Below are 72,089 nucleotides of genomic sequence, written 5' to 3'. Positions count from 1 at the left end.
GACTAGAGCTGCCTCTCACCCTGGCCGAGTTCTCGGAAGCCCTCCGTCGCATGCCCACCAATAAATCTCCGGGCATGGACGGGCTGACCGTGGAGTTTTACCGCGCATTCTGGGACATTCTCGGCCCAGACCTAGTCACCGTCTGGGCTCAGTCCTTGCAGAGCGGGGTCCTCCCTCTGTCATGCAGGCGAGCGGTGCTCGCTTTGCTGCCGAAGAAGGGGGACCTCCGCGATTTACGAAACTGGCGTCCCGTCTCACTCCTTAGCACGGATTACAAAATCGTAGCGAAAGCAATCTCGCTGCGGCTAGGGTCCGTGATGGCGGACGTGGTCCACCCAGACCAGACCTATACTGTCCCGGGTCGCAGCATTTTTGACAACCTCTTTCTCGTCCGAGACCTTTTGGAACTCGGGCGGAGAGATGGTCTATCGTTCGCCCTCCTGTCTCTTGATCAGGAGAAGGCGTTTGATAGAGTAGACCATGGGTACCTCCTGAGCACTCTGCAGGCGTTTGGATTTGGACCTCAGTTTGTGAGTTTTCTCCGGGTGCTGTATGCCTCCGCGGAGTGTTTGGTTAGGCTCAACTGGACCCTGACTGAACCGGTCAGCTTCGGGCGAGGAGTGCGGCAAGGGTGCCCCCTCTCGGGCCAGTTGTACGCTCTGGCGATCGAGCCTTTCCTCTGTCTCCTCCGCAGGAGGATGACAGGGTTGGTGCTGCGGGAGCCGGAGCTGCGGCTGGTCCTGTTGGCGTACGCCGATGACGTACTCCTCGTGGTCCAGGACCCGGGTGACTTGGCGCGAGTGGCGGCATGCCAAGCCATTTATTTGGCAGCCTCCTCCGCCCAAGTCAACTGGGTCAAGAGCTCTGGCTTGGCGGTGGGGGACTGGCGGCAGGTGAGCTCCCTCCCACCCGCACTTCAGACCATCCGGTGGAGTGCGGGTCCACTGCTCTATCTCGGCGTTTACCTTTCCGCCACACATCCTTCCCCGCCGGAGAATTGGCAAAATTTAGAGGGCGGGGTGATAGAGCGGATCCGGAGATGGACGAGGCTTCTTCGATGTCTCTCCCTCCGAGGGAGAGCACTGGTGCTTAACCAACTAGTCCTGTCCACGCTCTGGTACCGGCTCAACACCCTGGCCCCGGCCCCGGGTTTCCTGACCCATCTCCGGAGATTGATTCTAGAGTTCTTTTGGTCAGGAATGCACTGGGCCCCTGTTGGAGTTCTTCATCTACCCCTGAAGGAAGGAGGGCAGGGCCTGAAGTGTCTGTACACTCAGGTCCGCGTCTTCCGCCTCCAGGCCCTGCAGAGGCTCTTTTATAGTGCAAGTAGTTCGGCGTGGAGCATACTGGCGCACGCCTTCCTGCGCCGTTTCCAAGGGTTTCGATATGACCGGCAGCTCTTTTATCTTTCTCCGAGGGGTTTTCCGCGAGACCTCTCCGGGCTGCCGGTCTTCTACCAGGACCTCCTCTGGACCTGGAAATTGTTTCTAACAACCAGGTCCGTGGCGGCCACCGTGGGGGCAGATCTCCTCACGGAGCCCCTGCTACACAACCCCCAGCTCCGTGTGCAGGTGGCGGAGTCCCGCTCGGTGCGCCAGAGGTTGGTCCTGGCGGAAGTCACGAGGGTCGGAGACCTCCTGGACTACGACCGGAGAGACTGGCTGGATCCCCTGATGCTCGCTCGGCGCATGGGGCTCTCCAGCCTTCGTACCCCCCGGCGCGTACTTCAGGAGGTGAAGGCCGCCTTGACCCCCGCTGCTCGGGCTTATGTTAGCCGAGCCTTGTGCGAGGGCGCACCCCGCCCATCCCTTACCCCGGGCCCGCCGGACCTTTCCATCGGGCCCCCACCCCGTAGATCCCAACAAACCCCTCACCCTTTCACTGCAAGCCGGCTGCACGAACTGCAGCTGGTTAGCTTTCAAATTGCTCCACGGAAATACTTATATACACTTATGCTTCACACCCTTCACGCCCACACCCTGGTGTCCCGCCCCGATACAAAGTGGCGGGATCTCCTGCCACCTTTGGAGGGTGAGCAACCTCGGTGGGCCAGCCTGTATTCCACCCTGGTCCCAAGGCCCGTCGGGGACATCAGTTGGCGGCTCCTTCACGGAGCTGTGAGCACGGGCGTGTTTTTGACACGGTTTACCCCCATTCCGGACACTTGTCCTTTTTGTAATGTGAGGGAAACCCTGGCGCACGTGTATTTAGAGTGTGCCAGATTGCAGCCCCTTTTCCGGCTCCTCACAAATATTTTATTACGCTTCTGGCTTCATTTTTCCCCCCACCTTTTTATCTATACACTTCCCATTCGTGGCCCCACAAAGTCGCGGGATCTTCTGGTCAACCTCCTCCTAGCTTTGGCTAAAACAGCCATTTATAAAACCAGAGAGAGGAGGTTGGCCCATGAAGCGTCCTGCGATTGTGGGGCCGTTTTTCGATCCTCAGTACACTCACGTATCCGGGCGGAGTTCCTCTGGGCGGCGTCCACCGACTCCCTTGAAGCCTTCGAGGAGCGGTGGGCGCTGTCTGGGGTTCTCTGCTCGGTGACCCCGTCTGGTTCCCTCCGCCTGACTCTTTGATTGAGGGGAAGAGCGAGAGACGCCAGCCCCAGCCGTTGCCGCTGTGGATACCATCATTCCTGTCATCTAGGAGGGATCCTATAATACATGGGTGTCTACCCCCCCCGAACCTGCCCACCCCGCAGCCGTGCCCATCTTACCGGGCACTCTCAGGAGGGGGAGGATCGGTGACACTGGGCGCGGCACTGGGTAACTCGAGGGGGTGGAAGACCACGAGTGTCGAGGAAGCCCCCCCACTCTAGGCCACCAGGTAACTCAGGGGGGTGGAAGACCACGAGTGTCGAGGAAGCCCCCCCGCTCTGGGCCCAGGCTAGCCTGAACACTTCTCCCTCCTGAAAGCTGCTGTGTTATACCTTCTGATTGCGTTGTTTTGTTGCATAGTTGTTTTGTTTCCTTTGGTAATTCTGTAAGCGTCACCAATAAATTTTCTTTCTGTTTCAAAAAAAAAAAAGCCTTCCCTGTTAGGAAACGGAACGTCTTTTGCTTGCTCCTCAGCTATCTGCTTTCTGTTCTTTCCTAAAGCCCCCTGGCCCGGATTTTTCTTACTTTTTGCACCTGCCTTAGTCCCCCCCCGACCGGGCCAGACGCTTTTTTGTTTTCTTTTGATTCTTTGTTTTTTTTTTTTCTGTTTACGTGCGGTCGGGCCTCAGCTTGCCGCCAGCACCCGCCCCCCCCCACGCCTGCTTTTGGGCGCAGCTATTTGCCTCAGCTGAGCCCCCAGAGGAGGGGGGGGGGAAGATTGCTGATTTTGCTGTCCGGAGGGGGGAGTGGAAACCCCCAGACCCAGCCGTTTTGCTAGCAACTCGGACTTTACAACATTCTCAGCATGCCGGAAGCCTTGGAACACAGCCAACACAGCTGGAGAAGAAGATTTCAGAAGACAGGAGAAATAATTCAGGAGAGCTATAAATCATCACAAAGGGGGCCGTAAGACTGAGCAACTTTCTGAATTATACTCTCGTGGGGAGGAGTTTGACTGTGGTTTCCTTGCGTTTGTGGTGGTACACGGGGTGTGGCGTGGAGACCCCCCCACCCCCGATCCATTGGTGCCCCTACCCCACCATTGTTACTACAACTGTCACGGCCCCTCCACCGCCTGCCCCTGCTGGCAACCTGCCATCTACCTTCGGATCCAGCTGTTTGCTTTGAACTTTGCCTTTCGGACCAGGCATAACAGCCGACCAACCGAGACTCTTTGGACAAACGTGTGTGGGTCTGCAACCCCCCCCCCCCCGGATTGCTTATCCCACAGCTTGCCCCCATTACTGGACCCCGATTTTGTTTACCCCCCCCAGTCCAACCCCCTCGGCATTCCCCCCCCGCCTGCAGCCCAGCGGGGAGGAGCGGTTACTCCGCTTCCCCCTCCCTCCTCCTTCTTCCGGTGTCTCCCTGTCTCTCCCTGCTCACAACGGCGGGGAATGAGAGGGGCAAGGCCCCTCCAATAAAATCAGTTGTTCCTCTCCCACCTCCCCCCCTGCCCGACCCCCAAGTCCCCCCCCCGACCACTATTGTTAAGATACTTGCCACCCCCCCCCCCGCTGGGGCACCCGCGGCAGGAGGCACCGGGGTGATTACTGCTGCTGCTGCGCCCACCACCCCCCCAGATTCTAGGAAACCCCCCCCAGCTGGCTGGAAGGGCCAGGGCAGGAAGAAAGGAAAGGGCCCCGCTAAAACCACTAAGCCCTCCATGGCAGGGGCTGCCCCCACTGCTGTGGCCTCGTCATCAACCATGGCGCCCCTCCCTGCGTTTCCCTCCACCAGCTCTGCGATTGTCCCTCCCCCAGGACGTATGCCTGGGCGGTGACGGGCTCCCCGCTGCCTGCCGCCTCGTCATCTTGCCCTACCCGCCTCCGCTACCATCACCAGCGGCCGGGGCCCTGTCCCCGCCTTGACCAGGAGGCACGGTGTCCGTTGCCTCCTGGTGCCTGCCTCGCCCCACGTGGAGACATATGTGCAGGCGTTGACGAAGGTGGTGGGACCCACGGCTATTGTGGCGGCCTCCAAGATGTATGGGAAGGTCGTTTTAGGGGTGTTTGTCCCCCTAGAGCCGCTAGAAGACCTGGGCGTTCGCCTCGTCCTCACCTCCGTTCCTCCCTTCTTACCCAATGTTGCCCTGTTACCCGCTCTCTCCACTCTGGCGAAACTTGTCTCTGTCATCAGCCCTCTCCCGTTGGGCTGCAAGGGCCCCACCCTCCGTCACGTCCTTTTGCTCCGGCGGCAAGTGCAGCTTCTACCGCCGGCAGGGGCGCGTGACGGAGAGACGCTCGAGCGGTCTTTCCTAGTCCCCTACCAGGGAGCCCGCTATCAGGTCTTTTACTCCACCGGAGAGGCCCGGTGCTACCTCTGCCGCTCAGCGGGGCATGTCCGCAGAGACTGCCCTTTGGCCCGGGGGGGGGGGGGGGAGGGGCACCCGAAACCCCCGAGACCCGGCAGGACATCGGCCCCATCGCTGCTGACGGCCCTGGCTGCCCGGCACCTGAAACCAACCCTCCTCCTACTCGATCCATCGCTGCTCCCGTCCGGGCCCAAGAGATACCTTCCCTATAACGCCCGGGCGAGCAAGGGAGTTCCACCCTTGCTATTACCAATCCAGAAGCACCTATGGAGGAGGGTGTGGCAAGGATATTACAGGGTACAGGAGGAGAGGGCCCGCCCCAAGGAGAACCCCCCGCCCCCCATGCTGCCTCACCGCTACCCCCCCGAACCATCGCCTCCGCCCCCCGACACGACCCCTGCTAACCAACCTCCAGACGACGCTATGGAGGGCTGGACCCTAGTCCAGGGGAAGCGAGGCAAGCGGAAGGCTTGAGCTCCGCTGCATCCATCCGACGCAGAAGCCCCCCGGAAGACCAGGAAAGGAGGCACTGCTATTGAGCCTCCCACCATGGCCATGAGTGAGATCCATCCGCTGGTGTCGGGAGGGGAAGACGGAGACCCTCCCCTCTGAGACTTCTGAGGACACCCCTTCTGCCTGGATACCACCTGAACCCCCCGCGGACCCAGAGGCGACCATTGAGGCGGGCCCTAGAGGAGAGGCCCCCGGGGTGGCAGGAGCTGGCCTCTCCCCCGTGTACGCGGAGATTGAGGCCCTAGATTTGAGCCCGGTCACCCAGGGAGGGGATGATCTGCTGCTGGCTGGCCTCGAGCTGGGTAACCTTACCCCAGCCTCCCTTTCCCCATGCTCCCTCCCCCTAATTGCCTTCCCAGGTGAGCACCCTGCAGAAGGTGGTCCACCACCTGATGCCATGGCCGCTAAGACCACCATGGAGCCAGCGCCTAGCATTATTGGGAGCCCCCTCCCTTACCCCTTAACTCTGCTCAGGAGGCACTTTCCTTTAGCTGCTTGCCTCCTGAACCCCAGAGCCTTACCCCTGCCCCCACCCCAGTCCCTGCCCAAGTCCCCTCCTCCTGCAATGTTAATGCCGCCCCTGGGGTTATTTCCTTTCCGCCTTTCACAGATTCCCCCCAGGGAGCAGTCTTTGCACTTTCTAGCCGCGACCCATTAGGAGTGGCAATTTTTCCCCTGCCATCCCCCTCCACCCCAAGGCGTGAAATGAATTTAATAACCCCAGCCTGTCAGATGCCCCGTCGGTGGTCCACACCCTGTCTACCTGCCTTAGCGGACCACGAGGCTGTATTAAGAGGCCCATCAGGGAATACCTCGGGAATTGTAACCCCACCCCCACATGAGCTGCGACATGCTCTACGGAAGTTCCTAGAGCACACCCGTGGTGCCCGCGATAGGGCACAGCTGGCTCTTCGGCTATGGGGGGACTTTGATCAAATCCTCCAGGCCACAAGGGCCCTTATAAAGGAGGGCAGGGGGCAAGGAAGGTGCGGTGCTGCGGCCTACGAGCGAGCCCGCAGCTTCTGACGCGATCTACTCACCCACGGGATGGGTCACAGGTTGCTGCGCAACCCGCCAGGGGCCCTGAACACCCCCGCCAACACGAAACCCCCACCCCCCAGCCCTCCGCATGACGCCTCTTATTATTTCCACCCTGAATACCAGGGGCTGTAGGGTGGCTTTCTGCAGGTCCCAGGTGCTCTCTTACCTTCGGGAAGGGGAGTACTCTGTAGTTTTCCTGCAGGATACCCATACGGACCCGGCCGCCGAGGACAGGTGGCGGCTGGAGTGGGGGGACGGGGTATACTTTAGCCACTTCGCGACCTGGCAAGCTGGAGTGGCAACCCTGTTCTCCCCCAACCTACGGCCTGAGGTGCTAGGGGTCAATGAGGCCGTGCCAGGCCACCTGCTGCACCTTCGAGTCCGTATGGAGGGGCTCGTGGTCAATCTTGTTAACATCTATGCCCCGCAAATGAGCTCCAGGCGGCCACAATTTTATCAGCGGGTGTCCGACTTTCTCGGCACCCTGGATTCACACGAGTGCCTGGTCCTGGGAGGGGATTTTAACACCACCCTCGACGAACGGGACCGCTCAGGGGCCGAACCGAGTCCGGCCGCTGCGAATATTCTCCAAGGGATAGTTGAACATCACTCCCTAGTGGACGTCTGGTGTGACCATCACCCAGATGACACCTCCACGTTCACCTTTGTCCGGGTGGAGGCCCATCGGTCACACCACTCTCGGTTGGACCGTATTTACTTATCCCGTTTTCATCTTTCACAGGCCCACTCCTCTACCATTCGGCCGGCCCCATTCTCCGATCATCATTTAGTCACTGTAATGGTCTCCCTCCATGCAGAGAGACCGGGGCCGGCCTATTGGCACTTTAATAACAGCCTGTTGGAGGACGAGAGCTTTGTGATGTCCTTCCGGGAGTTTTGTCTGGCCTGGCGAGAGCAGTGGCGTGCCTTTCCCTCGGTGCGGCGATGGTGGGATCTCGGGAAGGTGCGCGCCAAGCTCTTCTGCAGTGACTACACTCGGGGCACCAGCCGACGGCGAAATGCGGCGATAGAGCAGTTGGAACGGGAGGTCTTAGAGATGGAGAGGCGCCTGGCCGCCGATCCCGAGGACCTGTCCCTCTGCGGAGCGTGCCGGGAGAAGCGGGAGGAGCTCCGGGCCCTCGAGGACCACCGGGCCCAAGGTGCCTTCGTTAGGTCCCGCATCCGCCTCCTTCGGGAGATGGATCGCAGCTCCCACTTCTTCTATGCCCTGGAGAAAACGAGGGGGGCCAAGAAACACGTCACCTGCCTTCTTGCGGAAGACGGCACCCCCCTCACGGATCCGGAGGAGATGTGTGGGAGGGCCCGTGACTTCTACACAAGCCTTTTCTCCCCGGACCCGACCGATCCTGACGCTTGCGAGGTGCTCTGGGAGGAACTCCCCACGGTCAGCGTGGGCGACCGAGACCGACTAGAGCTGCCTCTCACCCTGGCCGAGTTCTCGGAAGCCCTCTGTCGCATGCCCACCAATAAATCTCCAGGCATGGACGGGCTGACCGTGGAGTTTTACCGCGCATTCTGGGACATTCTCGGCCCAGACCTAGTCACCGTCTGGGCTCAGTCCTTGCAGAGCAGGGTCCTCCCTCTGTCATGCAGGCGAGCGGTGCTCGCTTTGCTGCCGAAGAAGGGGGACCTCCGCGATCTACGAAACTGGCGTCCCGTCTCACTCCTTAGCACGGATTACAAAATCGTAGCGAAAGCAATCTCGCTGCGGCTAGGGTCCGTGATGGCGGACGTGGTCCACCCAGACCAGACCTATACTGTCCCGGGTCGCAGCATTTTCGACAACCTCTTTCTAGTCCGAGACCTTTTGGAACTTGGGCGGAGAGATGGTCTATCGTTCACCCTCCTGTCTCTTGATCAGGAGAAGGCGTTCGATAGAGTAGACCATGGGTACCTCCTGAGCACTCTGCAGGCGTTTGGATTTGGACCTCAGTTTGTGAGTTTTCTCCGGGTGCTGTATGCCTCCGCGGAGTGTTTGGTTAGGCTCAACTGGACCCTGACTGAACCGGTCAGCTTCGGGCGAGGAGTGCGGCAAGGGTGCCCCCTCTCGGGCCAGTTGTACGCTCTGGCGATCGAGCCTTTCCTCTGTCTCCTCCGCAGGAGGATGACAGGGTTGGTGCTGCGGGAGCCGGAGCTGTGGCTGGTCCTGTCGGCGTACGCCGATGACGTACTCCTCGTGGTCCAGGACCCGGGCAACTTGGCTTGGCATGCCTCCACACGCGCCATCTATTAGGCAGCCTCCTCCGCCCGAGTCAACTGGGTCAAGAGCTCTGGCTTGGCGGTGGGGGACTGGCAGCAGGTAAGCTCCCTCCCACCCGAGCTTCAGACCATCCGGTGGAGTGAGGGTCCACTGCTCTATATCGGCATTTACCTTTCCGCCACGCACCCTTCCCCACCGGAGAACTGGCAAAATTTAGAGGGCGGGGTGATAGAGCGGATCCGGAAATGGACGAGGCTACTCCGATGTCTCTCCCTCCGAGGGACAGCACTGGTGCTTAACCAACTAGTCCTGTCCATGCTCTGGTACCAGCTCAACACCCTGGCCCCGGCCCTGGGTTTCCTGACCCACCTCCGGAGATTGATTCTAGAGTTCTTCTGGTCAGGAATGCACTGGGCTCCTGTTGGAGTTCTTCATCTATCCCTGAAGGAAGGAGGGCAGGGCCTGAAGTGTCTGTACACTTAGGTCCACGTTTTCCGCCTGCAGAGGCTCTTTTATAGTGCAAGTAGTTCGGCATGGAGCATACTGGTGCATGCCTTCCTGCGCCGCTTCCAAGGGCTTCGATACGACCGGCAGCTCTTTTATCTTTCTCCGAGGGGTTTTCCGCGAGACCTCTCCGGGCTGCCGGCCTTCTACTAGGACCTCCTCCGGACCTGGAAACTGTTTCTAACAACCAGGTCCGTGGCGGCCACTGTGGGAGCAGATCTCCTCACGGAGCCCCTGCTACACAACCCCCAGCTCCGTGTGCAGGTGGCGGAGTCCCGCTCGGTGCTCCAGAGTTTGGTCCTGGCGGAAGTCACGAGGGTCGGAGACCTCCTGGACTACGACCGGAGAGACTGGCTGGATCCCCTTAAGCTCGCTCGGCACATGGGGCTCTCCAGTCCCCGTACCCTCCGGCGCGTACTTCAGGAGGTGAAAGCCACCTTGACCCCCACTGCTCGGGCTTAAGTCAACCGAGCCTTGCGCGAGGGCGCACCCTGCACATCCTCTACCCCAGGCCCGCCGGACCTTTCCATTGGGCCCCTACCCTGTAGATCCCAACAAACCCCTCACCCTTTCACTGCAAGCCGGATGCATGAACTGCAGCCGGTCAGTTTTCAAATTGCACCATGGAAATATTTATACACACTTACGCTTCACACCCTTCACGCCCATACCCTGGTGTCCCGCCCCGATACCAAGTGGTGGGACCTCCTGCCACCTTTGGAGGGTGAGCAACCTCGATGGGCCAGCCTGTATTCCACCTTGGTCCCAAGGCCCGTCGGGGACATCAGTTGGCGGCTCCTTCACGGAGCTGTGAGCACGGGCGTGTTTCTGACACAGAGTACCCCCATCCCTGATACTTGCCCTTTTTGTAATGTGAGGGAAACCCTGGCGCACGTATATTTAGAGTGTGCCAGATTGCAGCCCCTTTTCCGGCTCCTCACAAATATTTTATTGCGCTTTTGGCTTCATTTCTCCCCTCACCTTTTTATCTATACACTTCCCACCCGTGGCCCCACAAAGTCATGGGATCTCCTAGTCAACCTCCTCCTAGCCTTGGCTAAAACAGCCATTTATAAAACCAGAGAGAGGAGGTTGGCCCATGAAGCATCCTGCGATTGTAGGGCCTTTTCCGATCCTCAGTACATTCACGTATCCGGGCAGATTTCCTCTGGGCGGCATCCACCGACTCGCTTGATGCCTTTGAGGAGCGGTGGACGCTGTCCGGGGTTCTCTGCTCGGTGACCCCATCCGGTTCCCTCCATCTGACCCTTTGATTGAGGGGAAGAGAGAGAGACGCCAGCCCCAGCCGTTGCCATTGTGTATACCATCATTACTGTCATCTAGGAGGGGTCCTATAATACATGGGTGTCTACCCCCCAACCCCTAAACCGTCCACCCCGCAGCCGTGCCCATCTTGCCGGGCACTCTCAGGAGAGGTATAATCGGTGACACTGGGCACGGCACTCGATAACTCGAGGGGGTGGAAAACCACGAATGTCGAGGAAGCCCCCCCACTCTAGGCAACCAGGTAACTCAGGAGGGTGGAAGACTACGAGTGTCGAGGAAGCCCCCCCGCTCTGGGCCCAGGCTAACCTGAACACTTCTCCCTCCTGAAAGCTGCTGTGTTATACCTTCTGTTTACGTTGTTTTGTTGCATAGTTTGTTTTGTTTTCTTTGGTAACTCTTTGCAAGTGTTACGCAATAAAATTCTTTTCTGTTTCAAAAAAAAAAAACAAATAAAAAAACCTTCCCTGTTACCTTACCTAGGGGAAAGGGACCTACTTAATCTGGGGTTAATATATCTGCCTTCTATTAGTCTCCTATAGCTATCTGGCCCAACCCTGTCACAATAGGTAAAGTCTAGTTTTGGTTTTACAACATTTATCTTCTAAACATTTACTCTATTTCTCATTCATATTGGCTGTAGCACGGCTGCTGTCCAATTTACACCTTTGCATGATTCTGTGGAGCTATTCAGCACAGATCAGTGACTAAGTGCAGGAAGAAAAGGAGAAAAGCATATGACAATTATAATGTAATTAATGCCATAAGACACTTGTCAAGGTTCCTTCCCCACTCTGAACTCCAGGGTACAGATGTGGGGACCTGCATGAAAGACCCCCTAAGCTTATTCTTACCAGCATAGGTTAAAAATTTCCTCAAGGTACAAACTTTGCCTTGTCCTTGAACCCTATGCTGCCACCACCAAGCATGTTAAACAAAGAACAGGGAAAGAGCCCACTTGAAGACGTCTTCCCTCCAAAATATCCCCCCAAGCTCTACACCCCCTTTCCTGGGGAAGGCTTAAAAAAATCCTCACCAATTTGCATAGGTGAGCACAGACCCAAACCCTTGGATCTTAAGAACAATGAAAAAGTAATCAGGATCTTAAAAGAAGAATTTTAATTAAAGAAAAGGTAAAAGAATCACCTCTGTAAAATCAGGATGGTAAATACCTTACAGGGTAATCAGATTCAAAACATAGAGAATCCCTCTAGGCAAAACCTTAAGTTACAAAAAGACACAAAAACAGGAATCTACATTCCATTCAGCACAACCTATTTTACCAGCCATTTAACAAAAGGAAATCTAACGCATTTCTAGCTAGATTACTTACTAACTTAACAGAAGTTCTGAAGAGCATTCCTGACCTGGTCCTGGCAAAAGCATCACACAGACAGACAGACCCTTTGTTCCCACCACCCCCAGCTTTGAAAGTAACTTGTCTTACCATCGGTCATTTTGGTCAGGTGCCAGTGAGGTTCTCTTAGCTTCTTAACCCTTTACAGGTGAAAGGGTTTTGCCTCTGGCCAGGAGGGATTTTATAGTTCTGTATACAGAAAGGTGGTTACCCTTCCCTTTATATTTATGGCAAAACTAATCTCTTGCTATTTTACCTAGATCTGTTTTTAAAAAGGATTTGACGTAGTTACCAAGATTGACATATTTTTCAAAGTTTAACAGTGGTATGTAGCATGGATGACAGCTTTTTAAAGAACACAACAATGGAACAAGACAATACATTTTATGGTGGCTAATAAACAACTTAGAAAGATGGAGTGTGCTCATAACTTTTATACTCTTAACTATTAGTTAGTTGTTAATTTTTCAGCATACCTAGAAAACCCAGGGACCCTATGTCCAAAAACTTGCATAAAATGGAAACAGTAAGCTGGAAATGATTTAAAGGTGTTAGCTGGGACAACAGTATTTACCCAGGGTAAAGTTACATGCAGGGAGTCTCCTTTTTCAATTAAGGTTGATTTTGGCATAAAAATGATACTAGAAATTTTGAAGATAAGATTTCTCACAGCATTGTAATCAGGGTGTCTCTATGCAATGAAAATTATGTTAAAGTCATTCTTTAATAATTGCATGAATGAAATTAAATCAAATGAAAAACTGTTACATTATAATGCTAATCAATTTTTACAGAATAAGTAGCTGGAAATTCTAGACTAAATTGCATCTTTTAATTGCTTTGTATTGTTTTATATTCAAAATTATAAATTAAATATGAAAGTAAGGAATGTGATATGTATTTTAAACATGCACATTTATGGAGAAAATGGCTAAGGAGGAAAAAAATCTATGGCTAAGGAGAAAAAAAAAATCCAGAAAAGTTTTTCCTGCAGCCATGGTTGAAATCTTCATACCAATCTGTGTAATGACCTACATTTTGAGTCCTCTTTTGCTCCAAGAAAGGTTAATGCCAGCTAATGCTCTCATTCAGGGCTAACTGCCTCTTTTCTCCCTGGCACTGATTTGGCGCAACATAGATAGCAACGTGGGGATGGGAAGCAGCCTCTGTAGAACCACTCCTCCTCCTCTAATATGGATAGATGGCAAGTGGGGAGGCAGGAAGTGGGCAGAGAATTGGCTCTATGCCAACAACATGGAGGGGCTAGGCATAGTTGCATCAGCATGCCAAAAGAAATAATTTAAGTCAATTATCCCAGGGAGGGAACTGGGAAGCAGATAGGGACTCTTTGGGCAGTGTGAAAGTGAGGTTCTGTTCCTGACTCTGCCAATGAGTTTCTGTGAAACTGGGCATGTCACTTAAAATCTTTGTACTTCAATCTCCCTGTCTGTAAAATGGGGCTAATGCTTACCCATCTTTGTGAAGCATTTTAAGATCTCTGGATGAAAAGTGGCATATAAAAATGTATTATTACAGGTTAATAACATCAAGAAAGTTGATTGATCTAGCTATATTCTCCATGCAGTCCACTCTGAAGCATTATCAGTTGACTATCTTTGGCAGCCTGTTTTTCTGATCCTTTCTTTATCATACTCCAAAAGGCAAGAATTATATTAGGAGCCCTTTTAGATGCAGAAGAGAAATTAGAGTTAGAGTTATTGTTGCTAGAATTGATTCTGGAGAAGAAATCAAATACTACCTGGATTTTATTTGTAATGTTTGTAAGAGAAAAAAGTTAACTAATTATTTTTTCCTATTACAGTACAGTAAGTGAACAGACTAGGGAAGTATTATGCTCCCCTGACATTAAGGCAGAGTTCAATACCTAAGGAATGTTCCTTGTGAGAATCGCAGCTAAAAGGCCATGCCAGATTTTACCTTCACACTGGGAAAGTGGATATAAAAGTTGTGAGGTAAAAATGATGTGTTATTGTGCAGTTAATGGAAATGAGAACTTTTAAAGTGATTCAAGTAAAGATTTTCATGTTCCTTCTGTAAATAAAACAAAATTCCTGTTTCTACCACTAGTGATTTTATATGTCTATAGCTATATGGAAAAAACAAGGTTTGGAAATGCAGAAAAAGCATACAATTAGAAATTAGGGTGGTCAATTAATTGCAGTTAACACATGCAATTAATTAAAAAAATTAATTGTGATTAATCACAGTTTTAGTTGCACTGTTAAATAGAACACTAATTTAAATGTATTAAATATTTTGGATGTTTTTTTACATTTTCAAATATATTGATTTCAATTCCAATACAGAATACAAAGTGTACAGTGCTCACTTTATACTATTTTTATTACAAATATTTGCACTGTGAAAACAACAAAAGAAACTGTATTTTTCAATTCACCTCATACATCCCTTTATGGAGGAAGTGCAACTTACAAATGTAGATTTTTTTGTTACATAACTGCACTCAAAAACATGTAAAACTTTAGCACCTACAAGGCCTCTCAGTCCTACTTCTTATTCAGCCAATCACTAAAACAAACAAGTTTGTTTACATTTGTAGAAGATAATGCTGCCTGCTTATTTATAATGTCAACTGAAAATGAGACCAGGCATTTGCATGGCACTTTTGTAGCTGGCATTGCAAGGTATTTATGTCTGAGATATGCTAAACTTTCATATACCCCTTCACACTTTGGCCAGCATTGCAGAGGACATGCTTCCATGCTGATGATACTTGTTAAAAATAAATAAATGTGTTAATTAAATTTATGACTCAACTTATTACTGTAACATGTAATATTCCATGTTACAGCAGTCTTGGATGATGACCTAGCAGGTTGTTCATTTTAAGAACACTTTCACTGCAGATTTGTCAAAACACAAAGAAGGTACCAATGTGAGATTTCTAAGGATAGATACAGCACTCGATCCAAGGATTAAGAATCTGAAGTGCCATCCAAAATCTGAGAGGGACGAGGTATGGAACATGCTTTCAGAAGTCTTAAAAGAGCAACACTCTGATGTGGAAACTACAGAACCCAAACCACCAAAAAAGAAAATCAACCTTCTGCTGGTGGCATCTGACTCAGATAATGAAAAGGAACATATGTTGGTCCACACTGCTTTCGATCGTTATCGAGCAGAACCTGTCATTAACATGGACACGTCCTCTGGAATGGTGATTAAAGCATGAAGGGACATCTGAAGCTTTAGTACATCTGGCATGTAAATATCTTGTGATGCTGGCTACTACAGTGCCATGCGAACATCTGTTCTCACTTTCAGGTGATGTAAACGAGAAAGCAGCAGCATTATCTACTGCAAATGTAAACAGACTTGTTTGTCTGAGCAATTGGCTGAACAAGAAGTAGGACTGATTTGACTTGTAGGCTCTAAAATTTTACATTGTTTTGTTTTTAAATGCAGGGTTTTTTGTACATAATTCTACATTTGTAAGTTCAACTTTCATGATAAAGAGACTGCACTACAGTTCTTGTATGAGGTCAATTGAAAATACTATTTCTTTTGTTTTTTAGTGTAAATATAAAGTGAGCACTGTACACTTTATATTCTGTTGTAATTAAAAATCAATATATTTGAAAGTGTAGAAAACCTCCAAAATATTTAAATAAATGGTATTTTATTAATGTTTAACATAGCAATTAATCACATGATTAATCATGATTCATTATTTAATTGCGCAATTAATCGTGATTAATATTTTTAATCACTGGACAACCCTATTAGAAATAAATAATCTATATCTATACATCATATGTTACTTTTTTGTGCCTTTGGCAACTATACCAGTGTATTTTGTTTGAGGAAACAATCTTCTTTCCAGAGAAATAATCCGGCTAGCTTCAGAACATGTGATGAAATATTTTGCCATAGAAAACAGTTCAGAAGGTTAGGACTCAAACAGTTAGGTGTGTTAGGGTGCTTATTCCTTCACCCACTTACTTCCCTGGTCCTTCTCGCATGAACAGAGAGCAACAATACCCGAAGTCCAAAGGTGCAAACAATTCAATGTTTATTGGGTGAACTTCCAGCAAGCATGATTCCAGTTTCCTTCCTTAGTATCCTCCTTCCCAGCTCTGACACCACAGAGCCTTACACCTGTATCCCTGTTCCCATTCCTACCCTTAGCCAAACATGATTCCAACTTTCTTACTCCCATTCCCTGTTCCCATTTCCCTTACCCACATGCCCATGCCCACCCCCACCCACACCCACTCACTTCCTCATTGACTACAGATTATGTAGTCAAACTTGAGTTCTGCTTAGCTATACCTTAACCAATCATTTTCCTGAAATTTAACTAACCAATCCTAACATATTGTCCAATTATATCCCACCACCTTAATTAGTTTACACCCAGCAAAATTAATTATACAGCAGACAGGAACAATCACAGAACCAGACAGAGATTATACAGACAAACAATAGCAAAGTGGGAACTACAATGACAAGACAACACAGAAGTGAGGATTTCACATCCCAGCTATTGATAAGTGAGTTCTTGCCAGACAGGATGCTATCAAACTAAGTTTCCTTTTACATTTTCTAGGCACTTCCCTTTCTCTGGAGGTGATAGGAATCCTGTCCTGATAGTGCCTAACAGCCCAATAGCACCTTATTTCAATGTGACTAGTTTGGAATGTGAGGATGTGACTGTTCGCTTCCCAGCTTATGGCTGCCTCTGCTGCTTAGCCAAAGGCCTTAGCCTAAGAACAGGGCCTCAGACTGTGACAGTAAGAGAAGGCCCTTACACCAGCAGACAGTGATTTTGATTCTCTCTTTTATACCTCTATAATTAGCCAAGTGATAAGAATACACCTAAATTCTTAAGAGTATAGGCCTTTACAGACAGGCCTGAATATCTATATCCTAACAAGGTGCTTATCCAAACGAAATTTCAAAAACTTTTCAAGTTCATCCATTTTTTAACCCAGTAATGTTATAATAATCATTAGAGATTATTAGCAGTTTGTTAAAGTCTAAATAATGGAACAGACATTGAGATGGAAAGAGAGAAAGAATTACCTGTAAGCATAAAGCACAAAATCTTCATACAACATTGCTGGACATAAATAATATCTTATCATTTCAGTCATATTCTGTTTTCATAATACAGGTTTGATATATCCAGAATTTCAGAATTGTCCAGCAATTAAACATGTTTTAACATGCAAAGTAAAGAATGCTGTATATTTTCTGTATATTTCAAGCAGGTCATTTCCCTGGTGTGTGAAACTAATCAATCCCAATTGAAATATAAATGTCAAATATCATACATGAAGGTGACTGTTTTCCTTATTAAAAGTGGAGGACAATTTGTGGGGGAGAGCTGCAGAAAAGCCATTATATACCACTGAAATATTCTCTGTGGTTAAACAGGAAAAAGCTGTCAACAACAGTAAGACTAATAGTCATTTAAACTGTAAAAAACTGATCAGCAATGGCACAGCTGTGACATGTGTATGTGATTAAAAGTTAATGTCATTCTACATTATCCTCCACACACTTATGCATAAGTAACTTTATGTATGGGAATAGCAAAATTACTCAGATGCATAAGTGTTTGCATCATTGGGGACCTATTTACTAAGATTTTTTAATCAATCTAATAACATTCTTTACTATGTACATAAAGTTCTGGAATGCCACCAGTCACTTTCTAGTTAATGTGGCTTTAACAATAATTAGTTAGCAGAGATGGCATATTGAATAAACTGAAATTACTACCACTGAGCCTCTATTTAATTTTAAAAATATTTGTTATTAGCCCACCTGTTTTGAATATTTGCAAGATATCCATTTACTTTTTTAAAATTTTGTAATATAATTTTTAGATATTAGAGAACACAGAGTTTACTGCATTTTCTGGTATAAGGCAGAAAAAATTAAGTTATGATCTATTTACAAAGTGTCAAAAAATTCCAAAATATGCTTACTTTTTATTTTTAAGCGCATCATAAATATCAGTTAAGCAAACTATTTCAAACCACATCCTCTCTCTTAACTCTTTTCTTTCCTCTTCTTTTAGATTTTAATTTTTAATATCTTATTTTAGTTTCCAAAGACATTTCAAATTCCAGTATTTTTGCAAGATTTGCATTAAGCAACAATGAAAAAAGACATAGGTGTGATGGAATTCTCCACAGTGCAGTAGGAAACACAGAGCTACTCCTGATGGCTGTCATCAGCGGTCAGGGTTCTGGAGTAGAGCTATAACTCCATGTCAACAGGTTTCAAGCAATTACTAAGGAAGCTGCAAGGCTCAGGACTGTGAAAACAGACATGCTATTTTTTTTCTGATTGACTTATTTTCTTACTGTATACTTTCACAAATCCAGAGTGGCCTCCGCTGACCCTTCTGAACACATGGGTAGGGTCACCCAATCTAGTTACCAGAATACCATATCAGATTCCATTGTGATGAGTATCTGTCATTTGGCCGCCACCATGTGACTAAGCACAATTTTAAAACATCTGAAATGTACTGCAAAAAGCTGCTTTAGAATCAGTGCCCCAACTTTGACTACATTTTTGCGGACAAATTTTTGCACTAAAATTCTTTATTTTCATGGAACCTTCACAAACTTGGAAATAGTCAAATTTTGAGCGTGTAAACTTTTGCACAGCTCTAGGTATGACACACTCACTGATGTAACTCTGTATAATATATTTGATAAGACATTTGTTATTCTTATGTCAAATTTTAAAAAGGTTGGAAATGTAATTCACATGTTATAAAGGAATTTCAGTAAAACCAGCAGTGTTCTAATACAGTTATATTATCTGTGTCTCATAGGGACTACACACATTGATGTAAATCTCAAAAGGCACACACTATACTGTGAATTACAGCTTTGGAACCAAGTCGTACGGGGGCTGGGGAATAGTCATAAAACTGTGACAATAGGAAAAGTAATTTTCCTTAAAGATTCACAGGGGCAGGGCCCAAGACACTAGAGCTGATCCTAAGAGGTGCTGAGCATTGATTACAATAGTGACTTGGTAAATTGGCACAGAGCCACTGATGTAAATGCTGCTATAGACCTGCTCAGAATCTGGCTGTAGGAGCTGCAGGTGTTCAGCATGTAGTTTACAGGAACTGATCACCACCCTTTTGGATAACTTGTGAGTTAGCCTGACCTGGGTGGTGGCATTGGAGCTCAGTGCAAAGGGCTTGCATCCCTTATTAGGAAGCCAACAGCTCTTCCTTTTGACGGGAGTAAGTCCCTAATGGCCACAAGCACTGGCTCTCTCCTGGCGCAGGGGAGGCCTACCTGGCTCTGTGGACAGTCAGACATCTCTGATCAAGAGAATCAATAGGGAAAGTGTATCCATGATTACCTGAAAATTTCTGTTCTTTGGCTAATAAGGTCCACAGATCTATTACAACAAATATTTTGGCCTGCTTGTGTAACCCACACACCTCTTGGGTGTGGTGTTCTGTCCCATCTAGTAGCACTGAGGCCACTTTGAGAGAGAGAGAGAGAGAGAGAGAGAGAGAGAAAATGAGTCTGCTCTACAGCCTTAGCTAACAGCCAGTTGTCTTTTAGCTCATGCGGTAGCAGCTTATGCACTAAACTCCAGTTCAGTCCTGCCGTCCAGCGACTGGGGTCTATCAGTGTTACACTTGCAGCTTGTGGGGAGAACCAGACCTGTCACTCACTGGAAGCAAGGAAATGCCTCACCTCCTGAATTTCCCTCCAGTTGAGATAACTTTCATATCCAGGATTATTCAAATCTATTTGCTTAAATTACAGACTTGTATATCAATTTCCATCTCCATTCTGTATTATCTGCTTCTCTCCAGGGTAGGCAGCATCTGTGGAACTTATTACTTGAAGAAGAGAAATGTTCAGGTAAGCACAGTTAAATTTTCTTATTCTTCTTTGTGCTAAGATCTGCAGACTTGTTACAATGGGATTTCCATAGCAGCATGCCTCCAGGATGGAAAGCAGAATCATCCTTAAAAGTAGACATCCTAAATAAAGTAGATTATATATAAATATCACCTCCATCTCCCTCTGGACACTAACAGATACAAAACTTCCACCCTCTCTGGAGCTCTTCTTCAGCCAGTTTCTTACCTGGTTATTCAGGGTCTCTCCCAGGCTCCCTTCCCAGAGCGCTTTCCTGCCTGATCACTCAGGGCTTGGCACAAGACTTCTTTCTCCCTGCAGTCTCCTCCCTCCTATCTTTCTCCAAGTTAGCCCCCTTAGCACTTAACACTGGCTCCTCTTGTATAGGAATCAGGTGATTCCTGTCTCAGGTGGGGTCCATTCTGTAATCAGGGCTGATGTAGTCCCAGGCTCTCCAGCCCATGGGGCAAGCCTGTTACAATCCTCCTCCCTAGGATTCCTATTTATATCCCAGGCTGAAATCTATCTGGCCCATGTGGATTCTATACAACAGAAAGGGATGGAGCATCTTGAGAATCCATCCTATTCCCCCCACCCGTACTTTTCTTGAAAGAATGAGAAGGAAGGAGGGAAATCATAGTCTACTTGAAATATTTGCAGAGTAATCTCTGAGCTCAATTTTGAAGCAGGATTATGGGGACAAACTTCCAAGGGGGAATAAATTAATAATAAATCAGAGTGGGTTTCCCCTGTTCACCTTCACAAAGTGCAGCAGGGCAGATAATCCTAACTGCCAGGTTGTCTTACTCATGTTCACAGAGTCCTGCAGGGCAGATCAGTGCCAAAAAGCTCAGGCCATAGACATGGGATGATTCCTGTACATCTGCATACACATACCCGCACAAAGGGAATTCTTCCTCCTTAGGGAGGAAGATCAACATTGCAAATCAGAGTTAAAGAATCAAATAGCAAAACATATTACAAACCCACCAGAGGGTACTCTTTCAGGCAAGAGTGTGCTGAGTATTATGAAACTGCACTTAGGCAGTCTACAGTTGCCCTAGGCAGCCTATAGCTAAATATCCTCCTCATAGACCCTGGGAAGGTGCACAAGAGGGATGGGGTTTTCCTACCAGACCTAAAAATTTGGGAAAGTATCAGACTGTCATCCCCAACTGCCACTGGAGGCTACCATTATGACAGTCCTTAGGGGTGCCCACTGTTGTGAGGCATCTCTCCACTACTCACCCTTCCTGTGAAGTCGAGTCTGTGCCTGTTGTGGAGCAGCTCCCTGAACCACCAGTTTTTGACAGCACAAGCACTGTCTTCCAGGCCCCCCACAGGCCTCATTCTCTCAGTGCAGGTAGCGATAGGCAAACCCACCCCACAAGTCTTCGGAGCATGCCCCGCAGTGTCCAACCTCTTCTCTACTGAGCAGTCACAGAATTACCACACCTTCTGTTCCCAAAGGAATGGTATGCATCAGCTTCTAAGATTCAATTCAGGACCATCACTTTGCTTAATATTGCAACACTTACATTAATTTATAGTGAAAACAAAACTAAGTTTATTATCAAAAGAGCAGAGATTCAGGTAATAGTGAGTAAAAATATTGGAAACAAATGGCTGCAGATAAAACGAAAGTATAACACACTTTCTGGAGACCAAACTTTAACAAACAAACTTTATCTCAAAGTTTTCTCCAGCGTTTTCAACCAAGCCTGGCTAAGACCTTGTTAACATACAGCAGAATCACTGTCCTTTTATGTCCTTAGTGAAGGGTACCTGGGTGTCTTCTCTGCCCCTGAAACATAGTGGAACAAACCTTTGAAGTACACCTTAAAATAAGGCACTCTCCCTCACTATTTTTCTCCTCCTTTTGATTTCTTTCTGAAGTCCTCACAATCCTTCATTTGCATTCAGTTCAGACTGTGAGTGAGACAATACTCAATTTACATGTAAACAGATGGATAAACATCTCTTGTCCAACAGAAAACCAATTTTTTGCCTTAGACTTTAAGAACATATTTTCAATATATATACATAACTCCTTACACAGTATCTGTACATACATTTTACAATGATATTGGCAACCAGTGTGACACTGGTGTTTATTTGAGTCTTCACATGACACTCTTTGGTGACCTAGAATGTTCATGTCAGACCCAAGAGATCCCTTGTAAAGCCTCTGCACCCATTGCCAACTGGCATTAAGAGGTTCTTGGGTCACAATCACACTCTAATATCCAGGTTGTAGTTCCCAGCTTCTATTGCAGGTTGCCATGCCTCACTGCCACCTCCTCTTCCTCTGCTCAGCAGTTGTCTCAGGACCGATGAGAGGGACAAGTGTCCCAGACATGGAAGAATTGGCAGGCAGTAAGGAGTCACTTAGGGTATGTCTACACTACGAAATTAGGTCGAATTTATAGAAGTCGGTTTTTTAGAAATCGGTTTTATATATTCGAGTGTGTGTGTCCCCACAGAAAATGCTCTAAGTGCAGTAAGTGCATTAACTTGGCGGAGCGCTTCCACAGTACCGAGGCAAGCATCGACTTCCGGAGCGTTGCACTGTGGGTAGCTATCCCACAGTTCCCGCAGTCTCCGCTGCCCATTGGAATTCTGGGTTGAGATCCCAATGCCTGATGGGGCTAAAACATTGTTGCGGGTGGTTCTGGGTACATATCGTCAGGCCCCCGTTCCCTCCCTCCCCCCGTGAAAGCAAGGGCAGACAATCATTTCGCGCCTTTTTTCCTGAGTTACCTGTGCAGACGCCATACCACAGCAAGCATGGAGCCCGCTCAGGTAACCGTCACCCTATGTCTCCTGGGTGCTGGCAGACGCGGTACGGCATTGCTACACAGTAGCAGCAACCCCTTGCCTTGTGGCAGCAGACGGTACAGTACGACTGGTAGCCGTCATCGTCATGTCTGAGGTGCTCCTGGTCGCCTCTGTGAGGTCGATCAGGAGCGCCTGGGCAGACATGGGCGCAGGGACTAAATTTGGAGTGACTTGAGCAGGTCATTCTCTTTAGTCCTGCAGTCAGTCCTGTTGAACCGTCTTATGGTGAGCGGGCAGGCGATACGGACTGCTAGCAGTCGTACTGTACCATCTTCTGCCGAGCAGCCATGAGGTGTGGATGGCATGCAGTCCTTCTGCACCGTCTGCTGCCAGCCAAAGATGTAAAAGATAGATGGAGTGGATCAAAACAAGAAATAGACCAGATTTGTTTTGTACTCATTTGCTTCCCCACCTCCCCTGTCTAGGGGACTCATTCTTCTAGATCACACTGCAGTCACTTACAGAGAAGGTGCAGCGAGGTAAATCTAGCCATGTATCAATCAGAGGCCAGGCTAACCTTCTTGTTCCAATAAGGACAATAACTTAGGTGCACCATTTCTCATTGGAACCCTCCGTGAAGTCCTGCCTGAAATACTCCTTGATGTAAAGCCACCCCCTTTGTTGATTTTAGGTCCCTGAAGCCAACCCTGTAAGCGCCCCTCCCAGCGTCAGAGCAATGGCAAACAATCGGGCATCTGAGAGTGCTGTCCAGAGCAGTCACAATGGAGCACTCTGATGGGGCTAAAACATTGTCGCGGGTGGTTCTGGGTACGTGTTGTCAGGCCCCCGTTCCCTCCCTCCCTCCGTGAAAGCAAGGGCAGACAATCATTTCGCGCCTTTTTTCCTGAGTTACCTGTGCAGACGCCATACCACGGCAAGCATGGAGCCAGCTCAGGTAACCATCACCCTATGTCTCCTGGGTGCTGGCAGACGCGGTACGGCTTTGCTGCACAGTAGCAGCAACCCATTGCCTTCTGGCAGCAGACGGTGCAATACGATTGGTAGTCGTCCTCGTCGTGTCCGAGGTGCTCCTGGCCACGTCGGCTGGGAGCGCCTGGGCAGACATGGGCGCAGGGACTAAATTTGGAGTGACTTGACGAGGTCATTCTCTTTAGTCCTGCAGTCCTATTGAACCGTCTTATGGTGAGCGGGCAGGCGATACGGACTGCTAGCAGTCGTACTGTACCATCTTCTGCCAGGCAGGCAAGAGATGAAGATGGCTAGCAGTCGTACTGTACCATCTTCTGCCGAGCAGCCATGAGATGTGGATGGCATGCAGTCCTTCTGCACCGTCTGCTGCCAGCCAAAGATGTAAAAGATAGATGGAGTGGGTCAGAACAAGAAATAGACCAGATTTGTTTTGTACTCATTTGCCTCCTCCCCTGTCTAGATCACACTGCAGTCACTCACAGAGAAGGTGCAGCGAGGTAAATCTAGCCATGTATCAATCAGAGGCCAGGCTAACCTCCTTGTTCCAATAACAACGATAACTTAGGTGCACCATTTCTTATTGGAACCCTCCGTGCAGTCCTGCCTGAAATACTCCTTGATGTACAGGCACACCCTTTGTTGATTTTAGCTCCCTGAAGCCAACCTTGTAAGCCGTGTCATCAGTTGCCCCTCCCTCCGTCAGAGCAAGGGCAGACAATCGTTCCGCGCCTTTTTTCTGTGCGGACGCCATACCAAGGCAAGCATGGAGGCCGCTCAGCTCACTTTGGCAATTAGGAGCACATTAACCACCACACGCATTATCCAGCAGTATATGCAGCACCAGAACATGGCAACGCGATACCGGGCGAGGAGGCGACGTCAGCGCGGTCCCGTGAGTGATCAGGACATGGACACAGATTTCTCTGAAAGCATGGGCCCTGACAATGCATGCATCATGGTGCTAATGGGGCAGGTTCATACTGTGGAATGCCGATTCTGGGCTCGGGAAACAAGCACAGACTGGTGGGACCGCATAGTGTTGCAGGTCTGGTATGATTCCCAGTGGCTGCGAAACTTTCGCATGCGTAGGGGCACTTTCATGGAACTTTGTGACTTGCTTTCCCCTGCCCTGAAGCGCATGAATACCAAGATGAGAGCAGCCCTCACAGTTGAGAAGCGAGTGGCGATAGCCCTGTGGAAGCTTGCAACGCCAGACAGCTACCGGTCAGTTGGGAATCAATTTGGAGTGGGCAAATCTACTGTGGGGGCTGCTGTGATGCAAGTAGCCCACTCAATCAAAGATCTGCTGATATCAAGGGTAGTGACCCTGGGAAATGTGCAGGTCATAGTGGATGGCTTTGCTGCAATGGGATTCCCTAACTGTGGTGGGGCTATAGACGGAACCCATATCCCTATCTTGGCACCGGAGCACCAAGCCGCCGAGTACATAAACCGCAAGGGGTACTTTTCGATAGTGCTGCAAGCTCTGGTGGATCACAAGGGACGTTTCACCAACATCAACGTGGGATGGCCGGGAAAGGTGCATGATGCTCGCATCTTCAGGAACTCTGGTCTGTTTCAAAAGCTGCAGGAAGGGACTTTATTCCCAGACCAGAAAATAACTGTTGGGGATGTTGAAATGCCTATATGTATCCTTGGGGACCCAGCCTACCCCTTAATGCCATGGCTCATGAAGCCGTACACAGGCAGCCTGGACAGTAGTCAGGAGCTGTTCAACTACAGGCTGAGCAAGTGCAGAATGGTGGTAGAATGTGCATTTGGACGTTTAAAGGCGCGCTGGCGCAGTTTACTGACTCGCTTAGACCTCAGCGAAACCAATATTCCTACTGCTTGCTGTGTGCTCCACAATATCTGTGAGAGTAAGGGGGAGACGTTTATGGTGGGGTGGGAGGTTGAGGCAAATCGCCTAGCTGCTGGTTACACGCAACCAGACACCAGGGCGGTTAGAAGAGCACAGGAGGGCGCGGTACGCATCAGAGAAGCTTTGAAAACCAGTTTCATGACTGGCCAGGCTACGGTGTGAAAGTTCTGTTTGTTTCTCCTTGATGAAACCCCCCGCCCCTTGGTTCACTCTACTTCCCTGTAAGCTAACCACCCTCCCCTCCTCCCTTTAATCATTGCTTGCAGAGGCAATAAAGTCATTGCTGCTTCACAGTCATGCATTCGTTATTCATTCATCACACAAATAGGGGGATGACTACCAAGGTATCCCAGGAGGGGTGGTGGAGGAGGGAAGGAAAATGCCACACAGCACTTTAAGCACAGCACTTTAAAAGTTTACAACTTTAAAATTTATTGAATGACAGCCTTCTTTTTTTTGGGCAATCCTCTGTGGTGGAGTGGCTGGTTGGCCGAAGGCCCCGCCACCGCGTTCTTGGGCGTCTGGGTGTGGAGGCTATGGAACTTGGGGAGGAGGGCGGTAGGTTACAGAGGGGCAGCAGTGGCAGTCTGTGCTCCAGCTGCCTTTGCTGCAGCTCAACCATACACTGGAGCATACTGGTTTGGTCCTGCAGCAGCCTCAGCATTGAATCCTGCCTCCTCTCATCATGCTGCCGCCACATTTGAGCTTCAGCCCTGTCTTCAGCCCGCCACTTACTCTCTTCAGCCCTCCACCTCTCCTCCCGGTCATTTTGTGCTTTCCTGCACTCTGACATTATTTGCCTCCACGCATTCGTCTGTGCTCTGTCAGTGTGGGAGGACAGCATGAGCTCGGAGAACATTTCATCGCGAGTGCGTTTTTTTTTCTTTCTAAGCTTCACTAGCCTCTGGGAAGGAGAAGATCCTGTGATCATTGAAACACATGCAGCTGGTGGAGAAAAAAAAAGGGACAGCGGTATTTAAAAAGACACATTTTATAAAACAGTCGCTACACTCTTTCAGGGTAAACCTTGCTGTTAACATTACATACATAGCACATGTGCTTTCGTTACAAGGTCGCATTTTGCCTCCTCCCACGGCGTGACTACCCCCTCAACCTTCCCCCTTCCCTGTGGCTAACAGCGGGGAACATTTCTGTTTAGCCACAGGCAAACAGCCCAGCAGGAATGGGCTCCTCTGAGTGTCCCCTGAAGAAAAGCACTCTATTTCAACCAGGTGACCATGAATTATATCTCACTCTCCTGAGGATAACACAGAGAGATAAAGAACGGATTTTGGTTGAATGCCAGCAAACATACACTGCAATGCTTTGTTCTACAGTGATTCCCGAGTACGTGTTACTGGCCTGGAGTGGTAAAGTGTCCTACCATGAAGGACGAAATAAGGCTGCCCTCCCCAGAAACCTTTTGCAAAGGCTTTAGGACTACATCTAGGAGAACCGCAAATGCCAGGGCAAAGTAATCCTTTCACATGCTTGCTTTTAAACCATGTATAGCATTTTAAGAGGTACACTCACCAGAGGTCCCTTCTCCACCTGCTGGGTCCAGGAGGCAGCCTTGGGTGGGTTCGGGGGGTACTGGCTCCAGGTCTAGGGTGAGAAACAGTTCCTGGCTGTCGGGAAAACCGGTTTCTCCGCTTGCTTGCTGTGAGCTATCTACAACCTCCTCCTCCTCCTCATCTTCTTCATCCCCAAAACCTACTTCCGTATTGCCTCCATCTCCATTGAAGGAGTCAAACAACACGGCTGGGGTAGTGGTGGCTGAACCCCCTAAAATGGCATGCAGCTCATCATAGAAGCGGCATGTTTGGGGCTCTGACCCAGAGCGGCTGTTCGCCTCTCTGGTTTTCTGGTAGGCTTGCCTCAGCTCCTTCAGTTTCACGTGGCACTGCTTCGGGTCCCTGTAATGGCCTCTGTCCTTCATGCCCTGGGAGATTTTCACAAAGGTTTTGGCATTTCGAAAACTGGAACGGAGTTCTGATAGCACGGATTCCTCTCCCCATACAGCGATCAGATCCCGTACCTCCCGTTCGGTCCATGCTGGAGCTCTTTTGAGATTCTGGGACTCCATCATGGTCACCTGTGCTGATGAGCTCTGCATGGTCACCTGCAGCTTGCCACGCTGGCCAAACAGGAAATGAGATTCAAAAGTTCACGGTTCTTTTCCTGTCTACCTGGCCAGTGCATCTGAGTTGAGAGTGCTGTCCAGAGCGGTCAGAATGGAGCACTCTGGGATAGCTCCCGGAGGCCAATACCATCGAATTGTGTGCACAGTACCCCAAATTCGAGCCGGCAACGTCGATTTAAGCGCTAATCCACTTGTCAGGGGTGGAGTAAGGAAATCGATTTTAAGAGCCCTTTAAGTCGAAATAAAGGGCTTCATTGTGTGGACGGGTGCAGGTTTAAATCGATTTAACGCTGCTAAATTCGACCTAAAGTCCTAGTGTAGACCAGGGCTTAGCTCACCATTTATTTCTACCCTGGCCTCAATTTTATAAAGCCAAATGGTTCCTTAGTGTGCACCAGTGAAAATTCAACCTGCTCTCCCTACTAAATATGTGTGTGGCTATTTTACACAATACGGTAGGGGGCCAAGCTGTAGACAGGCTGAAGTACCATTGTATCTGATTCGTTGACCTTGGCATGAAGAAGCAAGTGGAGTCTCCAGTCCTCTTTGGCAGACAACAAGATAGGGGTTGTGTCTTCTCTGGCTGCTCCAATCTCCACAATGGCAGCCAGCCAACCTTCTGTTCATGGCATCTTTCTCACACTCAGCTCACATATTCCAGCCATGTGCAGGCTCTCCAGTTATTTGCCCTGCTTGTCAGTTTGGGCTCTTGGTCTAGTCCCCACAGTCTCTGTATTTCCCTCCAGCTCTGGTAGGCAGGCAGACTCACTTTTGGGTCCAGTCTCTGTGCTGCTCTTTGTGGGAGCTGCTGTGTGAGGGGGATCATGGGTCTCAAAACCGGATCTGCAGGCCCCAGACTGCAGCCACCACCCAGTAGCTCTCCGGTACCAGCAGGGAGTATGGACTGGTAGACCCTAGCTCACCAGATGCACCACCCACTAAAGCTCCTGATGGGAGGGGATGTCTGGCCTCTGATTGGCTCAGGCTCACTTTTTAAACCAAAAGGAGGCACAGGAATTGTCTGAGCAACTAGGTGGGTCACTGGCTGGCTGCTAGATTGTACCCTGCCTTGTTCCAGATCCCTACTTCTACACCCCACCCTGGCTACTGACTCTGGCTCCAACCTTTGACTTGACTCCTGACTTTGACTCTGACCCTGACCCTTGGCTTGACTCCTGACTCTATCTCCAGCTTTGATCCCTGGCTCTGGTTCTTGGCTCCTGACTCCTGTTCTGACCCCCACTGTTCTGATCACTAGGTCTCACTGCCTATGTCCTAGTTCCAAGACACTGAGCTGCTCCCTGAAGCCCCCAACCTGACATGGGGACTACAATGGAAATTCTACACAGTCACCTATCCCCAAAGCCACTGGAGATTACAGAGCATTTTGTTTTTATAAACAATACCAAAAGACAATGAAACAATTTCTGAACATGTGGCTGAATTAAGGAAATTAACAGAGCATTGCCAGTTGGAAGAGAGTTTAAATGATGCATTAAGGGACCAGTTAGTGTATAGCATGCAAAATGAAGTAATGCAAAAATGGTTATTGACTGAAGCTGATTTGACTCTCAAATGTGCTCTAGAAATTGCTGTATCAATGGAGAAAGCTAATTAAAGATGCCAGGGAGCTGCAACAAGTAAACACGGGGTCAAGCATAAAGCATGATGTGGACTACACTCAAAGACTATTTGTGGGGAAACAGTCTCACAATGCACATGACTGTTGGATCAAGGATAAGCTCTATAGAACCTGCAACAAATTGGGGCACAATGTGCAGACCAGTGCAAAAAGCACAACTGCTACCTCGCAACAGCAATATGAGAGGATTACAGAGTCATCCACCTACAAGTGGCAACAGGGATGCCGCAGAGAATGTTGTAGGATCTCTACAACTGTAGAATGTCAGAACAATAGGCGAAGTGTTAAAGATTTAAGATGGAGGTTGATACAGGATTTTCTGTTTCTGTAATTTCACAAGGATTATGAGAACCTTTCCCAATTCCTGCTTTCTTTTACACAGTGGAGCAACCCTATTTCCAAAGCAGATGCTGTCCTCCACACCATGGATGGAGGGGCAGAATTTCCCTTTTGATATTTGCTTCTTGGCCCTCAAATTTGGGTTAGAAATTTACATGAATAAATGTATGCCAATAGATTGCTTGGCCTCATTTTTCTACTTTGCTACAATAAAAGGTTTTGTAGCAAATATCAGTAAAGGTAAATTAAATTTGGATATTTCACAATATATATATATATATATATATAAAATATCTGTGGGTAAAGGAGATTCAGTTGAGACAGGAGTTTCATTAAATCGAATAAGAATACCATGCTGGTTTTAGTAAGATATTGAGGTAGATTCTGTTTAATAGTTACAACCTCAGAGATGATCTTAGACTTCATTATATGATGTAACAGGTACAAAGTATTTAGACAGTAAAATAGTCACTAATTTGTCATTTATATTATGTACATACATTCATCCTTCAGATGAAAGATGCTAGATCAATGTAATGTATCATTCCAGTGGCAAGATATTTTTGAGCTGCAAACAATGGCAGGATTAGAGATGTAGACTGCACTGGGATCTTGTTCTAGTGCAGTGCTTCTCAATATTTTCAAGTTGGTGACCCCTTATTCAGAGGCAAGAATTTTCATGACCTTCTTACATTTATTGTAAAACTAAGAGTAAAAATATATATCAACAACAACAATGCCCATGCCCTTCACTTCCCCTTGCATGTCCTCAGGGTCTTCCTCTGATTCCTCATGTCCCCCTGCACCCAAATTTTGGCCACCCCAGTATTATTTTGGAATTTTTATATTCTTTGTTTTAGAATTGTAATAATTTTCAATGACTTGTGACCCCACGTGCCTTATGTGACACTTCCCCCTCCTTCCTCAGGGGTTGCAGCCCACCAGTTGGGAAACACTCTTCTAGTGCTATGTATTACTGTGAAGTAGATCCAAGTTCAAATTTCATTCTTGGCCCTTCACTTTCTGAATGGCAGAGCATTGCTTTGCAGGGGTTCTTCAATGTTCTCCATAGTTCAAGTTCAATCTTACTTCTGTACCTCCCTGTTTACTTCTGGAGTTCTTTCTCTTTCTCAGTCACAAGGCCATTGAAAGACCTCTTCTGTTCCAATCTCATTTTAAAAATCTTCCTTTTCACTTTATTATACAGATTCTCACTAAATCCCACCCTGCTTCCATCCTATACTAGCATGGGGGACAATGATATTTATGTACAATAGCACCTCTTATAAGTTACAGCTTTTCTTTTCCTTTGGTCTATCTCTCCACAGTTTTGCAAAGCTGTTTGTATAAAATTTGCCATACCTGATTTAATAAAGCCTTATTACATATTATTTCATCTTATACTGTAAAGTGTTGTAAGATATTTTGCATAAAAGACAATACATACAAATAAATATAATTGAATGGAAGCAGTAATGGCGTTGTCAGTCTTGCTTATGAAATTCCCACGGCTAAAATAGCAGTGATAATGCAGCTCAGGACTGAGGTACATCATCAAAGCTGTGAGGCAAGGCTTACACAGAACCTGTGCATAACTGAGATGGGTCATCAGTCTCTTACTTGTATGATCAGTTAAATGTATTTGATAAATTAAGCGTTTTGAGTCAGGTCCTTGTGATAGATAGAACAATATATTTAAGTGAAGAAAATAATCACAGAAAAATTGCCCTGCCAGAAAAGTTATTATATTGCTGAGTAATGTCATAGCAAACAAGAAACCGGTGATTTGTCTTGCTCCTCCATTTTACAACAGTAAGTAGTGTGCTGAAAGTCATGTTGTAGGACAGTGGTCCTTAACATTTCTGAGTAATTTACCAATCAGAATAAAACCTTAGCTGTACCAGCCCCCAACTGAGTTGTGCATATTCTAGAAATAGAAGCAGCAGGGCCCAGCACATAGGCTTGTCATAGCAATCTGATCCTGGAACTAGTCACATTGTGTAAGTGACTGTGATGAGGTGTATCAACCCCATACTGGTGAGGGTTAAGGAGCTACTCTGGACACAGGAAGCCAGGCCCCCTCACCTCTGGTAGGCATGCTCCTAGAGATGGGAAGATTAAAAAGGAAGCAGCTCAGCTCAGTCTGGGCTGACCAAGAAGGAGAGCAATTGGGTGCAGCAGTCTCCTGCCAGGAAACTGCCAGGGCTCCATGTGGCCAGGACCAAGCCTGGTAGCCGAGACACAGGAGGCTCTTTTACCACAGGAGTTGTGGGTGATAACTTGCTGTTGTCAGCAGAAGAGACTCCAGAGATGACCAGAGAGGAATACAGGAAAGACCCCCAGTAGAACCCATGGCAACACTGGAAGGAGCAGAACAAGGGTAGGAAGGAACCAAGAGAATGTGCTTCAGGTACCAGACAGTAGGCCCCACACATGGGGCTACTGTTTTGAAGGGCCCTGAGTTGGAACCTGGTGGTAGGGTGGGCCTGGGTTCCCCGACCTCCTCTCTGCCATGGACACATCCTGAAATGTAACTACTAGGTGAAGTGGCCTTGGGACTTTCACCATCAGGTGGTTCTGCTGACCAAGAGCACACAGCCAACCCCTGAAGTCACTACTTACAAAATCATGAACGTTATGGAGAAAGTGACTAGGGAAGTGTTAATTACCCCTTCATATAACACAAGAACTAGAGGTCACCTGATGAAATTAATAGGCAGCAGGTTTAAAACAAGCAAAAGGAAGTATTTTGTCACACAATGCACAATCAACCTGTGGAACTCGTTGCCATGGGATGTCATGAAGGCCAAAAGTATAACTGCATTCAAAAAAGTAGATAAGTTCATGGAGGATAGTCCATTAATAGCTATTAGCAAAGTCTCTAAACCTCCAACTGCCAGAAGCTGGGACTGGATGACAGGGGATGGATCACTCAATAATCACCCTGTTCTGTTCATTCCCGCTGAAGCACCTGGCATTGGCCACTGTTGGAAGACAGGATATTAGGCTAAGTGGACCATTGGTCTGACTGAGCCATTCTTATGCAGTTGCAAGAGTAAGTGTTCTTCAAGATAAAGTTTAAAGAACTGGGCCCTAAGGTTTGAAGAGGGACCCTTGAGTACCAAACCCAAAATAATAAGGGCCAGATTCTGCTACCTTTTCTCACACTGAGTAGCACCTTACTCCTCAAACAGTCCCACTGAAATCAATAGGACTGTTCCCTGATGAAAGTGCTACTTAGCAAAAGGGGTATCATAATTTGGCCCATATAACTGTGCTTAGTTTAGCTCTCGTATAGTACTTTTCATTCATAGATTTCAAAACGTTAGGAAAGAAGGGTCAGTACTGTTATCCCAGTTTAAAAGATGGTGAAACTGAGAGTTGGACTGACTTGCCCACGTGTACACAGAATGAGTGGCACAACTGGCACTCGGTCCCAGGACTCTTGCTTCCCAGTCCAGTAACCTTTCCACGGACTCATGAAAGCAATCTCCTCAACCTTGAATTGCAACACGAGTAAAACTATTTGTGTTTGGGGGCCACTAGTCTAGTGTACCACCTGCTTTATTTCATTGCAACTCTCAGCTTTCAGGAGGATGTTAATGATTACCTCATGTCTTTATCCATTAAAAAATAATCTGAGCTCTTTGCTAGTTTTATGTTCAGAAATCAAAGTTCTCATCAGTTACTCATCAATTTGCTCATCTGTTTGTCCTATGCAACACAGTTTCTTTGAAGAATGAGGGATGATTCCAAGTCTGCTGACACTGTCACTCTGGGGAGTATGAGTCATGCAATAATCTCCCTTCCCTTTCTTTTCTTTTCTTTTTTTTTTTTTTTTATTTGCTGGAACAGTGAAATATCCTTTACATATTTTTCACCTTAAAACATTTTTCCTACCACACTGCAGTAATTCATTACACTCCTAAATCCTTCCTTTCTTACCTTTAGAAAACACATTTACCAATGAAAAAAATCCTCTAAGTGAAGATATCCCAAAGGAAAGAAGCAGGGGAATGAGCTGCTACTGATGGTGGTTATACCTCAGAGCAATTCCTCAAATCGTGAAAGATTGTTTCTCTTTACTCTCAAAGTTGTGGAGCTGGAGTAGCAACCTGTATCCTTTCAGAGACCCTTCTGTGTACTTGCCTCACTTGCTGCACCTTTTACTGCATATAATTAATAAAAATAAAAATATAATATTGTACTGAACCTACTGGCTCATTACTAGCCAGGTTCCCCTCCACCCAGGCTGGGCTGAGCTGGAGGGAAACAATCTAGCCAGTGCAGGACACAGTGTTAACCAATTCAATGTCTATCCAATAAAGTGCTCCATAATCCCTAGGGTACAGGAAAAGGAAGTAACATCCTAAGGTCAGAGGGGACCAGGCTCAGGAGAGATCCAGAGGTGTGTGTGTGAGGCTGAATGGACTTTGATACTTTGACTTGACACATTTAGTAAATTTTTTTCTTGAAGAAAAAATTAATTCACAACATATTTTGGTGTGCTTTGCAGTGTTGCCAACTCACATGGTTTTGGCTTCTACTGTAGGAGCTCTTGTGAAAACTTGATAAATTCCTGCCTTAGTGTGATTTTTTTGGGGGGAGGCAGAGAAAGGGGGGGACTCCCTCCTTCACATAATGTCCAGTGGTCTAGGTGAAAATTCACCAAGTTGTAATTTAGGAGACTGAATTCTCATCCCAGCTCTTCCAATGATCGTTGTTCATAATTGTGTGTCCTTTATAACCTCATGCGTCTACTGTAGGGGAGGTAATGATCATTCTCCCATTCTACAGATAAGACAACTGAAAGTGTGTTTAAGGTTACTTCCAGTGGAGCTGGGAATAGAAGCCAAGTCTATAAAATAGCAGACCCAAGTCGGTTATGTCTGCACTTCAAGGTGGGGTGTGTGTGTACAGTTTACCTGTTCTAGCTGTGATTGAGCTGGTATACTAAAAAAAGAGAGTATAGACACAGCAACAGACAAAAGGCATGTATTTGGAGTCACTAGCCCTTTCTGGCTAGGGTTGTCAACCCTCCAGGATTGTCCTGGAGTCTCCAGAAATTAAGCATTAACCTTTAATTAAAGATTATGTCCTGTGATGAAGACTCCAGGAATACATCCAACCAAAACTGGCAACCCTTCTTCTTCCCCTCATGCTGCTGCAACTAAACTCTATTTTTAGCATGCTTGCTCCAACAGAGTGAGTACAGGTATGTCTCCTTCAACTGGAATTTACACCACCAACTCAAAGTGTACACGTTGTGATGGGTTGGGTCACAGAGACCCCCTTAGGATGGGGGTGGGGGGATGTGAGAACCTGGATTTATGCAGGAAATAGCCCAGCTTGATTGTCATGCACATTGTGTAAAGAGTTGTCACTTTGGATGGGCTATCACCAGCAGGAGAGTGAATTTGTGTGGGGGGGTGGAGGGTGAGAAAACCTGGATTTGTGCTGGAAATCACTTTAGATAAGCTATTACCAGCAGGACAGTGGGGTGGGAATAGGTATTGTTTCATATTCTCTGTGTATATATAAAGCCTGCTGCAGTCTCCACGATATGCATCTGAGGAAGTGAGCTGTAGCTCACGAAAGCTTATGCTCTAATAAATTGGTTAGTCTCTAAGGTGCCACAAGTCCTCCTTTTCTTTTTGCGAATACAGACTAACACGGCTGCTACTCTGAAACCCCTTAGGACTGTCACCTGATGTGCTGAGACTACCTCTGAGCCCATTTTCTCTATCAGTTTGGGCCTCCAGAACCCTGCCTTGTTGAGCCAGACACGCCAGTCTACTCCAACACAGACCTAGGATCTGAACCACGTGCCCCAAAGCTGCAGACTTAACTGAAAACAGCTTAAGAAGTGCTCCTGTCTCCAGCACCCAGGCACCCAACGGGATACAAACCCCAAATAAACCCATTTTACTCTGTATAAAGCTTATACAGGGTAAACTCATAAATTGTCCACCCTCTATAACACTGATAGAGAGATATGTACAGCTGTTTTCTCCCCCAGGTATTAGTCACTAACTCTGGGTTCAATAATAAGCAAAAATGATTTTATCAAGTATAAATAGTAGGATTAAGTGGTTCCAAGTAATAACAGACAGAACAAAGTAAGTTACCAAGGAAAATAAAGTGAAATGTGCAAGTCTAAGCCTAAAACATTAAGAAACTGATTTCAGATAAAATCTCACACACCCCCGCCCCCCCCCCCCCAGAGATGTTTCAATAAGCTTCTTTCACAGACTGGACTTCTTCCTAGTCTGGGTCCAGCAATCGTGCACACCCCCATAGTTACTGTCCTTTGTTTCAGTTTCTTTCAGGCATCTCTTGTGGGTGGAGAGGCCATCTCAAACTAGCTGAAGACAAAATGGAGGGGTTTCCAGGGCCATTTATATTCATTTTATTGTGGGCAGAAACTCCTTTGTTCTCCTGTGCAAAATCACAGCAACAAGATGGAGTTTGTAGCCACCTGGGCAAGTCACATGTCCATGAATGATTCAGCTTTTTGCAGGCCAGTGCTATTGTTTACAGGTTAGTTTGAACATTCCCAGGAAAGTTCAGATGTGGATTGGTGTCTCCCAAAGTCCATTGTCAGTTAAGTGTTTCTCGACTGGGCACTTACTGAGAATAGTCCTTTCTCAAGAAGCTGACCAAATGCTTCACTGAGGCTACTTAGAATCAAACAAGTACATAGCCAATATTCATAACTTCAAATACAAAAATGATACACATATATAGATAGCATAATCATAACCAGCAAACTACAACCTTTTCATAGACACCCCACTTGACCTCCTCTGTACAAGACCTGGTGTAACCATAGGATCCTGGTTGCAACAATGATCTATACGGTCACTGTTCGTGTCAATAACGTCACAACCTCCTCCTGAACTTACTGCCAGAGTCTTGGGGACTGTCCATGGTGGAGGCAGTACATGTAAAATCCCTGTTTTCCTCTGGTCACACACCCACCCAGTACCTTTAAACCCTTTGATGTCATTAACAGGTGTTCTAGCAAGGTTTGGGGTTTCTGGTCCCCGGGTGCCTGAAAACATGTGGTGTAGTATTGCCAACAGAATGCAGACAGCAATGTCTGTTAAAGTATAGGTGTCTTGGCATTTAGCCATCAATGCCATGTGGTGGTGTGCCTCAGTTTCCCGTTCCACACAGCAGTGTAGGCCTGTTATGCTTTTATTGCTGTGCCAAGCTTCCAGCCTCTTTACAAGTATAAGCTGAAAAGCAACATGCTTGTGGGACTGTCTTGTCACCATCCCTAGCATGTACAAAAGTTTTTTTTCTACAAATCAGGTATGTCACACATCTTTAAAGGATTTACCATTAGTATTAACTCCTTTGTCTTGACCCCTAGATGAAGTAGCAAAAGACACAAAATTAACAGCAAATTTACGGTGAACAGGCTCTGCTCACACAATTTAGCTTGTTTAGTGTCTATTGCATTTCCCAATTCCTTTGTGTACCATGGTAGATGCTACGATACAGATTCTTCTGCCTCTTTGGAGAAGGGTCTCAATTCAGGCATGTGTTTGAGGCTTTGGCAAGGAAAGGGTGCACTGTAACCATGCCTGCCCTCGGCCCCTCCCTCTGGAATTTCTTTGGGTTGGACCCCACCCCCTTGTGAAGCTTCCCAAATGCAAAGTTTTTCTTTCCCTAGCCTTGAAGAGATCTTGTTATCTCTCACAAGGGTAGCAGGAACAACATTCTTTAATGGAGTGCTTTGGATTGGTATGATCCCCTCAGTCACCCAACTCTTTATTCTCCACAGGTGAGCTGGGTGGATTCGCCCCTCCAGGAGATCCGACCCCTATCTTCCCTCAAAACCTGATTCATGGGTGAGGGGTCTGGAACTTTAGATGCAGATTCTTCACCCTCTTCCTGGGGAAAAGCCTCCCTGCAAAAGGTGGGCAGACCCTCCTGTCCCCCTCACCTTCCGTCTGGACTTCCCTCTCTGGGCTCCTGTCAAGGTTCCTTCCCCACTCTGAACTCTAGGGTACAGATGTGGGAACCTGCATGAAAACCCCTAAGCTTATTTTTACCAGCTTAGGTTAAAATTTCCCCAAGGTACAAACTATTTTACCTTTTGCCCTTGGACTTTATTGCGGCCACCACCAAGCGTCTAACAGATATATAACCGGGAAAGAGCCCGCTTGGAAACGCCTTTCCCCCCCAGATCCTCCCCAAACCCTACACCCCCTTTCCTGGGGAAGGCTTGATAAAAATTCTCACCAATTTGCATAGGTGAACACAGACTCAAACCCTTGGATCTTAAGAACAATGAAAAAGCATTCAGGTTCTTAAAAGAATAATTTTAATTGAAGAAAAAGTAAAAGAATCACCTCTGTAAAATCAGGATGGTAAATACCTTACAGGGTAATCAGATTCAAAACATAGAGAATCCCTCTAGGCAAAACCTTAAGTTACAAAAAGACACAAAAACAGGAATATACATTCCATTCAGCACAGCTTTATTTTATCAGCCATTTAAACAAAACAGAATCTAATGCATATCTAGCTAGATTACTTACTAAGTTCTAAGACTCCATTCCTTTCTGTTCCCGGCAAAAGCATCACACAGACAGAGAGAACCTTTGTTTCTCCCTCGCCTCCAGCTTTGAAAGTATCTTGTCTCCTCATTGGTCATTTTGGTCAGGTGCCAGCGAGGTTATCCTAGCTTCTTAACGCTTTACTGGTGAAAGGGTTTTTCCTCTGGCCAGGAGGTATTTTAAAGGTGTTTACCCTTTCCTTTATATTTATGACGTCCCCTCTGAGGCAGACACTTCTGTGTCCCCGAAAAAGAAAGGTGACCCTAGTCCAGCTGTGGGCTCACAGCTACCAGCTATGACAGACCCTTCACTGGCCAGCAAAATCCCCCCCAACTTCACTCATGTTGGGCTTGCTTCCAGCTACACACGTGTCTTAGCTCATTTCCCATACTGCTTCTCAAAAAGCACATCCAAAATTACTTATCTAACACACACTGCAGCTACATGTTACTATCTAGTGACTAAACCACATATAGGAGTTTATGACTCTGCTGTTGTCTCCATACTAGCAGACCTGGTTCTTTAGCACAGGTGACATAGATTCATGCTGTTGCATCTAGAGAGCCTGGATTCAGTCCCCATAGACAACTCCCAAAAAGGTGTCTGTGGGTGCTCACTGTAGCCATTAGAACACACTCTCCCTCAGAAACAGAAACCCTGATACCAATTGTCCCACCACTGTTTCACCAATAGTTGTATAACCCATTGGCAAGTGCATTTTGAGTTTCCCCCTGGAGGTTGAAGATATCGGTATGTTTTTACCCTACCACTTACTGCTGAAGCAGAGGAGGTTTGTACTGTGGATCTGAAGATAGTGAGTCCAAAATCTGCTGTCAACTCTAAGTAAAGGAAATAATTTCAAACAATTACTCCACAATCCTTACACTTTTAATATGTGATTTGTTTTTTTGTATTACCTAGAAGCCCCAATTAGGGACCAGGACCATCGTGCTAGGTGCTGTATCAACACAGAACACAAAGATAGTCCCTGCTCCAAGGAGTTTAGAGTGTAAGTATATGACAAGAAATGACAGGTGGATACAGACAGGTGGGGAGTAGAAAACAATGAGACAATACTGGTCAGCATGATAGACAGTGGTCTCAGCACACCAGCAGTCTAACCATCATCAAGTTTTTCATAGACATCACAGCAAAGGAGAGTTTTGAAAGTTTGGAATTACTTTATATTGGAAATCTTTGTATTTAGAAGCAAATTTAGATCTTGTATAAATATTTGTTTTATTGTTGCATTTTAGTGTTTGTAATTGGGCTAATAGGAGCTGGCCCTTTAAGAACAGGATGTGGCACTTTATTGTAGTGAGAAATGTGTTTGAGACTGGGAGCAACATGTAGGAGATTTTGCCTCTGAGTTCAGAGGATGGAAGACCCTTTCTATGAACATTCCAGAAGGGTAAGAACTTGATTTAATAAACTTATCTTTCCAGAAACCAAGCCCCATTCCAATATGTGTAAAATTAGCACTTATTGAGGACTACATGCTTCAGGGTAAAAAGAACAGGAGTACTTGTGGCACCTTAGATACTAACAAATTTATTAGAGCATAAGCTTTCGTGAGCTACAGTTCACTTCATCGGATGCTTAAGGGTGTTACTAGTGCCTGATGGGTCTTGCCCACATGCTCATGGTCTAACTGATCACTATATTTGGGGTTGGGAAGGAATTTCCCCCCAAGGGGTCAGCTTGGTAGAGAACCTGGGGTTTTTTCGTTTTCATCTGCAGCATGGGGCATATATCACTTGCAGGTTTAAACTAGTGTAAATAGTGAATTCTCTGTAATTTGAAGTCTTTAAACCAGGATTTGAGGACTTCAGTAACTCAGACAGAAGCCAGGGGTCTATTACAGGAGAGGGTGGGTGAGGTTCTGTGGCCTGCAATGTTCAGGAGGTCAGACTAGATGCATGATCACAATGGTCCCTTCTGACCTTAAAGTCTATGAGGGTATGTCTACACTACGAAATTAGGTTGTTCTTATAGAAGTCGATTTTTAGAAATCGACTTTATACAGTCGATTGCATATGTCCACACTAAGCGCATTAAGTCGGCAGAGTGCGTCCTCACTACCGTGGCTAGCATCGACTTACGGAGCGGTGCACTGTGGGTAGCTATCCCACAGTTCCCGCTGGCTCCGCCGCCCATTGGAATTCTGGGTTAAGCTCCCAAAGCCTGATGGGGCAAAAACATTGTTGCGGGTGGTTTTGGGTACATGTCGTTAGTCACCCCTCCCTCCGTGAAAACATCAGACAATCGTTTCGTGCCTGTTTTCTGTGCAGACGCCATACCATGGCAAGCATGGAGCCCACTCAGCTCAGCTCACCATCACCACTGCTATTGAGTCCTGGGTGCTGCTGTCAGCAGACGGTGCAGTAGGACTGCTAACCGTCTTCATACACTGCTTCCACTGCAACTCTGCTCTCCTGCTCCCTAGCGACGAGCTTGGGGGATCAGTTCTGGTCCTCCTGGGTGCTGTACGACTGCTAACTGTTGTCACTGCTTCCACTGCAACTCTGCTCTCTTGCAGACGCCATACCACAGCAAGCATGGAACCTGCTCAGCTCACCGTCACCGCTGCTGTTGTGAGCATTGTAAACACCTCGTGCATTATCCTGGAGTATATTCAGAACCGGGCTATGAGACGCCAGCACGAGGAGGATTTTGATGAGGACATGGACACAGACATTCCTGAAAGCACGGGCTGTGGCAATTGGAATATCATGGAGGCAGTGGGGCTGGTTGATACAGTGGAATGCTGGTTCTGGTCCCAGCAAACAAGCACAGACTGGTGGGACCGCATAGTGTTGCAGGTATGGGATGATTCCCAGTGGCTGTGAAACTTTTGCATGCGTAAGGCCACTTTCCTGGAACTCTGTGACTTGCTTTCCCCCACCCTGAAGCACAGGAATACCAAGATGAGAACTGCCCTGACAGTTGAGAAGAGAGTGGAGATAGCCCTGTGGAAGCTTGCAATGCCTGACTGCTACCAGTCAGTCGGGAATCAATTTGGAGTGGGCAAGTCTACTGTGGGGGCTGCTGTGATCCAAGTAGCCAATGCAATCATTGACGTTCTGTTATCAAGGGTAGTGACTCTGGGAAATGTGCAGCTCATACTGGATGGCTTTGCTGCAATGGGGTTCCCTAACTGTGGTGGATCATAACCAGTGCATAAACCGCAAGAGGTACTTCTCAATGGTGCTGCAAGCACTGGTGGATCACAAGGGATGTTTCACCGACATCAGTGTGGGACGGCCAGGAAAGGTGCATGACGCTTGCATATTTAGGAACTCCAGGCTGTTCGAGCAGCTGCAAGAAGGGACTTACTTCCCAGACCAGAAAATTACCATTGGGGATGTTGAAATGCCAATAGTTATCCTTGGGGACCCAGTCTGCCCCTTGCTCCCATGGCTCATGAAGCCTTACACAGGCAACCTGGACAGTAGTAAGGAACAGTTCAACTATAGGCTGAGCAAGTGTAGAAGGTGGTAGAATGTGCCTTTAGATGTTTAAAAGCTCACTGGCACTGTTTGCTAACTAGATCAGACAGACCTCAGCGCAACCAACATTCCCATTGTTATTGTTGCTTGCTGTGTGCTCCATAATATCTGTCAGAATAAGGAGGAGACGTTTATGGTGGGGTGGGAGGTTGAGGCAAATCGCCTGGCGTCCGATTTTGAGCCAGACACCAGGGCGATTAGAAGGGCACAGCAAGGCATGCTGCGCATCAGAGAGGCTTTGAAAACCAGTTTCATGACTGGCCAGGCTTCGGTGTGACAGTTGTGTGTGTTTCTCCTTGATGCAAACCCACCCCCTTTGTTGATTTCAATTCCCTGTAAGCCAACCATCCTCCTCCCTTCGAAATAAAAGTAACTATTGTTTTGAAACTATGCATTCTTTCTTTATTAATTAAAAAAAAATGAGATAGCAACAAGGTAGCCCGGGTGGGGTGGGGGAGGAGGGAAGGACAAGGCCACATTGTTTATTGTAGCCACACTAAAAATCAAACTGTTCGAATGACAGCCTTCTGTTGTTTGGGCCATCCTCTGGAGTGGAGTGGCTGGATGCCTGGAGCCTTCCCCCCAACCCTCCCCCGGTGTTCTTGGGCGTCTGGGTGAGGAGGCTATGGAACATGGGGAGGAGGGTAAGCGGTTATGCAGTGGATGCAGCGGAGATCTGTGCTCTTGTTGGCTTTCCTGCAGCTCCAGAAGATGCTTCATCATGTCCGTTTGCTCCCCCATTAGCCCCAACATCGCATCCTACCTCCGCTCTTCACACTCACTTCTTTCCTGGGCTCTGCCACTGAATGCCTCCATGCATGAAGCTGTGCCCTATCAGTGCAGGAGGACTGCATGAGCTTGGAAAACATGTCATCGCGAGTATGTTTTTTTCGCCTTCTAATCTGCGATAACCTCAGGGATGGAAATGATAGGAGGAGCGTAGAAACATTTGCACCTGGGGGGAGATAAAAAGGAAGAGGGCTTCTTATGCCTTCATAACATGTGGGAATGTTTTCAAACTGCAGCACCTCCCTTTCCCAGAGCAAGCAGTGGGTCGGGTTTCACATTTAAAAGGAGGGGCTGCAGTATTCGGGTAGATGTGCAGCACACACCTACCTCTACCTCATCGTGTGGCTATTCTCCGAGATGATCCCTTCACCCCTTCCCCACTGCGTGGCTATTCTCTGGGATGATCCTTTTTAGCCAAACGCAGACAGCCCAGCATGAATGGCGTCCTTTTACTGTTCCCTTACAAAAATTCCCCTATTTCAACTAGGTGACCATGAACACTATTGCTTTTAAACCCTGTACTGTAGTTACAAATGTGCACTCACCAGAGGCGACTTCTCCGGTTTCAGGGTCGGGGATCCCGCCTTGGGAGGGTATTGGCTCCAGGGTGATGAAAAGGTCCGGGCTGCTGGGGAGAACGAATTCACCGCTTGCCTGCTGCGCATTCTTCTCCTCTTCATCATCCTCCTCTTCCTCATCCACAAAATCCTCCTCTGTGTGACGTGAGACTCCCCCCTTGCAGGTGTCCACGGACAATGGTGGGATAGTGGTAGGGTCCCCCCCCTAGAATGGCATGCAGCTGTTCATAGAAGCAGAATATATGGGGATCTGACCCAGAGAGACCGTTTGCCTCCTTTGTCTTCTGGTAGGTTTGCCTGAGCTCCTTAACTTTCACATAGCACTGCTGTGTGTGTGTCCCTGGTGTAGCCCTGTCCAACATGCCTTGTGAGATTTTGACAAATATATTTGCATTTCTTCTTTTGGATTGGAGTTCAGCCTGCACAGATTCTTCTCCCCTAACAGCAATCAGATCCAGTGTCTCCCTTTTGGGCCAGGCTGGAGCTCGTTTGCAATTCTGGGACTGCACGGTCACCTGTGTTGCTGCAAACTGCTGAGCTCACCGCGCTGACCAAACAGGAAATGAAATTCAAAAGTTCCTGGGGCTTTTCCTGTGTACCTGGCTAGTGTATCAGAGTTGAAAGTGCTGTCCAGAGCGGTCATAATGGAGCACTCTGGAGGCCAATACCGTCGATTTGCGTCTGCACTACCCCAAATTCTACCCAGCAAGGTCAATTTTAGTGCTGCTCCCCTTATCGGGGAAGAGTACAGAAGTTGATTTTAAGAGCCCTTTAGGTCAACAGAATGGGGTTGGTCGTGTAGACGCAGTCATTTTTAAATCAACCTAACGCGGCTAAATTCGACCTAACCCCATAGTGTAGACCAGGCCTGAGTCTAATGAGTTCCACCGTTTTTCACCAGTTTGAATTCAGCTCAGCTCAGTAGATTAAAAGTTGTTCCCATCACATGGATGTTTAGTGGCCCTACATGAGAGAAGTTTGGTGGGATGCAATTGCAGCTCCCGTGTTAGCAACTCTATGCTTTGCATAAGATTGTAAACTTTTCAGAGCACACAATTACCATATGCTTTTACAGGGCTTAGCACAAGGAGGCTGCACCAATCTCAGTTGAGTACCCTAGGGAGAGGTACAGCTGGAAGGGTCAAAACTATATTATTTGTGATACATTTGAAACACTGTAATTCTCCCACATAAATTAGGGGTGGGGAAATTTAAAATTCTGAAGATGGACAAAAAACATGTCACCCTTTTGTAAATGTTATGACTCATGATTTTTGAACTTTTGCGTTAGCAATACTGTCCTAGTTCTATTAATGCATCCAAACTATAAGTGCAGATAGTTTTTGTGGGTATTGTACTTTATTCAACTACCTTAAATCTGTCTTTTCAACACTTTTTTCCCCATTTCAGTACGTTTTCAATGTTCTGCACTTTGCTAAAACCATGTAAAATGAGTTAATATCAAATCTAGATTAAATTACAGTAGATGCCAAAATATATTAAGTAGTTCCAATACAACATACCAATGGAGCCCTCTACAGGTTATTAGTTCAAACTGATTGTTTCATAGCAAGATATAATATTGCCAATTACATATTTAATTGTCACAATCATGCATGTCTCCTAGTTTATCTTACTTTTAATGGGTTAACACAGATCCAGAGTACATTTAATTGGTTAAACTTAAATGAGATGGCCACTCTATAACGACATCTCTCAAGAGACCAGTTTAGCCTAATCATAGTGTATGGTAATGACTGTTGCTTAATTGGGATATAATTAACATAAATCTGCTTAAAAGGGATACATTCAGCGAGCATTAAGGGGTTCAGTGTTGCTTACTTCAGTGTAAAACTCTGATAGCTAGTTTTTTAACCCAGAAGTTGACAAATGAAGATTAAAAGATGAAAAAATAAGGATCGAATATAAAAGAAATGCAACTAATATAATGTTTGTTCTGGTATTTTCATTCAGCACAGTATTTTATTTTAAGACCTTATTGGAATATTTTAAATGGTGATGTCTTTTAATTGGGATGACAAGCTATCTTTCAGGGTTCCAATTTAAAAGATCCATCCAGCTAAAATATTTTAAACACATTTTTATAATCTAGAGAGAAGCAGATGATTCTGCCAATCCTGCTGTGTACTAATCAATGAACTAGGAGACGTGTATTATACAGTCAAGAATTGAGTAGAGGCATTGGCATTTCTCAGAGGAAGATTAAATTGTAAAAATTCAATAAAAACATTTCTGATGTTTTGCAATTTTAATTTTTCACACATTTTTCTTATTGGTCAGTCACCATTAGTCAAATTAAAATGTCTTTGTAACGACACTAAATTATCTTTCAATTAATTAATTATACTATTCATTTTTTAAAGATATTTTAATTTCATTTAAGCAGTTAAGATCCAGTCCAACATTCAGCTGAAAGTCTCCTATTTCAGTGGGATTTGGCTTGAACTCTTTATTTTCTGTTTTTTTCTATAGGCTCAAATGCATAGATCACAACCTTAGCCTCTTCTCTGACGTGATTTCTCTGCAGATAAATCTGTTCATGGCTATTTTGCAAATAGTGAACGCCATGGCTTTTTGGTGAGTCTGGGGCAGAATGCAATACTTGTGTCCTGACACCTATGTCCTCTTTTCTGACATACACACATGTAGACAAGATAGCCTGAATGTCACAATTGTCTGTGTCACATTATAAGCTACTTCAGAATTATGCATAAAGTTGTGGTGGTTCTTAATGCCTTTTTCTAGTAGATTGCATCCTTTCCTTTGAAATGCATTTCACTGCATTTATTTATGTCACTGTTACCTGTGGGCCGATTAATGCATTCTATTAGAGCAGCTCTTGATATGTCTCTTCACTGCAATGTGGGGTGAGTAGCTTTGAGTGCATGACACTCTGTGTAATTCACCTATCTATAAGAATTTTTAAAACACCCATTATGTTAGTGGTGGGCAGTTAAGATAATCTTCTTCCCTATGACAGGTTTCAGAGTAACAGCCGTGTTAGTCTGTATTCACAAAAAGAAAAGGAGTACTTGTGGCACCTTAGAGACTAACCAATTTATTTGAGCATAAGCTTTCGTGAGCTACAGCTCACTTCATCGGATGCATACTGTGGAAAGCGTAGAAGATCTTTTATACACATAAAGCATGAAAAAATACCTCCCCCCACCCCACTCTCCTGCTGGTAATAGCTTATCTAAAATGATCACTCTCCTTACAATGTGTATGATAATCAAGTTGGGCCATTTCCAGCACAAATCCAGGTCTGCTGAGCCTTTGGCTGTTAGTTCCCAGGTCAGCAGTAGGGCATTCTCAGTTACAGGACCCCACTTTTGGAATATGTTCTCTGTGACTGAATTTGTTTTGTTTAGTCATGCTTTGGATTGAGCATTCTTTGTTTTAGGTGGCTGGATGTTTTAGCTCAGATGAGCTTTTATGAATAGTGGGAGCTTTGAGATGTTTTCAGTACTGAATTTCTGTAGTAATTATTGTACAGTAATTAGATTATTTTCTTTTTTGATGCCAAGCAAGAGAGTAAACAAAATAAGAAAAAGAATCTTTCATTTTAAACGAGAAAATGAAGAACTGCAAGATTATTTACTAATGGCCTTACTAACGACTAACCTTCAGCACCTTCCAACCAACAGAGCCATTAAATCTTTCACTGATCCTATTTTACAACATAGAAATGGGTAGAATGTGTTTAAGAAATCAAAAGGGTTATGATCCCCAGTATTTTATAGCAAAATATTTGCTGTACAGGACTGAAAGTTTTGGCATTAGTTTTATTATTTACTTACTTGGTTGTTCAGCTGCCTGTTTTTTATTGTCTTTTTCTCAGGTACAAATCTCACAAATCACCTTCTCTCAGAGCCAGCTGCAGTGTTAGGAACCTGACTACTCTCAGTAATCCCCAAAGCACAGTTTAGAACAAGATTTCAGATATATGACCCTATAACAAAGGTTCTAAAATGGATCATTCTGGGGTGTGAAGTTCCTACCACACACAGGTTTAGGGAAAACTCTTGACTGGTGACAAATAATTATTGAAGATTGAAAGTAGAGAGAAACAAATAATGTAAAGACAAGTTTCATGTCTTGTTCAAAAATATATATATATATATATTATTTGCATTATTAGTGTCTAAAAACCCCAGTCATGGACCAAGGCCTTTTGCGCTAAATGCTATACAAATACAGAACCAAAAGATAGTCCCTGCCCCAAAGAGCTTACAATCTAAGTACAAGACAAGAGACAACAGATGGATAAACAGATCAATGGGGGAGTACAAGGAAACAATGAGATATCATTGATCAGCATGATAGGCAGCCTAGCTTTTGTCAAGTTCTTTGAAGGTATCATGGCAAAGGAAATGTTTGAGGGAGGCAGGTTTGAAGCAGGAGAATGAGTTAGTTTAGTGGATGTTTATGGGGAGCTCCTCCCAAGTGTGAGGGGCAGGGTAGAAAAAAGCAGAAAGGAACTTTTTTGGAAATGTAACAAGTAGGTGATGGAGTTTGACATCATGGGCTGATTGGAGGAGGGAGTCAAAATTGTGATGCTGAATGAGAGATGAAAGATAGGGTGGGGCTAGAGCGTGAAGGGCCTTGAAAGTGAAGACAAGCAGTTTATGTTTGGTACAATAGTGAAAGGGAAGCCAGTGGATGGAAAGAAAGGGTAACAAGTTTAAAGCAACACCTCAGAAAAATTATCTTTACAGCAGCATTATGAATGGATACGAGTGGCAAAAGATTACATTTGTTAAGGCCAGAGAGAAGGATGTTGTAGTAATCGAGACACAAGATGATGACAGCCTTGATGAAAGTTTTAGCTGTGTGGATGGACAGGAAAGGACATATATTAGGGCTTGTCTACACTTAAAAGGCTGCAGCTGTGCTGCTCTAGCACTTCAGCAAAGACTGTTCCTATGCCAACAGGAGGACTTCTCCTGTCGTCTTATGTACTCCACCTCCCTGAGAGGCACTAGCTATGCTGATGAGAAGCCCTCCCATCAACATAGCACTGTCTACACTGGGAGTTGGTATAACTGCATCACTCAGGGGTGTGGATTTTCTACATTTCTGAGTATTGTAGTTATACCGACATAAGTTGCTGGGTCAGACCAAGCCTTGGAGATGATATTGAAAAAGAATGAGTAAGGCTTAAGTTTTGTCTATGCTGTGCCGCAGTGGGGACTATGAGAGCATGAACTACAAAGAGCACCAAAGCATTGCACTCTAACTGCCCCATGTGGACACTGCTGGAGAGAATTTAAAGGTAGCTAGTTTGCATTAAAGTAGTTCTCTTTCAAACAGCACACTTTGATGCACTCTGCAATTTATACCCCTGTAGTATGCACCACCATACAGTATAGACAGTCTTAGACATAGCTTGGGTGTGAGTGTGATGTTGTATGGAATCTGGGGAACACTTTAGGATATTATGACTACCAATACTGTAAAATGGCAAAGAGTTGTGTCAGATATGCCATGTGAGGTATCTGAGAAAATGTTATAAATTTGTAATCTTGTTTATGTTATAGATATGTAGGGTATATCTGTATTTCAAACATGTGCTGTGCATCTGGGTGACATTCCCAGACAGATTGGCATAAGAATTGCCTAGCCTGCTTGATGGCCCATCAAGGGACATAAATTGTACAATGAACCCATTGAAAGGGTCAGGGATGCACCTTATGACTCAGAAAGGCATGTAGGGGCATGCCTATGGACAGAACTTTAAGGCTTCCAGATCACGTGCTGGGCAGCTTGTGTTTGGAACAAAGGACATTCAAGCTGCATTGCAAAAGACTATAAAAGGCAGTTGCATCTTCTCCATTTTCTTTTCATTTCTGATTCTTACCTCTGGAGTAACCTTTCTACAATAGAAGCTCTGAACAAAGGACTGAATGACCCATCCAAGCTGTGGTTGTGTTCCACAGGGACTTTCAAGCCAGCAAATTCATCAATACCACTAGGAACCTGATATATGGACTTTGAAGTCTTTGTATGTATGTGACTGCTCTAATATTTAACCATTTCTTGGTCTTTTTTCTTTATAATAAATCTTTAGTTTTAGACACTAAAGGATTGGCTAGCAGCATGGTATTTTGGGTAATCTTTGGGTATTTTGTAATCTTGTTTATGTTATAGATATGTAGGGTATATCTGTATTTCAAACATATGCTGTGCATCTGGGTGACACTCCCAGACAGATTGGCATAAGAACTGCCTAGCCTGCTTATCCAAGCTTACACTGACCTGGTAACGTGGCTGACCCTTTGGGGTCAGAAGAACATTTTGTATATGTGAGCAGAGTTTTTTAAATAACTTCTCATGGCACTGAACCTCTGGGCTGACTAGGAGCCAGAGAGCCAGAAAACAATAAAGGGGCTGTGTGATTTTGCTTCTTGCTCACCAGTGGGGGGGATCAGAAGCAGAGTTTGTGACTGATTGAGGAGTTTAAAGTCAGTGTTACCCACCAGCCTTGGGCGTTTCTGCTCTCCCTTTTGTAGCCTGCCCTGACCGTGGAATTTCCAGGGAGGGCTGCCCTAGGCACCATAGGTCACAGAGAGGACTTAGAGATAAGTCTGAGTCAAGGATGGCACCCAGCGTACAGGCTTGAGTGACAGGAAGGATGTTATCAACAGTGATTGAGATCACTGTTGATAACAACGTTATCAATGATCAATGTTATCAATATCAGTGCTGTTATCAACAGTGATTGAGAAAGAGAGGTAGTGGGAATGAAGCATGGGGGGGGAAATTAGTTGTTTTATCCACATCGAGCTTGTGCTGATGGCTGGACATCCACAAATATATTCAGATACCACTATATGGATTCTTAGACCAGTTGAGGTGCTACTAAAACATCATTATTTCTATTGTATGATCAAAGATCCGTATCCGTGTCCCAGAATGGTATGCTGTTCTTATTCACATTCCCTTCTAAGGCTGCACCTTGATTCAGAAAGCCCTAGGTCCTAATTTATGAAAGACTGCCTTTCTGCACATTTCCTTCTACGACAACTGAGGTCTCTGAGGTGCTTACAGTCCTAAGATCTGAACAACTAGTTTGGTATGATGCGTCCCATGAAGGGCCCTCGACTTTGGAATCTGTCTCTTATTCATCTAACCCAGAGTTTCTCAAACTGGGGTCTGCAGACCCTTGGGAGTCCATGAGGGTACTCCCCAGGGGGTCCATGGGCCCAGGTGATCAACTCTTCCCCCTCCCTCCCTCCCTCCCTCGGCCTCCTATGCAGTGGGGAACAGCTGTTCAGCAGTGTGCAGGAGGAGGAGCAGGGATGGGGGCACAAAGAAGCAGGGAAAAGGAGGGGCAGGGGCGGAAAGAGGTGGGGCAGGGCCTGAGGAGGGAGCTTGGGGATCTGCAAAAAAATAAAAATCAAAATGGGGGCCCATACGTTGCTAAAGTTTGAGAAGCCCTGCTCTAACTAGGTTATGCTGTTCATTTGATTCTGGGCTAAGTTTGTGTGTATGTCGTAACTGGCACTTGGAGTTTGTCCATTTTAAGAAATTTGCTTTGTTTTAACCAATTCCACTACTATTTAATTAAAATCTATTTACAGTAATAGGCCTTTATCCTGCAAGCCCTTACCAACATGCTTAACTTTACTACATTAAGTATATACCTGTCTGCTGGATTTGAACCTTACAGTGCACTGTGATGCATAAATTATCCTTTTAAAGTGATTTTCCTGTAGAGGGTTTTATTTAAATCATGAGTGCATGGGACACGTTACAGTAGTAAAAATATATATAACACAAAGTATCTGCTCTCAAGTGTTTACAGTCTAAACATTCTTGCTCATTCCTATATGTTGTAATTAGTTGCTTAGCTACTATGGTGATGGGTAGTATGGAAAATACTGCAAGAGAAATAAATCAGTTTTTGAGTATGAACCATTGCCATTCACTGGTTAGTTTAATTAACTGTAGTAGTCCCTACTCATATTACACCTGTATTGGATGCAAACCAATATTACCATACTCAAAACTGACCCATATTTCTTGAACATATACAAGATTTAAGGGGTGTTTTGCATTTAAAAATATTTACATTGGATACAAATATGAACAGACATAGTATTTGAGTTTTCTGTGCTGAGATAACTAAAGTCTAACAACTTGCACAAACTGGTTTTATTCACGCTGTAAAGTTACAGTGTATGCAAGTATTTTTCCCCAGTCATGTTAAAAAGCATAAGACTAATATATGTGTATGTAAGAAACTGTTCAAAACAATGACGACGGAGGAATAAAATATTCACTAATTAGAAATTTGGTTCTTTATCATCTGAACCCCTAACACATAACCTCTTTCTTGCTTTTTTTTTTTTTTCTTTTTTTTTTTAAAAACCCAGTTGTTTGACCTTTTCTTGATCTATAACTAGTCTTGAGCCCAAAACTTCAGTGTAATTTTGATCACCAAAATTCAAGTTATTTCTTACTTCAAACTTTTTCCCAACATTTTTATACTAAAACCTACGTAAAAAAAGCAAACCAAACCCTTCCTCCGATATATGACAATCCTTTACAAAAAGAAAAAAAAAAAGCTTAGTTTTAAAGTTAATATAGTACTCTGACAGAAGCTATGTTGAACATTTTCTGAAATGCATACATGATAAATTTATCAAAGTGAGTATGCTACTTGAGGCCCTGATCCACCAAAGCACTTAAGTCTATGCATAACTTTATGCATGTGAGTAGTCCCATCAACAATTCATGTTTTAGAGTTAATGGTCAATACCATTGAAATCAATGGGAGTTAGGTGCCTAACTTGCTTAAAAACTTTTGAAAATCCCATTAGGCACCAATCTGTGTCTTCAGGCATCTGAATACCTTTCAAAAATCTAGCCCTAAGTGTTTTGCTGTATTGGTGTCTATGCCAGTACTAGTAGGTGTCCTCATTCCTAATGGATTTAGTTTAGCTTTAAAATAAAAAGGGGGCAAAATAATCTGACTTTGTCTTATTGAACTTGAAGAAACACATTACTTTCAGTAAACATGTTCCAAGCCAGAGAGTGTGCCCTCTTATATAGAATGAAAATTGTTAAAAACCGACTCCTACTTCTTTTTGGAGGCTTGTGTTTTCTTCTCCTCCTCCTCTTGTCAAGTTCCCAGACAGAGCCGAATCAAGTGTCTGTGGGCAAATTCACCTCAAGCTCAGTTCATTAACCAGTTTTGCATTTGGAATGATAACTTCAAATTCTATTGCATTTAGGGTTCTTTAGGATATTTAGGGCACAGTCCTAGCTGCCCCCCTTTGAAAAGGCACATAATGCCCCAGAATTGCCATGATTCAAATACAGCGAAAGCTGGGCTACAGGAAGGATGGCAGGTGGACGTCATACTCCTCATGCACCTTTTAGCATTATTCCACAGTGACTCTCCCTGTAGCACTGAGAAGAGATCAGGGCACGCTGGAGGTGAAGCTTGTCCCTGCAAGCTACATGAATCCAATGACCAAATTCCCCTTTTTAGCCCAAAGTCTGCAGTAGTTAGTAGAGCAGCTATCCCTTGGCTGTATCTTAGACTCCTTGTCATTGAACCTGGAGCATTCTCACAAAACCTCCTTTGAAATCTTCCAGGCAAAGCATGTTGATTCAGGCTTTCCACCACAAATAAAAATTTAGTCCCAAGTTACTTACACATATAGAAAGCTGAAACCAGCAAAAACTGTCTGAATTAACGATGTAATTATTTTAGGTTTGTCAGCAAGTAGGCTTTTAGGTTACATTTATTGTTCCATCACTTCATAAATCTATTCCTATTATAACCAACACAATCACCACTTTCCGTTTAATTCTCTGGGGGATGCCCTTATGGTTAAAAAACACTTTTTAAAAAAAATAATTTGAAAACCATTTTTTATTATTCTTTTATGTATTTCCCTCACTCTAAAACTTAAAATTTCCTTCATAACGTTACATGAAAAGGTTATCTAAAGGAAAAGTAATCAACGTAGGTAAGGCTTGATAATCCCATGGGGGGGAAAATGCTGGAATATTTTTGTTATTTACATTTTATAACATTTGGAAAAAAAATCACATTTGTCTCAGTTTGTAGTCATTAATTTATAAGACTAAATTATTTTTCTTAAACATATTGCTATTTACCTTTAAGAGACCTTTTAATAGAGAAGACTTAAAACCATGTGCTGCTTCAATTATACTTAGAATTCTAAAGTGTATTTTGAGAGTTTCCTGGAACTGAAAAAAAGCTATTCCAATTTTTAAAAATACCTACTTTATTGATTTGGCACCTATTCTCTTCCAATGTGCACATATCCACACTTTAGAAAAAAAAGCCACTGTGCTTTCATATTAATTGATTTTTAACAAAGAAAATATCCAGCTTCTATCCACTTAAAAGTATGCAAACTATTGTATCATTATGGTGATATTCAACTTCCTCAATGCTAAAACTGTCATTTTTACTTATCAAAGTTTTTATATTGGCATGTGTGTTACTCTGTTCAGGATTGTAGTATGCTATTTATTATGCTCCAACACTGTTGTCTTGCTGTACAAGACAAAGTGAGACATGTCCCTGATGCTGAAGGGCCCAGCCCTTATAAGGAAATCTGTGTGGGTGGACTCTTGGGCCTGCACAAGCTTCCCTGATTTTGGTTCGGCTCCACAAAGGTGCAGAGAACTGTCCCCACTGATCAGCTTGCAAGATCAGCGCCTAAAAAGACAAAGAGAGTACGGGATGCTTGGAAACAGAAAGGGATCCTTATTTTTTCCCTGTTATATTTATTTATAAAACTTAAGAGAACTGCTCTATGAATTCTCTTCTATGTCTAAGTTCAGAAATAGCAGTTTTGTTTGTAACGGCTGATCCCATGAAAATTTCATACAGTTTTAGAAAAACTATTTTTCATTTTCCTAATCTCACATTAAAAGGACAGATTGTGCAAATTTATTAATTAGATTAAAGGTGACTTATAACCATTTACAACACTGAACACATTTTGTTGCAAATGGCGGATTTCTTACTTATGAAGTCCTAGTATGGCAAACAACCAGTACCTCTTTTCACAAAATCCTACTTTTTCCACTGGAGGGGCAAGAGTTTTTACACAGCTATACTTGATCTCTCAATAGTCAGTCTTATTGTATAGAGGATCAAGGAAATTATCTGCAGCCAAATCACTGAACATGTTTACCACAACCTAAATACACTTGTGATACAAACTTGGGCCCATGTCCCTCAAAAGCTTGTGCACATGCTTAACTTTACTCCTATGAGTAGTCTCACTGGCATTAAGGTGACTACTCAAGCTTATATGTGTGTGTAAACTTGGGATCTTATTATTTGGCTTATGTAGATTAATATTCAGTCTTTAATGTTAATATGTTCTTTGGAAGTCTGTACCAGATCATCTTTTCAGTTATACTGCATTCGGCTCTGGCCCAATAACTAGGTTTTTAGCCACAGTGGAACAGTCATTGGGTGACAGAGAATATGACTGTAGCACTGTGATTAGAGCACCAACCTGGGAAGTGGAAAATCTTGCATCCAGTCACCCTCCTCCATTCAAACATCATGTATCCACAGTGGAACATTTTAGGAGATTGAGAGAGACCCACATCACAATATCCCATAGCTCATTGATTATAGCACCTTCTTGAGGTGTGGGAGACCACCTAATCCAATCTTTTCCTCCTCTGGCAGAGAGGGGAATTGAATCTGGCTCTCTCCCATCCCAGGTGAGTGCTCTCTCCACTGTACTAAAAGTTATCAAGTAGGCAGTGCCCCATTTTGTACGGAACACTAGAGGCCTCCAACTCATTTCTGCAAAAAAATGCTGTAGGCTCCTAAGCCACCTGATTCCAGATGGGTTCCTTGACATGGCTTGCTAAGCAAAGACAGGCACTATCTCTGACAGACAGCTGGGTCTTAGGACACACCACTCTTGTCAGCATTTGCCATTGCTAGCTTAGGCGACTCCCTGGCTAGTGTGCTATCTTTGAAGATCACATCCTTGGGTGCCTAGCTCTTCCCATACATCATATAGGAAGCTTAAATGCTATCTCAGCTTTGTGGGTCCCGCTGCTCCTGTTGCCTACAGTTAGGCACTGTGATGCTGTGTGGCAAATGTCTAAGTCCCTTTTGGGATCCCACCTAAAGAGCTCAGTCATTATAAAGCATGTTTTCTAATCCTTTAAATCATTCTTGTGGCTCTCCTGTGAGCCCTTTCCAATATATCAATTGTCTTCTTGAACTGTAGACACCAGAACTGGACACAGTATGCCAGCAGTGGTCGCAACAGTGCCAGATACAGAAGTAAAACAGCCTCCCTACTCTTACTTGAGATTCTCCAGGATCACAATAGTCCTTTTGGCCAGTGTTGCAGTGGGCACTCACGTTCAGCTGATTATCCACCATGACCGCCAAATCTTTTTCAGAACCCATCTTGACCACCATGTCTCAGCTTAAATTTACAGGAGTGAGAGTTAGGAAAAAAAACAAACCTTTTTATTTGTAAACTGATTCTGTAAAAGTTGCTTATTAACATACACCTGGTGGGATGCACGAGATCCACAACACTTTTTTTTACAGTTGTTTTTCAATGTATTGACACTTTAATTTCATAATAAAGCACTGTAAGCACAGATGGAGTATAATCCTGTACCCACTGAAATCCGTACCAAAGCTCCAATTAACTTTACATGGATATCAAATCAGACCCTTAATGAGCAGCCTATGAAATAAGTATATAATTTATAGACTAGTGATTATTGAGCAGAAGATATGAAAGTCTAATCTAGCAGAGGCTAAAACATTGGCTCAGCACAAAACAAACTACTGTATGGTAAAGAGCATGAAGGTTTTTTAAGATCAGATTTTTTCTGTTTGCATGGCCATATTCATATCACATGTAAACAATGACCATTTGTAGCTGACAAGCCCAGAGTTCAAGACGGGGGTGGGTGGGAAAGAGTACCATATATATATGTATATTAATAAAATGGAAGGAATGGTTACATAAAGTGTTATTAAAAATAAATCAATATTCACTTTTTCTTTTCTTTTTCTGCTCTTCTTTTTTGCTGTAGGTTCTTCAATTCAGTCATTACATTCAATGTTTTATAAACCCAGGTAACCTGAAAAAGTAAATATATTTACATATAATGTGGACACATTAAATTTATAATCTGCTTTATTGAAAATATAAACTTAAATTAAACACATACCACTATTATTATAGCATTCAACAGCAAGGGAGCTGAAAATACTAGGGAAATAAACATCCCTCTTGAATCGAAATATTGGTATTTAGAAAATAACCTGAAATAAATAAAACATGTGTTACTCAGCATACTTCATACATTACATTTCAATAAAAAATAATTCCTGTACATGTATGTTCTGCCTGTATGCATACTGTAACCAATTCTACCCTTTCACTTCTGCACAATATTTTTGTTAATGTGGTAGAATTGAGGGTATATGTACACTGCAATTAAAAAACCTGCAGCTAGCCTGTGCCAGCTGACTCGGGATGTTTATCTTCCGTGTAGATGTTTGGGCTCGGCTGCAGCCTGGGCTCAAGGAGCCTCCCACATTGGATCCTAATGGATAGGCTGCAAACTGAGCCCCAACATCTACACCGCAACTGACGGTATGTCTCTGCAATTAAAAACCTGCAGCTGGCCTGTGACAGCTGACTTGGGCTACCACATTAACTCCCTAGCCTAAGCCTCGCAAGCCCAAGTCAGCTTGCATGGGCCAGCTGTGGGTACGCAACTGCAGTGTAGACATACCCAAAGTGACTAATAGATACAACTTCCTCTTTGAAAATTGTCTGTGCACATTCACATTAGGAAGCTATGCTTACGCATCAGAAAGAAAACACACACTTACATTTATGAAATAGCCCTTCTTTTGTAGGCACCAATTTCAATTATTCACGATATTTGAATACATGAAGTATTTAAGCATTCGGGCCAGAATTTTCAAGCATTCATATCTTAAGTTTGGCACACATATCAATAGTTAGATGTCTAAATAAAAAACACCTAATTTTCAGGGTGATGCACACCTATAGCTCTCATAAGTCATGGGAAGATATAGATGCTCAGTACCTCTGAAAAAAATCAGGCCAATTTTTTTTAGGTGTCTAAATACAGATTAAGAGCCAGATTTTTAAAGGCATATAGGCACCTAGAGAGGCTGTCATAAATATAAAGGGAAGGGTAAACCCCTTTAAAATCTCTCCTGGCCAGAGGAAAAATCCTCTCACCTGTGAAGGGTTAAGAAGCTAAAGGTAACCTCGCTGGCACCTGACCAAAATGACCAATGAGGAGACAAAATACTTTCAAAAGCTGGGAGGAGGGAGAGAAACAAAGGGTCTGTGTCTCTCTGTCTATATGCTGCTTTTGCTGGGGATAGGCCAGGAATGGAGTCCTAGAATTTTAGTAAGTAATCTAGCTAGGTATGCGTTAGATTATGATTTCTTTAAATGGCTGAGAAAAGAATTGTGCTGAATAGAATGATTATTTCTGTTTGTGTGTCTTTTTTGTAACTTAAGGTTTTGCCTAGAGGGATTCTCTATGTTTCGAATCTAATTACCCTGTAAGGTACCTACCATCCTGATTTTACAGGGGTGATTCCTTTACTCTTATTTACTTCTATTTCTATTAAAAGTCTTCTTGTAAGAAAACTGAATGCTTTTTCATTGTTCTCAGATCCAAGGGTTTGAGTCTGAGGTCACCTACGCAAATTGGTGAGGCTTTTTACCAAACCTTTCCCAGGAAGTGGAGTGCAAGGGTTGGGAGGATTTTGGGGGGGAAAGACGTGTCCAAACTACGTTTCCCAGTAAACCTAGTTAAGTTTTTGGTGGTGGCAGTGGTTATTCCAAGGACAAAAGATAAAATTAATTTGTACCTTGGGGAAGTTTTAACCTAAGCTGGTAAAAGTAAGCTTAGGAGGTTTTCATGCAGGTCCCCACATCTGTACCCTAGAGTTCAGAGTGGGGGAGGAACCTTGACAGAGGCAGATCTAATGGGATTCTAAAAAGCAATTAGGTGTCTAACTCCATTGATTTCAGTGGCAGTTAGGTAGTTGTGCACTTTTGAAAATTCCACCAGCTGCCCATGTGCAACTTTGTGCCTAAATACCCTTAAAAATCTGGCCCTATGTGCTTAGTTTTAGGCACCCAAGTTTGACCTCAGTAAGTCATACCTCCCACTTCGCCCAGGCTTGACTCAGACATATAAACAGACAAGTTTTATCACAACTTGCTGTTCCAGCATTATGTCTCTTGAGTAGAGACCAATCATGCAAAAATTTCAATGTTCTTGCACAAATAAAAATATGGATGAATTTCATGACCAAAAGCAAAAATACCTTCCACCTCCTCTCAAAAACACACCTAACCTTGTTTTCACTTGTTACTTAAGAGTTTTCACACGTTTTCTGGGGTTAGTTTGAACTAAAACAAAAACCAAGTAACCTGAATCTGTAAAGTTATTTTTAAAGATGGTCAAAGCATAAAAACAATCCATTTTCTCACTTAAGGATAAGAGTTAGGTATACACTACTAAACAAAATATAATACTTAGCACATATTGTATTATAATTGTAATGTTTTTTTTGGTTAACTAATGAAACCATTCATTATCCTACTTTCCACTGTTGAGGGATGTGACACTTCATTTAGAAATTGCCTTTGAGGACTGTACAGAAAAACCAGCATTCCCAATAAAAGCAAAATTTAAATATGAAAATAAAAGTTAATATAATTACCTCCAATTCATAGCAGCCAGTTCATTGATATATTCAGCACAATACACCAAGGCAACTGGATCACAGAAGGAAACTAATATTAGGTTGAACATTTCTTGACAAATGCACAGCTGGTGATCAGTTCCGAGTCTATACACATTTTTATATATAGTAACTCCTCACTTAAAGTCGTACTGGTTAACGTTGTTACGTTGCTGATCAATTACCGAACATGCTTATTTAAACTTGTGTGTTCAGACAAGGCTACCATACAGTAAACACTTTAAAAAAACACAGAGTCCCCATTCTTCCCAAGACTACCTCCTTGCTATTCAACTTTGTCATCTTCAATGCGGCCAATATAGACACAAAGTACATACAAACCACTTAACTGCTAAATAATTCTCAACCACAAAACCACCCTAAATTAAGCAAAGCCAAGTCTTCAACAAGACCAAAAGATTTAAACTATTTTTTTGAGTTACTAGTTCAAGCTGTTTGGGAAACAGGGCACAAATAAATCAGGCCTATTATAGTAAAAAGGGGGAAGTTATATATATATATATATATATATATATATATATATATATATACACACACATACACACACACACACTGTTGAGTGGTATATTACATTACTAAGTGATGTGTGATCGTATATAATAACAAATGAACGCAAACAAAATTATAATCACTAGTGTGCAATAGAGAAGGTGTATAATAATATATATAACTTTAAAGATATGGATGCCGATTTCAAACTGAAACACAAACTCAGGTAAGTTATTAATTCTCTACTCACCCATGCAGAGAAAATGCCCTATCTGCAGGTGGTAGCGCTGGAATGAAAAGTAAGTGATCAGAAAGCAGAGGATGTGGAAAACTGCAAGTCCCAACAGCCATGGTTCAGACCAGTCTGTCTGCTGCAGACAAAACATAAAATCAACTAAGAAACTTTTACGAAAGAGAAAAAACTTTCATCTTGCGTGTACCCACACTAACCTTGTTACTCTAGGCTTACGTATTAACAATATAACAATCTTAGACGGTTTACGTGTGTTCCTGGCAAACCTGGAATTTTACTTTACTCTTCTAAATTACTGACATCAGAAAAGCTCAGCCTTGGAATGCAGATTAAGAAAACGATTTAACATGAAAGCAGACAGCCCCAACTTAAAGCTTCCTTTAAAGAAAGAAAATGAAGTAAAACAGACTGGTCTGTGACATTACGGACACTTACACGTGTGAGTCACTTCACTTCCACGCAGTGGGATGCCTCACATCACCAGTGTTTGCAAAGTAGGGCCTCGCATACATTCGGAGGCCAGGGACACCCATAATTGGGCCTGTGTGAGGAGGGGTTGGACAGCTTCACTCCCTCATGCCCAGAGAGCCCTTTCCGCCGCCAGAATACGGGAGAGCCCAATAACGCCCGGTACGTCACGTACCAGAGGTCCCTGATTACTGCCCCAAAGGCAGCCGAATTCCCCCTCTTCCACAGACTGAGGTACCAGAGCCCAACAGTCCCCCCCAGCGGGGCCCCGTTAATACCCCCCTCACCGCCCCCCACCCACCGGCTCCGCACAGATCCCCGGCCTCACCCATCCATCGTCCCGCCCCACGGCCCCTCCCTCCCGTGCTTGATGAAGATCCCCCACCCCCGCGCGCGCACTCTCTCTCTCCCCTCGCCAGGGTGGGCGGGGGAAGTTACCGCCAGTATCGCGGGGAGGCCGGTAGGCACGCGCTGCGGCGGCTCCATCTCTGCCGAGGCCGCCTCCCTTCATTCTCACGAGAAGTTAGGGGGGAAATCCCGCGAGATAGATGGGGAAACGACGTTAGGGCTCGCGGCCTTTCACAGCACATACAGGGCAAGACAGCGAGCGCGCGCGCGATAAGGGGTAGCGGGTGTTGGTGTTTTCTGCGCAGCCTCGTTCCCGGCTCGGCAGGTGTCTGTTGGGGGGGTCACCCTTCTCCTGCACTTACACAGCGCAGCCAAGCTACCCTGGTGCCCCATTCTCGCAGGGCTGCCAGGGGGTGTTGGGCAGGGCCGCTCTGGGAGGCGTTCCCGCGATCATTGCTGCCTGCCTGGCGCTGGAGCAGGGTGGGGAGGTGCGCGACCTTACGTTTGGCTCCTATCCTGCTGGGGTGCTCAGTTCCCTTCCACAGCCCGGGTAGCACGTCTATGGGTGGGAAGGGGTGTCTGTTGTGGGAAATAGGTGACTGTGATAAACGGGGCCTGGGAAGAGGGTGAAGCAGAAGAAACATCTTTCTGTCAGCACTACAGTTATTCAGTGCCTCTGGATATGTCTACATTGCAATGTAAAACACTAGGGTTATTCGGAGTCCAGTCAGCAGACCCATGTGAGGGAACCCTGGACTTGAGCGTCTACATTGCATTTTAATCCTAGGTTACAAATTTTTTGTTCTGTGGTGGAATCTAGGGCTCTAGGCATCCACGCTGTAGTGCACCCGGACCTGAGTCGAAGTAAACCTGGCCAGAAGTTGATAGCAGCTGCCTCCCACTCCCCATGTCAGCTCTGTAGCCCTAGAAGTGTGGTCCTGTTGGGATCCAAGAAGTGGGCTGGCAGAAGCTAAAGGATCTCCCCACAGCTTAAGGGGAGGATGTATAGGTCCGGGATTCTAAATGTTTGTGGGGGACAACTAAAGATATAACAGGAACGGGAGTGAGGTCACAGGGCTAAACGAGGGGAACCTGATGGGGACACCAAGCAGAAAACCCACCACTCCTCTAAGGTGTCAAGGGAGCCAGCAGATGCTGCCCAGAGGAACTCTGCCCTGATGTGTGAATGGATTGAGCAGTGGAAAATAATATATCTAGAAGGAGCCAGAATAGGGGCTGCAACCTGACGCACGCCAGATATACATGCACCAGTGTCTCCCTCATGCGCAAAAGGGACAGGTGTCTAGGGCGGGCGTGAACTGCGCCAAGTACACGCCCATGTAAGGAATAGGAAGCACTTACCTGGGGCAGCTTCCATTTAGTGCAAGGGGTGCAGGTGAATATATGGGCAGGAGGGCGCAGGAGCTCCCCATTTGGTGCTCAGGGTGGGGGTGGGGATGTGGGGGGGTGCAGGAATCAGGGCATGGGGCTTGGGGGGTATGTGTGGGGGTGCAGGAGTCAGGAGATGGGGTGTGGGGGGTTGGGTATGTGTGGAGGTGCAGGAGTCAGGACGGGTTGTGGGGGGTGCAGGAGTCAGGGCAGAGGGCTGGAGTGTGTGAGGGGGTGCAGGAGTCAGGGCAGGGTGTGTGAGGGGTGCAGGAGTCAGGGCTGAGGTTGGAGGGTGCAGGAGTCAGGGCAGAGGGTTGGATGTGTGGGAGGGGGGTGCTGGGGTCAGGGCTGGGGAGGTGGGCTGAAGTTGTGGGGGTTCTCCCAGCCCCCTGTTCTGAGCCGTTCACAGTAGGGGGCTGGAGAAGGGATTCCACCCCCGTTCCCAAGGCCCTGCCCCCGCCTCTTCTCCGCTTCCTCCTCTCTCTCCCCAGTACACAGCTGAACGGGGGCAGGGAGAGAGAGTGAGAGGAGGAGGGGCGAGTATGCTGCAGGTTGAGGGAAGAAGCAGGAGCTTGGCTGCTGTGGAGCAGCAGGACACAGCCTGGGGTGCGCAGCACCACCAAGCTTCTGCTCCCTCGGGGGAGAACAGAGGCAGAGAAGAGAGGCCGGGCCAGGGCCCCCCCTACCCCGGACTCCCGTGCCCCCCATCTCTGGCAATCCGGCTGTCCCTTTTTTTTTTTTTGCACTTGGGGCAGCCCTGATTAGGGTGTGCCTGAGCACATCCGGCACACCCCGTGCGCACACCTATGGCCCCATCTTTACATTTGGACTAGACTGCAGACTGAAGTGTGCTATACCTGGAACTAACTGTAAGGCCACACAAACATCAGCAAGTCCAGAATGTAGATTCTCTTTTTATGAGTGGAACACTCTGGTGAATTTGGCCCAGTTTAGATTTAGTGGGTTGCCGAAGACAAAGGTCCCTATGTTTCTGACAAGCTCCAAGTACAATGGAAGTCGTTGCCTCCCATAGGTGGGCCCAGGCTGTTTAGAATTTTGTATGTGATGCTTAGTGGTAGCCAGTGCAGAGTTCGTGTGTAAACTTTGTAGGAAAACAGGCATTGCCATACTGTATCAGACCAAGGGTCCATCTAGGCAGATGTTACATATTGGTCAAAGGCAAAATTAATGGAACAGTTGTTACCAGAAGATTTTAATTCAATTATATTAAGCCAGGTACACTGCCTAAAATAATATTTCTAATTTACAACTTTAATTTCCAATTTACCTAAACCGGTAACCAACCCGCCCTAAAGGAATTGCCAGGGAAGCAAGTTAACTTTGCTGACCCTTGAAAGAACATGGATACAGCCCTCCAATCAAGAATAGACAAGCAAGCAGTAAATCTTCAAAAACAAAGTCTTATTTATTGAGAGAAAATTAGGTGGTTATAGTATGTTCAATTAAAGCAGAAATGAAAAGGGAAAAAATACAATGTATAAGAGGTAATAAAGCACAATTGGATTACTCTTTGAGATCATACTTTTAACTGGTACAAGAGACTACAGACTAAGACAAATACAATGTTGTGATATTTGCACACACTGAATTTTTTATACATATGCATAAGGCCTCTAATAAAAAAAATGGACTTATTACAAAGTACCATACAAGTCCCTGATGCGTATGCATAAAACAGCACTACAATATAGCATTAAAGAAAACTGAATTAACAGTTACTATTCTGTGAGCAGTGGTCGGCCTCTCACAGAATGGGGTTGAGTAAGTCACACTTAAAAGCAGGCATCCAGCTTTATTGACATATGCACACAAAGTTATTCTTTAAAATTGATAGAAAATCAAACTTACAGCTCTTGTATAATCCCTCTGTCTTGTCTGGGTCAAGAGTCAGCAACTTTTCAAAAAAGAAGAGCCATTTTTTGTTTTTGTCTTTGACCAAAATATTTCGAGAGCTACATGAGATGCAAAGCTTCTTGTAGAGTTAAAATTTATCAACTAATAATAATAATTGAACATATTAAAGTTATTGCTACTCACCAATACTTTTAATGTGACTTCTGCTGTTGGACATCTTTAGAGAGTTGCTCAATGTTCGGTGAATATTCTGTAATTTTCATTTTCAAGCAGAACTCAAGACTAATATCTTGCACTTGGCTCCTCAGTTTATTTTTGATGAAATTCATGTTGGAAAACACTTGTTCACAGAAGTACATTAACCGAAGATTGAGAGAAGCCCAAATATGTATTTCTTCAGATGACTGTACGATCTGGTAGACAATTCCAAACATTGAAGTGCAATGGAAGTCATTGAACATTTAGGTTGGATATTAGGAAAAACTTTTTCACTAGGAGGGTGGTGAAACACTGAAATGCGTTACCTGGGGAGGTGGTGGAATCTCCTTCCTTAGAAGTTTTTAAGGTCAGGCTTGACAAAGCCCTGGCTGGGATGATTTAATTGGGGATCGGACCTGCTTTGAGCAGGGGGTTGGACTAGATGACCTCCTGAGGTCCCTTCCAACCCTGATATTCTATGATTCTATCTGGTCTTGCCATTTAAGGTCATCCATTTCAGACCACTTGTGTTGTAGCCCCAGGGTGGATTTCTGCCTTTCCAGATTTTCGAGTTCAGTGACAAGATCTTTCAATTTTGAATTCCATAAATCCTTGTCTTGCATGTCCACTACTTGAGTTGATCTGTTTCTACAAATTTAATGCAGAAGTGTCAGCTTCAAGCGGTTTCAACAGAAATGACAAAGTGGCCTTTTCCCTTCTGAACTCATGAAATCAGTCAGAAAAGGCAGCTTGCATTTGGATGACTGTTTCTGCAAGGAACTTAATGTCAAAGTCACAGTCATTTGTTTGTATTGCTTCAGTGTTGGGAAATGCACTAGCATGCCAGTCTCAATGTTCCTTGCGAACAAAGACAGCTTTCATTCAAAGGAAAGAACTTCTTTCAGAAGCGAAATTGCAGTATTTCCTTTTCCCTATGTAGCTTCTGATTGAACACGTTTAAAAGAGAAGGTAAATCCACCATGAAACTGAATTTCTGCAGCCACTGAGGATCTGTTAGTGCTGTATATTTAAGGCCCTTTTCTTGGAGGAACACCCTAATTTCCTCAAGACATGACACAAACCTCACCAGGACTGTGCCTCTGGAAAGCCATCTTACCTTGATATACATGAGAAGATCAGAATATTGGCTGTTCACTTCTCAAAGAAACTCACAAAACTGCCGATGATTATTTTGTAAATGATCTGCATGACCATTTCCATTACTTTTGAGATTTCCTCTGGAAAAGTTTGTGCACACAGTGCCTCTTGGCACTTGGTGGGTTATGCAGTGAAATGAAATTACATCGTGCTCCATACTTTTTTTAAGTAAAGAAATGAAATCTTCATGCACCGTGCTCCATCTGTAGCAATAGAAATTATTCTGTTTATGTCAATATATTTTTGTTTCAGATGTTCAGTGACAGCAGATGCAATATCTTTGCTCCAAGTTTGTCCTTTGAGTCTTCTAGAGGACCTTGATCTTTAACGTATCTGCCGAGTAAGGCAACCTGAGTGATGTCATCCACATCGCATGTCTCATCGCAGGGAATAGAAAAACCTGGTGCTGATCGTCTGTTGCCATCTTAATAGTTCTGTCCTTTACAGTCTTCGCAGATAATGGCATTTCTCTAATTTTCTTAACTATTTCATCTTTGTTTTTAAAATCACCAAAGAGGTGCTCAGATGTTTTAATGAAACATTCTTTCACATATTCTCCATCTGTGAATGGCTTCCCTCTTCTGACGATTTCTTGAGATGCCACGAAATTAGCAGTAGTGGTTCTGCTTGCCGCCTTCATCCATTTAGCAAACGTACATCTTGTTTACTCTGCTTTGCATCGGAGCTCCTCTACTGCTTTTTTCTTCACATCTCCAGCTGGATAGGTTTCAGCAAACGTCCGATCTTTCTTTTCAAAATGTCTTTCTAGGTTTGAGTTCTTATTGTTGGATAATTTCTCGTTGCAAATGAGGCACAATGGGAGTCCAGCTGAACTCGCTATACAAGCGTAAGACTCAGTCCAATCATTTTGAAATTCTCGATCTTCGTCTTCTAGCTTTCTCTTTTTGGTTGTCATTTTTTTGATTAAAGGTATTTATCTGATCTATTTTATTTCTGACCTTAGATGTTTTCAAACTGTTGGACACTGGAACATATTAGTAAAGACAGAGCACATCCGCTTCCTTTCCCTGTAGCCTGACGCTTTCCATAGCTCCCATTGGCCAGGAATGTCAGCAAAATGTCTCATGGCCTGCAATCAGATTACCCTGATGGGCAACGTGCACCCTGCGGGCCGCATGTTGCCCACCACTGCTCTATGCCTTATAATAATAGAACAATAAAACGTGAAAATATATCAGTTAAACATTTAATACTAAATACTTAATACTAAGCATCCAACAAGTGCTGATCAGGCAATTATTAGATGGGTAGGGAGAAGATCTCACTCAGACCACATACATCCAACTTCATTTACACTTGGCACCCATACGCTCTGCGATGCTAAGATAAAAGACTTACAGAAGGCTTCTTAAAAGTCCCTCTGAGTTGTCTTACAAGGGTCCTTCAGCTATGTCAGTAGCTAGAGATCGCCGTTTGTAGGGGTTGAATCACAGATGATAGTGGCTGCGTTGGGTGGCCGCTTGCTCCTGCTGAGGTGAAGTTTCTCCTCAGATGGCAGATATGGAAGCCTGATTGGTAGCTGCTGTGGTGGCCTCCTGTTGGTGGAGTGGCAGAAATGGCCGTTGTCAGGGCAACCTCAGAACCTTGTGTGGACTGCTGCTGCTTCTGTAAGAGCTGCTTGAGAACAATGCTCGTGAGCATGTGCTGTGAAGCTGCTATAGACCTTTAGATGACCCCTAGCTACTTCCTGTCTGGAAGTCCCATTTGTTTCTATGGGCTACAGTGTATTTCTATGGGATGCAATACCTTGCCTTGATTGCATCATCCCTATTTATTTCTATGGGCTCCCATACATTCCCATGGGATTTCCCATTACATAACCCCTATAGCTGCCATCATTGTATTTTCTAATTTAAACTATTCTTAATTTTTATTTAATTAAAGATTTATTTCTAAAACTAATTATTATCCTAAGCATGACAAAGGATCCTGATATTATCACCACCCATTTTATGTTCAGTTAAGCAGTTTATAATTTTTCCAATTTTAAACCCCTTTCTGAGGTTTTTCTGCAAATTCCCAGTTTGAATTGTAAGGCATTTCAGGCAACTGAGGCAAAACCGCTGGTCACAGACCAGGTAAAGTTTCCAGGAACTCCTCTAAATCTCATTCTATCCAGGTAGAGGGAATGGAAGTGGATACCAATCTTCCTCATCCCACATCTTGTTCCATACTCCTTCGCTCTGCATTTTTCCTAACTTATCTTTTGCCTGTCTCTATAACAAGAGAGATATTATTGTAACTATTTTTGGTCTCCCTTCCACTTTTTTTAATTGTGATGAATGGAACCATTTAGAAACTTTCTTTTCCCCTTGTTGAATATCTAACTGATACACTGTGGGACTTGCTTTATTTACTATTCTTACTGGTCCTTCCCATATAGGGCTAAGCACATGATCTTTTTCTTTAAATTGCCTGTACATGACCTTGTCCCGTATCTGCTATTCCTGAGGGTGCAAGATTGGTCCCATCTTCTTATCCATTTGTTGAGCATTTGCTTTAAGTGCTATTCCCATCTGTGTATGCATTTCAGCAATGGATTTCAATAATTGCATCCATTGGTCTGTTATCACCAAAGTACACTGCCATTATCCAGATTTAACCACTTTTCCCCATATTATGCCTTTTCCTTATTTGGCTATTCAACTACACCCTGTTGGTCCTGGTAAGGGGAAGTTATGGGGACTCAGAATACCCCAACTGTTACCTTAAAGATTTTAGATGCCAATTAAATTACCCACAGATTTGTCTGACAAAGGGTAAACAAGGTTGTGGTCCGCTCTAAAGGAATTGCTAGGGTTTTCCCAAGGGGCTTGTCTCTGACCCGCAGAGTGCTCCCCAGAGCAACATAGTCTTGCTGACCCCTGAAAGCACACAGATACCACCTTCTGCTCAAGGATTGACACAAACAAACAGAAATTCTTTAAAAATAGAAATAACCATTTATTAATGGGATTAGGTAGATACATAAAAACAATAGGAAATGAGTAAAGCAAGAATTACAGTTTAAAAATAAAACAGTGCATCAAATAACTGATACAGACTATATAATCTATCACAAGGTAATCATTCACTTAACACTATCAGTAACATTTAACATCTAACACTAACAATAAACATTTACCATTTGACATTTAAACATTCCGTAGGCGCTGGCCAAGTGGCTACCAGATCAGTAGGGAAGATCTCACTCAGACCACTGGCATCCAACTTTATTTACAAGCAAAACCCACATTCCTTAACAATAGATGAAAAATTACACTTCTATTATTCTTCAGTATCTCTTGAATCTTCAAGGTCCTTCTGCTCTGTCTCAGTGCTGTTCCTCTCAGGTGAGACACAATACTAAAGCTTGATCTGGCAGACAGTTCAGGGAGTGACTAGTCCTCCAGCATCAGTTATAGAGCTGATGCTGGTGGAGGCCGTTGGCTTGGTTGTTACAGCAACTGTCACCAGGACAACCTCAGGGTTCTCTTGCTGCTGCTTCCTGAGGCTTCTTGCAGGCAGTGTCTTTCTGGAACCCCAAAGCAACCCCTCCCAAAGCTTCACAAGACTGCACCCAAAGCTGACTAGGAACCCTTTTCTTCCAAAATAGGAGACTTGCAGTTTCTATTCTTGAAGGTCTCGAACCACTACAAGTTCAGCCTACTTGCCTGTCGCCTTATATACAATTTCAGCCTACCCAGCTTGTCTCTGATTGGTCATCTCTGAGTGATATAGAGTTTTCTCAGCCTCTGATTGGTTGCTCTTTCAATGGGGTGACATTCTCTCAGCCATTCTCTCAGCATAGGTGGTGTTCTCTTCTATACTTCTGGTCAAGGGTAGGGACCCAGGCAGAGGCAGATGAATCCTGGAAGTGAATGCCTGGCTGTTAGGTTACTTGGTGGGTTCATACGCATGACTGGAATATTGGTGTAGAAAGGTACAGCTTGCTCAGGAAGGACAGGCAGGGAAAAAAGGGAGGAGGTGTTGCCCTACATATTAAAAATGTATACACTTGGACTGAGGTGAGATGGAAATAGGAGACAGACTAGATGAAAGTCTCTGGGTAAGGCTGAAAGGGGTAAAAACCAAGGATGATATCATGGTAGGGGTCTAATACAGACCACCTAATCAGGAAGAAGAGGTGGATGAGGCTTTTTTTTAAACAACACGATCATCCACATCACAAGACTTGGTGGTGAGGGGGACTTCAACTACTCAGACAGAGCACAGCCGGGCACAGATTATCCAACAAGTTCTTGGGATGTATTGGAGACAATTTTTATTTCAGAAGATGGAGAAAGCTACTAGGGGAAAAGGCTGTTCTAGATTTGATTTTGACAAATAGGGAGGAACTGGTTGAGAATTTGAAAGTGGAAGGCAGCTTGGGTGAAAGTGATCATGAAATGGAAGAGTTAATGATTCTAAGAAATGGTAGGAGGGAGAACAGCAAAATAAAGGCAATGGATTTCAAGAACGGAGACAGGGAGTTGGTAGGTAAGATTCCATGGGAAGCAAGTCTGGAGAAAAACAGATGATGACAGTGACAGTTTTTCAAAGAGACATTATTAAGGGCATAAGAGCAAACTATCCCACTATGTAGGAAAGATAGGAAGTATGGCAAAAGATCACCCTGGCTTAACTAGGAGATCTTCAATGATCTAAAAATCAAAAAAGAGTCCTACAAAAAGTAGAAACTAGGTCAAATTACAAAGGATGAGTGCTGGAATAAATTGCTAGGGAGGTTGTGGAATCTCCATCATTGGAGATATTTAAGAGCAGGTTAGACAAACACTTGTCAGGGATGGTCTAGATAATACTTAGTGCTGCTATGAGTGCAGGGGACTGGACTAGATGACCTTCCAGTTCTATGATTCCATGATCTTTGGAGTGTTGGGGAGCCGTAGATGTGATTTTTTGACTTCATGACTTGCCAATCTTCGTAGCAGTTCTTCAGTGGGCAACCCATTAATCTGATCCCTAGGCTCGTATTGTGACAATTTTTTCCAAAGCCAATTTCTACCTAAATCAAAAGTTTTCTTTTTCTCATGAGCAACAAGCTTTTTACTTTTCTTTTACTCTATTCTTTGTTCTCCTCTGCTTAAGTTATGCTGTCCCATTCTTTTATCTCTTTTTCCCTGTAGGCCATTATTGGATAATGTTACTACAGATACTCTGTTTTTTTCTTTGGGGATGGGAAAGTTTCCCTTTGTATTTTATATAACCTTTTTGCCTTTTCAATTTCATGTAATGAGGTAAGTTCAGGGTGGTCAGAGACAATAGCCAGTCTCAAAATCTGATTGAGTCCGAGCAACAAGGCTCTTTTGAATTGTATGGCATCATAATGGGGTTAGCCCAGAATGTTTGTTCTGGCCTTTCCCCTGGTTGTTGTCTTTCCTTATGGAACCACACAACTGGGTCTTCATTAGGGAGAAGAATTTCAGTATTTCTTCCTCTATCACATTTCTCTTTGTCCTCTACCCTGGATTTTGCAAGGAAGTTCAGCAAAGTCTTCTGAGCTAATACATTCTTTTATCAAAGCTCAAAAGTTTCTTCCTGTTAACCCATGCATCCCTAATGCTTTGGCTAAGTACCTGACTATGGTATTCTTATTTAGAAAACCCATGGATTTCCCTAAGGCCTTAATTTGTTCCGGGGTATAGGATCTTTCCTCCGTTTGCTCTTCTCATCCTCCCTCATTGCCATGTGCAGTAGTTTTAGTAACAATAGTTGTAACTATTGGGGCCATAGAAGGCGGCTTTTGTAATTCTTTCAGTTCTTTGCTTAGTGGACCATAAGGTCCTGGGGGAAACTCTTCTGAATTGTTGTAAGAGGGAGAATCAAAACCCTCTTCATCTGATTCTGTTTCGTCGCTGATCCACTGGTTACTACCAGACTTTATTGCTGCTATTACTCCTCTATTCACTCTTAATTCCTCTTTTAATGTTTGTTTTTTACGTGCCTCATGAGTCACTTCCCCTTTTTCTCCTGCATCTAAGAGAACAACTCTCACTGTGACCTGCCTATTTGTTGCCTTTTGTTTCCATTCCCTCATTTCTTGAATAATTTTTTCCTGTTCCTTCTTTCCTTTGTTTAATTCGTTTTGGAAACTAATGATCTGGACAGTTTGTGTCAACATAGTTGCTCTTAAGATTTCTTAGACTAATTAATACTTTATCTTTTGTTTCTTCTCTTTTCCTTGCTGTGACAGTTTGCACCCCTCCATCTGGGGTGCCACCTGATATACTGGAGTCCCACTGAGCCTGCCCGTTCCACCAGCCTGGGCTTCCTCAATCTATCCGTCAGTTCCAGAGCAGCTTTATGCCTGGCCTGTTCTGCCTCCATTTCTTTGTCAGCCTCTAGCTGTCCCAGTTCCATGGCTCTCTGGGGGGATGCTTTTTTCTTATCAATTTCCATCTGTTTTAATTCCATCTGTCTCTTATGCATCTTTTTGTTTTCTTCTTCTTGCAACCTGTGGAGCTCCAACTTTTTGGTAGCTTCACTTATTTTCTTACTTCTTTTGTCCCTATTTCCCTTGCCCAAAATAAGCAAACAGAAAATAAACCAGTAACCCCTTTCTTCTCTAGCCAACACTCTTAAAACTCACTTAAAATCACCACCAGGCTCTCGGAGCATCAAGCTGTGTACATTACCCTGCTTGCTCCGCCACTGTGATGTTGGACGCCCCCCATCCAGGATGCTATTGTTATACTGGGGTCCCATTGAGCCCACCCATTCCATCAGCCTGGGCTTTCTCACTCTCTCCTTGCTGTGCCAGGTCCTCAAGCCTTCTCTAGCACACACACAGGAGTAGTATACGGCTCGATAGCATTCATCACCATGCATTTTTGACAGGTTTCCACGCCCCCTTTGGGACTTATTTTCCGCCCTCCAACCCTGTTTCCGTTGGTGCTGAAGTTTGGTGCCATTGGCCATTTTGAAAAAAAAAAGTTCTTGTATTTGAATGGGGGAGTGTTGTGTGTGTTTGTGCTTGGATACATTTAGAGAAAAAGGTTGAAAGACTACAGTGAGAGAGTTTAAGATGATAAAAGAAAGTCTGGGTAAGGTTTAGAGGAAAAAAAGGAAAGAAAGGTTATTTGGGGAGGTAGAGAAAGGAG

The 72,089-nt window shown here is 45.0% G+C and overlaps 1 protein-coding gene across 4 annotated transcripts; it reads right to left on the bottom strand.

Annotated features, from left to right (window-relative positions):
- Window positions 1-42,034: 42,034 nt before the first annotated feature.
- Window positions 42,035-60,595, bottom strand: TMEM18 (transmembrane protein 18). Of its 4 annotated transcripts, none has more exons than XM_084624570.1 (7): window positions 60,400-60,551; window positions 59,530-59,647; window positions 58,749-58,803; window positions 56,195-56,288; window positions 56,019-56,104; window positions 42,923-43,160; window positions 42,035-42,543 (listed from the first exon to the last, which is right to left on the bottom strand). In XM_084624570.1, the coding sequence occupies exons 1-7, from the start codon at window positions 60,484-60,486 to the stop codon at window positions 42,502-42,504; spliced, it is 720 nt and encodes a 239-aa protein (XP_084480696.1). In that variant the 5' UTR covers window positions 60,487-60,551; the 3' UTR covers window positions 42,035-42,501. The 4 variants fall into 4 exon arrangements, with proteins under 4 accessions (XP_084480696.1, XP_084480698.1, XP_084480697.1 ...); XM_084624572.1 differs by having other exon boundaries at window positions 42,037-42,543; window positions 60,439-60,546; XM_084624571.1 differs by having other exon boundaries at window positions 42,055-42,543; window positions 59,530-59,650; window positions 60,439-60,595.
- Between the last annotated feature and the right edge of the window lie 11,494 nt (window positions 60,596-72,089).

Source organism: Lepidochelys olivacea (assembly GCF_965140295.1).
Source record: "Lepidochelys olivacea isolate rLepOli2 genome assembly, chromosome: 3".
Lineage (NCBI taxonomy): Eukaryota > Metazoa > Chordata > Testudines > Cheloniidae > Lepidochelys > Lepidochelys olivacea.
Note: the sequence above shows the minus strand (reverse complement) of the source record. Positions and strands in the feature narration are given on the sequence as shown.

What these genes read in the sequence shown, in the direction of transcription:
- TMEM18 (XM_084624570.1), bottom strand. Translation starts at nt 60,486, where the DNA reads ATGGAGCCGCCGCAGCGCGTGCCTACCGGCCTCCCCGCGATACTGGCG. An exon ending in CTGGCTGCTATGAATTGGAG is followed by an intron (nt 56,289 to 58,748) that starts GTAATTATATTA and finishes TATTTATTTCAG; the next exon opens with GTTATTTTCTAAATACCAAT. An exon ending in AACCGGAGAAGTCGCCTCTG is followed by an intron (nt 42,544 to 42,922) that starts GTGAGTGCACAT and finishes ATCTCCCCCCAG; the next exon opens with GTGCAAATGTTTCTACGCTC.